General features: G+C 40.8%; 1 protein-coding gene across 4 annotated transcripts; it reads left to right on the top strand.

Moving 5' to 3' along the window:
* Positions 1 to 18,587: 18,587 nt before the first annotated feature.
* pbx1a (pre-B-cell leukemia homeobox 1a) lies at positions 18,588 to 71,724 on the top strand. Of its 4 annotated transcripts, none has more exons than XM_074687994.1 (9): positions 18,588 to 19,287; positions 20,010 to 20,083; positions 61,620 to 61,864; positions 63,127 to 63,317; positions 63,599 to 63,734; positions 63,935 to 64,094; positions 64,990 to 65,102; positions 66,276 to 66,374; positions 70,139 to 71,712. In XM_074687994.1, the coding sequence occupies exons 1-9, from the start codon at positions 19,103 to 19,105 to the stop codon at positions 70,229 to 70,231; spliced, it is 1,296 nt and encodes a 431-aa protein (XP_074544095.1). In that variant the 5' UTR covers positions 18,588 to 19,102; the 3' UTR covers positions 70,232 to 71,712. The 4 variants fall into 4 exon arrangements, 3 of the variants coding, with proteins under 3 accessions (XP_074544095.1, XP_074544097.1, XP_074544096.1); XM_074687995.1 differs by having other exon boundaries at positions 18,592 to 19,287; positions 66,276 to 66,365; positions 70,139 to 71,708; XR_012599619.1 differs by lacking the exon at positions 64,990 to 65,102 and having other exon boundaries at positions 18,591 to 19,287; positions 70,139 to 71,724.
* The last annotated feature ends 365 nt before the right edge of the window (positions 71,725 to 72,089 follow it).

Raw genomic sequence — 72,089 nt, 5'->3', positions numbered from 1 at the left:
TGATTAGGAATTCGTTAGCAGGCTTCTATTTTTATGCTGATGACACACTTTCCTCTCTCAGGCTCTCAATGATGCTGGCTCTTGACTTTCTCTCTGTCTTTTCTGAACTAGATCAGCTGTTTACCAGCATGTAGGAGCGTGACATGAAGATCACTGACTACAGCAGTCTGATATCAGCCAGAGTGAAATCTGGAATGCAGTTTCAGGCTTTGAAAGTCAGAAAACTGAGATTTTTTGGTCGCAGCTGCAGCATTTTCAGCACTTGGACCTGCAGCCGTGCCACCTGCCTCAACTATTGACTGCGAGATACAAAAAGGACACGCAAACCCAATAAAAGGTGCCATACAATTTTGTTGAAAACCATCGTTTTTGTTCGTCCCATCATGTTTGGAGCAGATTACAGAGTGGACACACATCCCCACTCCCTTGGGTGCCTCCTCTGTGGTTCAGGTATTGTAACCAGGCAGGCGGGCTGGCGGCCCTGGGCTCTGGGCGCTTTGGAGAAGAGAGGACAGCGGCTGCGTTTGTGTCCCAGTGAAAAGGATTACAGGTCCTGACGGCCATGATTAATCACCCAGAGGCAGACATGTGAATACGGCCAGGGAAAGGTTCAACTTTTTAATTCATCCCACACACAATCTATTCAAACCAGCTGTTGGCGCTGCTTTCCCTCATCTCCCCTCTCTTTCTTCTCAGTGACCATTGCCTTCCACTGTCTTTCTCTCCCCATTTATGGCTCACATAATTATCCGGGGAGTTGTTGTAATTGTGGGGGCCTGGACGGCGCTCTGCGCTCTATTTTTAAAGGAGATGGACTCCTTTTCTTCTTTGTGGGAGAATAGTTAATTGACTTTGTTAATGCATTTGGGGATCAGTGATTTCTCAACAACAAATGACCTTTATGGAGCTCGGCGTCACATATTGTTTATTGTGTTTGTGTGTGAGCATGTGTGTGTTTGTGAGTGTGTTGATCCATTGTGACCTTTTCTTGTGTCAGGTGTGTTTGTGCACGAGGCAGAGAAATATTTCCCTCGAAGCCTCTTTTCCAAAACACTTCAAATTCATAAACATTTCCGTGCCGCTGCCGCTGACAGACAGCTGAAATCGTGTGTTTTGAATAAATTTCACATCTCACCATGTTCATATCCACTCATATGAGCAGGCCTTCTCATTAAGACTCAGCAGGTTATACAACGGTATTGCTGGAATCCCTGGAGCAAAATGAACAGGGACAGCTACACTGCTTAATGCAAGGTAGCCTAGCAACAGATAGTGGGATGGCGGTGGAAACATACCCTCATATTTATGTTTACATGAGAGAATGATTTGTCTGTCAGGCTGATGGATCCTAATGTTCTCCTCTCCCCGGGGCTTTTCTTGTGCTGCACGCAGGCCTGACACTTACCCTGAAGGACAGGCACCACCTTCCCCAACACGCATGAATACTTAATACTGTTAGGCTGCATTTATGCAAAGAATGGAAATGGCACTAGACGAAGAGAGAGGAGGGGGGGCCCAAATGCATCAAAAGCATGACACAGTATGCATCACGAGCACCGAGAGGAGAATGACAGAAAGCACGAGAACAGACACAGGAGCATGCTGTTCATTTCTGCAGTTTATTCCTCATCGTAATCACATTGAAGTTTAGTGGAAACCACTCGTTTTATGGTGGCTGGTGACAATATCACCACAAGTCACTTCCAGTAAGTACAGTATATGAGCTATATGGTTTGATAGAGTCTGTCTTTACTGTATGTCCAGCTCCTCCAGGGAAAGACTACATCAACTCAATTAGCCCGGCACAGCCTGAGTATCAGCACCATAGATTAGATTTCACTCTGCCTTGTTTACCAGAGAGCGGCCCAGAGAATAATATCTATACAATTTGTGCTTTCAGAAAACTGATGATGGTATCAAAGCGTGGAGCAGCAGATAGAAGCTTCTCCTGTGGTGTTGTCTAAGGGTAACTGGCTGGCAGAGATAGAAAAAAAGCCTTTTTGTCAAGAGATAGGCATATCCCTGTTCATCTTGGGAACTTGTTTCCATAGTTACATCAATGTTGTTGAAGTGAGAAGATCAGGTATTCCAGTGAGTGATCCTTTACATGGGCTTTGCTCCTCTCCTATTGATTTTCATCCCACGTTGGGAAAAAAAAAAGAAGAAAACAGCCCACTGCAAACCGTCTCAGACATGTTGTGGAAGTAATGAGAGGGTGAAATGTGTCGGAAATGTGCCGGACGAGAAAATACAATGAAATAAAAGCCTCTCAGAAAGCATCAGGAGATTTTGAGGTGTCGTGTAGCTCCTCTGGGGGGTCAGGTGATGCTGTCAGAAACACAAAGCCTGACAGCAGCTGAGACTAAAAACTAATCACTGCCTCAGACAGTCGATGATTGCCGTGTTGTTAGCCACATGCTTATGTGCTCATATGAAATCTCCACAACAGCGTGCTGCTTGCTGTAGTGCTAATGGCTCTGAATGGAGAGTTAATCACTGCCGCGCGGTTAGCCACATGCTTGCCTCTTGCAGCATGGTCGGTGTGTTTCAGGGGTTAGCAAAACACTGGCGTAACACATCATCACTCTTTATGAGGCTGGGGCCTGCAAGAGAGAGAGGGGGCCCACAGACGATGCTAAAAAGACGGTAATGACAGCCATTCACCGCAATCCAATTATGCAAAAGGGAGTCTAAACAATTCCATCATCCCCTAAATTAGATTGTCCTAACGAGATAAAGGCACCAATTAATCCTGAATTAATTTCTACAGCTCATTTTCCCCAGAAAACACTCTAATATGCAAATGCCAATGAGAGACAGAGAGGCATCCTTCTGCAGGGCTGCATACCTCCTCTGAATGTGGGCTTTTCTCTTTCACTAAACTTATGAACCTGGACATGCATTATGAAGATTTACAAAAGGAGATATCAAGTTTTTGAAAATGTAGCTTTGGAACAGTTTCCATGTGTTGCATTTAATGCTGCCAGAAGTTAAACAGAAAGCAAAAAGAATCACAAACTGAGTCAATGTATTAAATTTGGCATCTGTTTATCAGATGAAAAGAATTTAATGTTGTAATAAATGAACACTATCATATCTTGGACATAATGCAGGCTTTTAGCTTCCTTTCTAACAGCTATAGGGTGCCTGTCAGTGATCTGAGCTGTGTCTCTGATTAGACAGTCAGATGATCCCCAAATCCTCTAAACCGCTGAGTTAGAAGAAAATTCAGCCCTGTTACAGTTTGTGCCGATAGTAAAATCATCGTTCCAGACCCAAGATGTTTTTTGAACCAGGCTGTAAATATCCTTTTTAACGGCGTTAATGTCAGTTTTCCTGGCTTGGTGTGTATGTGGTGTCCAAATTTTAGCACCTCCACCTAGGCTTCATTTTTCCAAACCGAATGTTGCCCCTTTGGCTTCCCTCCACAAGACTGTAAGCTGTATGCGTTTCTTTTGCAGTTATGTCGACTTGCAGTTGTTTTGAATCTCTGTGTTGTCATTTCATGTCTTTTTCTATTAACTTTGTGTCTCTTTGTAGTTTTGTTGTATATCTTTTAAGTTGTTTTTACCTTTTTGAGGTTGTTGTGTGTTTTCATGTGTTTATTTAATCCTTCTGTTGTTGATGTTAAACACGCCTTTGTAGTTGTTTTTACATGTTTTATTGGTTGTTCTGTATCGTTTGCTAGCATTTCATGTCTCTCAATTTGGGTTTGTGTCTTGTGGTTGTTTATATTTTTTATTTCTTTGACCTTATGTTGCATCTACTTTTGGTTATTTTGTGTCTGTGTAGTTTTTTTTAATTTTATTTCTTGATTGTCGTCATGCACATAGACTGTATATAGAGTGGGTAGCATGGAGCTGCCTTTTACCATTGTACGGTTTGGAATCAAAAATACCTGCGTCAGAGGCGCCACCATAGTGCAGCCAGAGTCTGCGCAGTAGAAGCTACAGGGGACTAAGGGTGGATTCACACCTGTGGCTTGTTTCCTTTGTTCCAATTCAGGGGCAAAAATGAAACAATTGTAACGTTTGTCACTTGGTTCGTTTGTGCTCACAAGGCAAAAGTCTGTTGCGGTCCAAAGTTGCAAACAAATGCCACGTGCGATCGATTTTTTCCTCTCATTGGTCAGAAATCATACCCAGAAGTTTCCTTGTCTTCATGGAGCATCAACAACGTGTGTGGCTAATTAGGTTTATAGCGTTTATGGCTCATGTAACAATGTGTGCTATATGATCAACATATGTAATTTTTAAGAGTCCCGACTGCATTAAGGCACTTTATTTCTTTACTGCTCCTCGTGAGCCCACGACTCATTTTCTTCAGTTCTTCAGCCTTCTCTTCTTCTGCTGCTGTAGTCGATTCTTCGACTTCTTCTTCTTCTACTGTTTTGACAACTACTGCTCGCAACACTACAGTGTGAGCCACAGTTATGTGTCAGTTGTGCTGGTTGCTGGGGCGAGTTGTGTAAAGGAACTGCTACATGGCTCAAATGGAAGTGAGCTGTGACCACCTACTTTTGGCGATTTCAACCCACTTGTTTTGTCCCGCATTCGAGAGTGATTACTGTGTTCACGTTTGCCCAAATGAACTGGGGTTTCGGGTAGGGTTGCCAACTTTGAGACAGAGAGATACGGGACACAATGCATGGCGCACAGAGAGAAAAAATATATGCATCTTGCCTTTACCTATGCGGCTGGGACGCACCTCTTTTGGCTCAAATACGGACGTCCCGGCTAACACGGGACAGTTGGCAACCCTAGTTTCGGGGGGGCTGCTCAGTGTTAAAGAACAACTGCCCCAGACGATCCAGGTGTGAATACACCCTTAAAGGAATCTGTGTGGAGCTGTGGGAGAATGATATTAATTCTTTCTTTCCAAAGTCTGATCTCTTCTTGGCTCCGAGCCGAGCAAAATAGCATCCATTTTTTGACAATCTATGGTCGTGTACTCTCATGCAGCCATTTTGTATCTCTTTGATGTTGTCTAACATGCCCTTGAGATTGGTTTTACTCATGTCTTTGTGTAAAAATCTTGAAATTTCAAGGCTTGATGCAATCCTTTCTAAGTTACTTTGGCATCTGGCAGAAACCAAACTCAAACTGAAAATCATGTAAACGGTCAATATACGTAGAATTGCACATCAGCCTGTAAGGATCTGCTGGCTTTGAAAACAAAGCAATTAAAAATTTTGTTCATCATAATTATCATTACCATTTTCACACTCATAATCGTCTCGCTGCCAGCTGTCTCAAATTGCTGTAATTGAGTGATCTGTTGCATTTTCTCAGCAGTGCCTGAGATGCAGCCTCCACCTCTGGACACGCACACATTCACAGAAATCTTTAGGTGAAACTCTTACTTCCTGTCTTCATATTGAATTTTATGTATGGAGGCCTTTAGCTCCTGAACATAAATCTACACCACCTAAAAAATTAGAAATACCTCTTTACACCATATTTTATATGAGAGGCTGTCTTTATAAACCTGGTTTGGGCCTTGACGTGCAGCATTTTTATCGATCGGCAGTGAGCTACTACCACCTGTGCACCCCCCCAGTGATGACAGAAACAACCAGGCTGTCAGTTGCCAGGCAATATTCACAACCACTGGCCCACATCAGCTAATTACCAGCAGAAATCACGTATTGACAGATGGGCCCATGCATATTGATCGGCCTGCTCTGCCACGTTCTAAATAACCAAACGCTAATGAATCATTTCCCATTTGGGAGGGAGAAGGGAAAAGAGCATAAGTCTTTTTGTTGACATCATACCTGTAGTGCACATAGCTCATGGCAGGAGAATACACAAATCACAGCAGTCTCTCCCTAGACTTCTTTGTATATACACCTCTGCCTCGCACTCCTTCTTATCAGTCTCTCTGTTGCCATCTTTCTCACCCCAGCCATCCCTCTCCCGCTCCTTGTGGCAGTTATTTTTCATCGTGGCGAGCTGGCCAAGGCAGTAAATACCCCGCTCCTCAGACTGCGGACCCAGAGTGACCCTGCAACCTCTGTGTCTCTGATGCCTCTCCCAAGGTCTCTCATTCCAAGGCCCCTGTGATGCAGCGCTCTGGTTGCAGTGCAGACCCTGTAATTCACCAGCCTGCTAGATCGCCTGCCAGCAGCTATTGATTTTTGTTTCCCCAATCTCCAGGAGAGAGGGAAAGAAAAGATTAAAAACACTTTGTCAGTTTGGTAGGGAATAAGAATTCTGCGCAAGGGGATACCTAGGAGGGCACGGGGTCAGGGCTGAGGCACTGTACGTCTTTATGGCTTTAACTATTTCCACGCCATCAACATCTCTGTCTGTGGCTCTCACTGTCTTTTAAGAAGCAGGGACTCTGCAGGTTTTTTCCCCCTCGGAGATTACCCTTCCTGCTCAAGCTGGTGTTTAATTGTGCAGTATGAGATGACTGTCAGTGACTGTGTTGCTGATTGGATTTGGTAAAAAGCATGAGGAGATGCCAGGTGTGGCTTGATCATGACCTCTCGAAGAGGGAGTTAGTGAACAAACACATTGGTTTTTAAAGGCATTGTGAGGTTTTTGTCTTATTTTGAAACAGTCTCAGTCCCATAATACTGATGCCTCTTCATGATCTACATAGAATAATTTACTGCCTGTGACAGGGTCAGATTATAAATAAAGAAGCCAAGTTTAATTCAGATACACCCAGATGTGGCTATGTCTAAAACTCTGTTTAAGTTTGGCAGTGAGGAGAATAAAAAGAGGCTTTCTGTTTAAGTATTGTTTTTACAGAAGCTCTACAATTAATTCTAAGGTACAAGAGGAACATGGCTATGAACAGGATGACAGCTATGCTCCTAAGTACCACAGCGCAGGATGGTGTAGGGATAGCTCCATTGGCTGAAGTGCCAGCCAGTGGAGCTCCAGTGCATCCGAGGACAGTCGGTTAAGTGGTGAAGATGGGAAAATCAGCTGATAGCCCTAGAAGATATCGATGGAGCTTGCCTGATAAGTGTCTTCTTAGTGTTTCTTGCAATATTTATAATGTTTGCTGGTCTTCTGTTACGTTTTGAAATGTGTATCTCTCACTGAGAGGATATGACAGTGGACAGATTAGGAAACCAAGAGAGAATGAGGAATGATACGCAGCAAAGGACTCTGGGTCAGAATCAAGCCTAAGTCTTCTTGCTTTAAAGACCATAACCTCTCTTCATGGGGTTTGTAGTCTTAACTAGCTGAAACGTGTCTTTTGAAGTTAGTTCCAATATTTTTGTGTAGATTTTTGATTGTTATATTCATGTCACACTATGACTCCCATTGGTTGTAATGAATGGTTTCCCATTACGTTATTGTAACATTAGGGAATTATCAAAACTTTGTCATTGTTTTTTTCTTTTTAAAGCATTGACTAGATCAGTAGTTATTCAAAGCTGGGGTTGCAAAACACTGATACAGGGATTACAAAATGCCTTCCAACATGAAAAAGCTATGTACAACTGCACATTTCATCCATTACTGTAAGACTGAACAAAAATAGGGGCTTACATTTTGAATAAAACTCTGGAAAAAGAAATTTTTTTTATCTGCTTTCCAAGTTTTGTTGACAAAAGACCCAGAAGGTAAGCATAACAATAGCATCAGTGGTGAATTAATTTAAGAAACACACCAAAATGTGCACATTGGTAGTTTAATTTTCTACTGATCAGCTGAAATAAGTATCTGGCTTTTTTAGGTCTGTTTTGATCAGTTTTTGTGTTGGCCTGTTATTTTCTCCCCATAAAAAATAGTGGCCAATCTGCGGCTCCGCTAGTTTAGGGGCTATGGGCTGAAAAGTCTGGTAACCCATTGAATTGATTAATAATAATTAATAATACACTATATTAACTATATAGTGTTGATTTATCTATTTATTCTTACTTTTTAACTTACTGTCCATGATGTAATCCATGAGTTAGTCAGAGTAACCTTTACATGTATGTTTTTCTTGTTTGCTTGCTTGTTTCTGTTGCTGTATGTACTACGGCTGCAAAATACATTGCCCCTCTGGGACAATAAAGATTTTACAATAATAGCCTTACATTGAATAATACCCTTTCAGTTTCAGGCATAGAGCTTTAAATAAAAAGTATTTTCTTTGAAGGTACCATGTGTAGAAATTGGAACATTTTAGCAGTATAGCTCACCCTGCTCGTTAGTGAAACCAAGGTAGCTGACAAGAAAAAAAGCTCCTGTGATGCATGATAACTACGATCCTGAGTTTGTCAAGTTTTTTACCAATCAAAAACATCTCTTGCACGCAAAACAGTGTTTCCATGCATAATTGATTAAAACAAGCATGGCATAAAGTGTTTTTCTGTGATTTTGAAGAAAGATGATTGTGTTCTCTTTGTATGGGGACCTGGTCTTGAAGATTAAAGGCTATTCAAAGATAACAAAACATTTTATATTCAAGTGAATTTCACTACTTAAACATGTTTATGTACATTGTATTCCATCATACTAAGACTATTCTGCTTGACACTGATGATTTCTGATTATCCTGCCCCTGAATGAAAAATAAACTACCTGTACTCTTGCTGCCTGAAATACCGTTTGGTTCCTAACAGATTTTACGTGAGTTAAGGGTTTTAAACATTCTCAGCTTTTGTCCCCTCTCACCAGATGTACGTTCCAACAAATTGAAAAAGCTTGTGCTCTGGGTTCCCCAGTGTTTCATTTCAAGTCATTTGGGGAAACCTACACGCACACACACATTATCACACACCCACTCACATATACACACTGCCACGCAGTCAAATACAGTCATGCTAATGTGATGCCAATGCATTACCCCATCAGATAGTTTTACGCATGGACGGCTCTTATCATATCAGCCTAACTTTCCACTAAATGTGCAGAATGTTTTCCCCCTGACATTACGGTCTGGTAATGGTGCCTTTCAGGGCCACTCTATTTTCTGAAATGAAATATTCATTCATTGGCGAGGACAGTCTTAGAGGAAGTCTGTCTGAAATATGAATTCATGGTTCCAGCAGACATTTCTTCAATATTTGATGGGTCATCAGTGCTCTGTGTCTAATATTGCCCAGTTTCTGAAAATATTCATTCTCTCTGTTTTGCTTCAGTTGTTTTTCACAATTAACCAAATCAGGCTGAAAAATGTGCACCGATGGGGAAAAAAACACCTTCGAGGATATTTCTGGTAGCAACATTTTAAACAATTGTCTTCCTGCTTTGGTGATTGTGTTTTTCTCTTTCAACAGGTTACCATATCTTAAGGTCCAACCCATTGTGTGAAAGCATCCACAACCACACACTAAATCAGCTTGATTTTGTGCCAGCAAGAAGATAAAAGGACTCGGAGGTGGGTACAGTAATCCAAAGAGAGCGGGTGGTCTGCTCCAAGGCATATCGTTTTATTCCCTCATGCATATTCACTTCTAAGCCTCTGAGTATGCAGATTAGTCTTTTCTCAGCGTTGGACTCTCCAATCACATCCTACTTTTGTTTTTTCTTTTTTCTGTCTCAGTGAATGCACCCTGCTGATGTGTGCGTGTGTGAGTGCTGGAACAATAAGGGTACCGTGCATGTATGTGTGATTTTAAGTGTGCATGCAGGGTTGTATTTGCTTGTTTGCAAGTTCGGGGGCAGACAGGTTTGAGTGTGCATGCATGAATAAATGTTTTGGTGTGTGTGTGTGTGTGTGTGTGCGTGTGTGTGTATCTGCGTGTGTGTGTGTGTCTGTTTGGGTATGTGTTTGCCAGACACATGGCTTTGTCTTGTCCTGGCACTGTGCTCGGCTCACCAGATGTTCTCCTTTTTTATCATCCTCCACTTGCACCGTGCTCTTTGAGGTTTTGGGAGTCTATGTCGCTCACATTTAGCTCTCTCTCTTGTTTTTGACTGTTCAGTGGAAAAACAAGAAGCTGTTCAAAGCCTTGTAAAGCTTTTTTCCTTTCATTTTAAGATAAAAGAATCATCAGAATAAACTACTGCTCCTCCAGTAGCAGGAGTTTATTATCCTGTAGTTCATATTTTCTTTTAGATTTAAGAGAGACTGTAGAGGTATCATCTTGGTTTTATTCATTATTTTGATCAATAACCCATACATTGATTTCTAAAAGTGTTAAAACTGATGCAAATTAGAAACATATTTAGTTTATATAGAGTCTGCTAATTATTATATGCAGTATACTATGTATTAACATTGTTATAAGGTTGGGAGTTAAGAAACATAGAGATATATTTAGGATTTGTTGAAAGAAACAAAAAAATGTATCTCAAGATTCCAATTTTCATAATCACCCATTCACTATATATCGCTCCACTTTTACGCTGCTGCCAACCAAAGACCTACAAGTTGACTCCTGTGGGACGAGCAATCACTAGGCCATACTTACACCTCTTGAGTTGATGGTTTGAAAATGATTCAATTATACAGCTGGAAACTCTGTCCCTCTGACTCCATGGTTGATAATGTTTCCATGGCAACAAGTTATCAGTCTGCCAGTGGGACAATAAATACTGAAGATCAAGTTAAGATATTAGCCTGCTTGGCTTCTTTAATTCACTATAACCTGAACATTTCCATTAAAGGTAATGCTACACAAGGTGAACAGGGGAGGTGTGGAAGTAGTGTTTACCTCCCAACTCAGCAAAAATACGATTTTTTATTTTCACAAAAAATGTCAATTGTAAGAGTTTGAATACTGGTATTGTAACAAAGGCTGACGTATTGTGATATATTGCCATATCAATACTTTTTTACAACTCTAATGGAAACTAATACTTTTCTCACAGTGTCAACAGGCAGAGGTGAAAAATTACAGAATCCTTGATTTGATGCTACACATGTGATCAGGTTGAGAATTTAGATAATTGTTGTGGAATTTTATTATTTTTATAACTGTATAGATTATTTTAGGGGACCGCAAAAAAAGTGTCCATGAGGACTTATTTTGTTCAGATTGGTCAGAATAATATTTTAAAATGAGTTAGTTAGTTTAGTTATACTTTTGTTCCAGACCCTGAGGTCCATATAAATACAACAAATAGTTGATTAAAAGAAATAAGAAAAAAATAAAGTAAATTACAGTTAATATGTTGACAGCAATTTAAAAGACAAAAAGACATTTGTACCAATGTTTCCAATAGCAGGATGTGAACCTTATGTTGCTCATTGTGAGCTGAGTAAGTGACATTATTATTTAATTGTCTGAATCAACCAGACGACCTATGAATTTGTGCATATAGTTTCTAAGAATAGTATAAAATGTGGGCACATTGTTGTAGACAAACATGTGACTTGCACTCGACCATCGAGGTAATTTAAGAAATATTCTGAAAGCGTCATCATAAGCTACCTGTAGCTTTTTCATTTTAGCTTTACTGTAGTTGCACCATAAATGAGCAGTGCACAGGGGGGTACAGTAAGCTCTAAAAAGCTCAATTTTAACATTTTCTGTACACACCTGAAATTTACGTGCTTATATATCAGCTTGTGCATGCACACAAATTACTTGTGATGTCCCTGCCTTTCTCTGCTTAAGGTCAGAGTTCAGGGTTACACTCACAACTGCTTCCTTTTACCAAAAGACCCCTTAACAGTACAGAAGCATGAAGGAAGAGGGGGTTAACTGTGTGTAATAGCATGTTTACACTCATCTGCTGTTCCAGGTGTACATCGCTGCTTGATTACAAAGCTAGAATGACAAGTCAGGATTGAAAATCACTGCACCACACAGCGCTCACTCCCATGTGGAATTAAATCAAGCTGTCACCTGGTCAGTGCCACCACCCACCACACACACACTCATATCAAGAGACACACGCCCATCAACAAACACAGAAAGCTGTCATATAAAGCAACACTTGTAATTATGGGAGGGGGGTGAAATTCAGATTTATTTATTCCAAAATGAAGCCCGCGGATCGACGGAGGGACAGCTCTCCTCCATCTGTCATCGTCGAAGCCACGCTCGTCTGACACAGGGATTCATTCGTCTTGTCGTCTTTGACAGTCGGATTTTCCCGGCGCACTCCCACCAGGAGTCGCACAGGATTTTTTGGAGGCAGACTTAAAAAAGAAAACACTCTGTGACAAGGAGCAGGCTCTTTATGAATGCAAATGAGTCTGGGAAAATTCACAGAGCAGCTAGCAGGCTCCGAGGCTCCGGCATCCGTCACATCTCCCCCCACCAGGCACAGCCCACGCTTTGCCAAGAGGTCCAAGGGCTTACAGGGGCCCTGCAGCAAGAACAGACACACTCAGAGAAAAGGGCATGGAAATCCTGTGGCTGACACACACTGAGAGTGCCACCGGTGACTATTATTTTCATGAAAATGATAAGCTTACTGTTTTTACATGCCATGCACAAAATTGCTGGTGGCTTTTAGGTTTTTATTATAAAACATTCATCTCTTCAACCCTCTCTGTGTGCATGTGTGAGTATGTGTATGTGTGTGTGTGCGCAAGGATGCGTCACTTGTATCACTTGACATTTGGCTTCCCTTTTATCCTGTTCCAAGGATAGTAAGTCAAATGCTATGTGACAGGTCAACCCCTTCATATCAGTCATCCTTCACCCTGACCCAGCCTCAGCTGCACAAAGACACATCCTGCTTCTCAGCACTAAAAACCATCATCAGCTACGACATCCCTCTGAGTCTTGAAGTGTGGAAGTAGGAATCTGTTTTCTCAAACTAACAAGGAAACAAACAGTATAAAATTTCAGTTTTTACAGGAATGTGCTGAAGTCCTAAAGTCAAATTTACTAAATGAATGCATGAACACAAGGAGGACAGTGGTCCACACTTGACATAGTATAAGCTCCACCCTCCACAGGGGGTCTCTGAGAAATGTGTACTGCAACAATTTTATACACAAAAACATTTTTTTTTTCATTATAAGGTGTGCATTTTTCTGTGGAAAATTCATGAGAGAAAATGTTCCAATAATATTTTTTTACCTTATTGTTTTCCCTAGAATTAGATGAAATAATCAAACTATTAAATTTATATTAAATTTTGAAGCATGCTGATACTGTAACAGTATCTAAGCTGGAACGTGGCTGAAATTAGGTCACAGATATCCAGACCTGGTTTCAGTTTATTTATTTATTTATTTATTTTTATAAATGTCATTCTTTTTAAAACCAAATTTTAGTTAATGAAATCCTGATTAGTGCTCACTCTGACACATTTGAGAAAAGTTGTTTTGTGGCATCTTGGAAAAAGCCTGATGTACCCACCAGGTTGGAAATGTTGAATTCAAGTTTCAACATAAAAATTAATCTTTTCAGTTCTGTTAAATGTACGACAGGGGAATGCAAAAATGTGTGAGAAAAAATAGGCACAGTGGGCACTCTTGGTATTGCAGGCCCACTTGCTCAATTTGCAACTGATCTGGGACTTAATACAGGATAAAGAGATGGCACAGAAGAAGAAGGAATGCCTTTGTTTCAGCCCCAGTTTGAAACAATTTCTCCTCATCATATTACAAAGTTACATCATCACAAAAAAGAATTGCTGTGGCTAGATGAATTCATTTTTCTGCTTGGCCTAAAAACTCAGAAATAGAGCACTATCGTAAACATAGACTGTATAAAATATAGATGTAGTCTCCACAATGTCACTACAACGTCTGTTCCTGATACAGTAAGATGAAGCCAATCAGCGGACGGAGCCACATTTGACATGGCGTGGGCTTTGAGCTTCATTTCCAACAGCTATAGGGCGCCTGACGTTCACATGAGCTGAGCTGTGCCTGTAATTGGATAATCATGATCCTAATATCCCCTAAACCACTGAGTTAGAAGAAAATTCACCCCCGGTACAGTGTGTAATGATAGCAAAATTAGCGTTTCAGACCCAAGCTGTTTTTGATACAGTTTTTAATGCCAAAAAAGTAGGGTTTTTTTGGCCAGATATGTACGTAGTTTCTGGTCTTTCTGCAGCCAGCCTCATAGGGATTCTCGATAGGCTGCATAGGCTTCATTCTTCTCAACCGGAAGTTGCCCCTTCACTGCAAAAACTGAAATCTTATCAGTGTTTTTGTCTTATTTTCAGTTGAAAATTCCTTTTTAGACTCAATATGAGCCAAATTCACATGACCTATCCAGAAAAATGTCTTGTTTAAAGTTATTTAAGGACAAAAATGAGGTCTGAATTGCTCATAACCAGTAAAAAAATCTGCCAATGGAACAAGAGAAAAGTTACTTGTATTAAGACATTGTTCTAGTCTCAAGGAAATTTTCAAGCAATTTTTTCTTGTTCCATTGGCAGATTTTTTTACTGGTTACAAGCAATTCAAACCTCATTTTTGTACTCTGATAACTTGAAACAAGACATTTTTCTGGATTGATAAGTTGAAAGTGGCTCATATCGAGTACAATAAGACAATTTTTACTTAAAAAAAGACAAAAACACTTGGTAAGGTTTCAGTTTTTTGCAGTGTTGTTTCTGAACGGGAAGCCTGAAGTGGCTCCACCAGTTAGGCAAAGAGAGGGCAAAATTTTGGGCTCATGTAAGAATTAAAAACCTTAGTTGTGGCTCACCAACAAATTTCATGTGTTTGACTTAAGGTCCATACTTGGCTGTAGGAAGCATGCATAGCAGCAGGACCCTGAAGCAGCTAAAAGACTTCATCATCTATCATCATCATTAAATACACCTAGACTTTGTCCCACTTAAACAGATATGAGCATAAAAAGTTTTGTAATGGCGTCAAGAATAATAGGACATTGACCTCCACTAAGAAATATTCATACATATAAAAAACATTAATTTAAAAGACATCTCAGTCTTTGCTGGATCACTTTATCACAAATGTGTCTTTTCAGCTCCCCTAAACTTTATGGGAGTGCAACACTAAATCCCTAATGTGCCCCTCTAATGAGCAGATTTTCATGAACTGTAATGTCACTTTAATGACCAGGCAGCTGTCCATGTTTTGCTTCCTGTCTCAGGTTCATCCCAAGTACCTCTTTTGTTTAAAAGCCGATCCAAAGTGCAAAGAAACAAGAACTTGTGGGTATTTAATTTAGCAGGAGTTCAAAAGAGGATGGTCAACAGAGGCAGAGCAAGGGCCTGGAAACGCTGACTCGGCTCCTGTCGCTTAATCTATTTGAGGTGCGATTAAAGTTTAATTCATGCCCATCTCCTAATGCTAGCCAGCAGTGGGTCAGTGAGTAGTTTCAAGCTGAGCCCAGGTCTTTTCTCTCTGTCTGGGCCTTACTTTATTCATGCCTGAGGGACACCAGGAGCTGCAAACAACTGAATTTTTCATCAAGGTTACTTCCTGGAGAGATGTGCCGTGCAGTTGCTGCTTTCTCCCTCGCTGTGCTTCTAGCTCATACATAACTTAGCCTGCTCTGACCTGCAGCTCTCTCTGGGAGGAGTTGTTTGACCCGGGTCCAGATAGGAAAGCGTGTGCTGTGGAGTCAGCATGAGTTTGTTTTGAAGCTTGAAATACTGAAGTTTGGTTTATAGGGTTTGATTGTTAGATGCCTGGTTACACTTTATTTGGAAGTTCCAAGTATTAGCATTCAAAAGACAAGTATAAACAACTGAGAAATGGTCTATGACACATTATAATGTGGCTGTAAGGGTACAGTTTTATTATTTGTGGAAAACTGAATTTTAATTTGTATAACTCATGAGCACCCTTAGGTAAATAACTATCAGTTTTTATGCATTAAGATGTTCATTTTTATTCACAGAGTTGCTCTCAAAGTTTGTTTACTGACCATTTCCACATTTAAGCACAACACATCAAACCCTGCATTGCAAGTCTATTATAGTTTGGTTGGAAAAACTCTCCAAGATCTCGAATCTTCTATTTCAGTGATCGTAATCTATGGTAGATTCCCGCTTGTTTCATATTCCTCTGAGCAGCCTCACTGGGTGATGGTATGCACAACACAACACAACACAACACAGCTTAACAAATTCAGCTAGTTCATGTGTCTTCAGGGCTTACCCACAAGTTAGGCATCAACATTTTTTAGTCCCTAGAAAAAACAACTCTGCAACTTCTGGTGAAAAACAGCATTTATAAGAATATTTTAACATCCTGATTAATTTGCAATTATAATCAAATCCCACTCATTCTTTATTTTTGGGAAAAATTAATGCAGCAACAACACTTTTGGTTTTGATGGAGGTAAAATATGCAACATCAGATTTGTATTTTTATTTTTCATTAAGAATGCAAATGCTGCTTTTTTTCCTGAAATACAGCAATCAGAGGCTCAAATGAGGTCTTTTTTTATTCTTGCCAGAGCTTGGAGATTCCCAAATGTATCAATTCGCAATAGGGTTATTTCTGCCTTTTAATTAAATCCAAAGTGAGAGTAAAATGATCTTTGAATCGAATTTCACATGAATCCATTTGTTACATAATTTTAAATCAGGTCACTTTTGTGGTAGAATGAATCCTGGTTTGATAACCCAACCTGAAGTCTGAGTGTGATTTTACTGTTTATTCTCTGTAGACCCATGTCTGGTCTTAACACTCCATCACAAAGTTTTATATGTGTGCCCTGTATTTATTCTTTACACTTGAGCATTCATGTTTACAATTGAACCCTTGTCTCCTAGCTGTAAGGCCTACAACACAGAGATAATCCTCAGTCATTACGACCCCGTTAAATAGGGAATAAAATAAAGCAGAATGGCTATTTGACTGCAGACTTCCATTTCAGAGCTGTGCTGTGCAGTCTTGCAGCGCCTGAGTGTCAGACATTATCACCACCACTACCCTCAACCTCACCCTGCCCCTTGTGACAATTACTGCCCTACCTCCCTATTCAGCACGTAATGAGAAAACTGACTGATCGATTTCTGTCCAGCCACTAAAAGAAGGGAAGAGGCATGGGGATGAAGCACAGAGGAAGACTGTGAGACCCAGAACTGCAGTGTTCTTCATGTTCTCTTCCAATTTTTTTAAGTGTTGGTATGAAACACTTAATATTACACTTATGGTACAAATGCCAGATATTTAAATACAGGCCTGGTTTATGAAAGCACTTTTTAAATGAAAGAATTTTTTTCTATTTTCTTTTTTCATTGACTCAGTGTGCTACTTTATGTAAGAAGTTAATGAAATGTTGAATCAGAATGCTTTTGGATTTGGAAAGGATGCTAATAAAACTAGCTTTAAGTTACCATTGAAATTAACAGGTCTTTTATTTTCAAAGAAATACATCCACCTTTAATCTAGTTGATCCAGAAAAATTGGGACTTTTTTGATTATAATGTGGCTTTGAATTAAAATTTTTTTTAAAACAGCAGGACTAGAAGTATCATATTTTTTTCTTTCATGTAGCCCAGAAACCACAATGTCTTGCATGTCGATGTTGTGTGTGCTCAGATACATATTATCCCAGATCTCCATTTACTTCAAATGTTTATCTCACATTTGACGCACAGGATGACTACTGCTGATCTTAAGTATTCCCCATAAAGTTAGGATCACCTAAAAAGGATGCTCATGATAAGTACAAATGGTAAGTGACAACTTCCTCATCATGTTATCTTCAAATGTGTGTCATGTCTAACAGGCAGGACTCTAAGTTGGATGTATGGTTGCTAGCAAGCCTAGCAGCTCAGCGCTTTGTCACATGCACAATTTCTCTCATTAAAGTCTCTTTCAAGGTATTTTAAAAACAACTTGAGTGAGAACAGCAGGGCTACTTGTGAAATTTCTTTGGGAATATGACTTAGAATAAAACTGTGAGTGTGAATGTTCTTAAGGATATTTACAAGTGTTTTGCTAGTAATGGCTAATGCAGCCTTGTGTTGCTAGCTAGGTGTGTTAGCTAACAACCTTTCAACTCCATCTTTGGATTGGTTTCATTTTCAGTCATGACTGATGCTGTTCAAAAGTGTTGAAGTATTTAACACATTTTGCTGAAATTCCTCAGATTCACCTCTCTCAGGGAGAAACAAAATTTTGACTTTTTTCAAAGGTATTACCATGATAAGCCCATGTCAACCAGCTTTGATTAGTAAAATTGGTTGAGCTCCCCCAGTTATTGGAATAATTTAAGAAGCATTAATTATGTGTCTTTTTACTTACTGGTCAAAGGAACAGGCTAATCGTTTTCACTCTAGCAATTACAGATACTCCATCATTGATGCCAAGAGTGTCTGTTAAATGATTAAACACAGACAAGGCTTGTTTGTCTTGACATTCTCCACGTTTGTTAGAACAACTGTTGTGGTCCTGTGTTACAACATAAGGCTTGTAAAAGTGCTCCCCACAAACTGCTGCACGTTCTAATAAATTCATCTTGATTTATTATTCCTGTGACTGATTACACGGATGTAAATATTCAGCAGTAAAATATATGGTCTGGGTGACAGGGTGTCTTTTCCAAGCACCACCACGCTGTCCTGTTGGGTCAGAGCTCCACTGCCATTCACAATTATTTATTAGGCTACATATTCACTCTCTATCCATCACTGTGTGGCCACCCGGCCCGGTCACATCTCTTTATGTTTATTACAGTGTCCCACCTTCCCGGGGAGGATGATTGACGTTTCGGAGAGGACCGAGGTGGGACTTGCGCGCGCCTTCTTCTCCAATCGTGGCTCGAGGGGGCGGAGGCTTTCCATCCATACTCTGATTATGAGTCAGTTACCAGACATAAGCGAAACAATAACAGTTGGTGTGTTACTTTCCACCCTAAAGCTTCACAGGCAAGTTGAGTCTAAGGTGCGTTTAAGCGCATCAAGCTCTCGAGCTGGTCGGAGGTTTCGTCCGAGGAGCACAACGCGCTCCACTTTTAATCAGATTAGGAGCCTTTAATGTTCAATCCTTTTTTTCCTCTCCTACAGTAGCGGTGCAGGAGTGGCCAAAGCCAAAAGCAGCGATTCAGATCAGATTTCACCTAAACCAGCTGGGAGAGAGACCGAGAGAGAGGGAGAGCTGGGTTTGTCAGTCTCCCTCCTCCCAAATCCAGAAAATCTTACCAAGGAAAAGGAGGAGTGTCGGGGTGAGAGAGGCGCAGAGGAATCCAGAGGAATTTCTGAGGATATTTTCCCTTCTCCCCCCTCCTTCTCCCATTTATTTTTCATCGCACATAAAAATTTAAAAGTTGGAGGCGAGGCAGCGGGGACCGTGGTCAAGGATGGACGAGCAGCCGCGGTTGATGCACTCCCACGGGGTAGGCATGGCCGGACACCCCGGCCTGGCGCAGCATATGCAGGATGGCACGGCGGGGACGGACGGAGAGGGAAGAAAGCAGGACATCGGAGACATATTACAACAAATAATGACCATCACAGACCAAAGCTTGGACGAAGCACAGGCGAGGTGAGGCTGCACACATACAGGCACACAAACAAACACTTGTAGTATTAATCGGAGACCGGAAATATTAGAAAATGTTATTGGAGACGGAGGGGGGAGATGATAACACTGGTTTGTATCCAGACTGCCTCTAAATGAAAGCAATTACGCCCACTGAAGTGCCGTGACTGCGCGAAAGCGACAAAAAGCCATAAAAAACTTGTCACGATTCATATTTGATTATGAAAAACAACTTAGTAGTTGGTATTTCCATCCAAACTATTAATTATTACTTGATTAATGTGGTTCAGTATGATGGGTGTTGGTTTTTTAAGTGTTGAGCAGTTTTATAAACACTTTTACCTTGTTACAGAGGAGCTGATATTGTTATCCTGTGCTGTTGTATTGCATTTGCAATAATGAGAACCAAAAACGATCAAGAAAATACATCCGAGGCTTGTAACAGCTGTGGTGTAAAAATTGTAAGATTTCTTTTTCTTATTAGTAAGATCTATCTGACTTTAGAGAGGTGTAAGGTCCCTCGTTGTGTATTAATGCGACTACAATAATTACATGTTCAATTAACTGACCCCTTAGAATAAAAAAAGCAAGAAAAACATAGGAGAAAATTGATTTTCATGCTGATACCTTTTCATTTCAGGATGCCCTGCACTTTTAAATTGCCTTGTTACTCTTACCACTTGTTTGAATATTGATGTGAAAGTGGTGTGCTGTGCTCTTTTTAGGAAACATGCACTGAACTGCCACAGAATGAAACCTGCACTCTTCAACGTCTTGTGTGAAATAAAGGAGAAAACAGGTAAGATCTGTTTTTATCATTTCTGCTTTTGCTGGACGCTGTGGGAGAATTGATGTCGAACCCTTTTTGATTCCAAATCGTTTGTTAGTTTTCAGAGGTTATTCAGGAAAACAATGAAGGGTTAGAGTGTGGTGACATTCTTCTCCAAAGACTCCAGATTTTTTGCTGATATGTGGGTTTATTTTTATTTTTTGGGTGTATGTGTGATTTATGACAAGTTTTCCCTGACAAACGTCACCCAGCCTGCATGTGAGCAGCCCTGGCCCCAGATGAGGTGCTGTCACTGCTCTGGAGTGTTTTCTTGCAGACGTTTGGGCCTCTCTATGGCTGGGCTTTCTCAACCCTCTCTGTCTGTTTTCCTTGGCAGAGCCTGATGGCGTTTCTGTAGTCAAGCTGTTTTTTTTTTTTTTTAAAGCAGAGGCAGGTCAGACAAATTTTCTGTTTATGTTCGCAATGAGGGTCAGACTCATGAGAGGGAATGTGTGAATTATTAGTCCGCTAGCAGCAGCAGATTAGAAGAAGAGCGGCTCACATGATGAAAGCCTGGATTTTCTCTGAGGGACGAGGCTGTTCAAGAGGAGGCTTTTCAAGGCAGGAAATAAAAACCCAACATCCAATATAACCTTATCTGTGAACTCTACTTTGAAGCTGTCTCTGAGGTTATTGAAGGAGCGATGTCACTTTGTCTGCTGGTGTTGTGTTCACAGCCATGACAGTTTAAAATAAACTCAGAGTGGGTTTGAAGGCTTGAGTATATTCCCTCATTTTACACGAGCTGTTAATCCACGACATTTCGTTCATGTGACTGCAAGTTTAGGACATATATCTGCGAAAAAAAGAGGAGCAGACTCTTTGGGAATTTTAGCAGATTTACACAATGTTAAAGTCTGTCTGTGAAGCTCAAGTAGGCAGGGGCCCTGGCTGTTTCTAAATTGCAACGCTCGGAAAAGTGGGGGAGAGAGTAATGCCTGGCTCTTTGTAAACTGTCTGGCGTCTCCCTGGGTTCAACCAGAGTTCGTTTCCAAAAAGAAGAACAAAGTGACTTGGACCTTTTCCTGGCTTCACTCCCCCTGCTTCTCCTCCTCTCTTCCCACCGTTCTTGGCAACCGGGGATTTTCACAGAGCTTCTGACAAGTGAGGCTCCCCTTCTGCCTGCAAATTCTCTTTCTCTTTATTCACAACCAAGTTTGGGAATAATCATAATTCATCATAGTTTGCCTTTTTTTAAAGCATGGGCTTCGTCTTTCTGTCTCAAGGTGTGGTTGAAAACAGGCTCGAACCACAAATCTGAGAAACTCTAAACTCCTGTGTTGCCTATAGAAGCAGAGAAGAGTTTTAAAGTAAGGAAAATCTCAGCACTTTCTGATACAATCGACTCTTAATGGCTGCCTGGCTGCGTCCTCCCTGTCTGTGTTTGAAGAGCTGAGCTGCGGCTCATCTTCACCCATAGGAGGCTTGTACAGACGAAACTGAAAATCCTTTCACTGCAGTGACAGAGAAAATGACTCAAACCTTCAGCATGGCATTTACAGCCAAATGTGCTGAGTGCAGTGTATGCGAGCCGAGTACAGCCTGTAATTTGTCAAGTTCTTTTTTATGTTCTTTACAAAGAGTCAGCTTCTCCTCGCTTTTTTTCCCTACATTGTTGCAGTCAGAGTGTCTCTTAAAGCTCTTCTCCTCGACCTTTTTACTGAAACATTTCTTTACATCGTACATCATTTGTTGCATGTAGTCGCTCACATGTGTGCTCGCACAGTATATCAGTGCTGTGTGAGTGTTGACAGCAGCAGGACGAGGTATTGCAGCAGCGAGGTGTCCATTGGCGAGCAGCTGACAAACAAGGCGGGAGTGCATGCCAATAGAGGGACAGAGCAGGCCTTAACTGATGACCCCACCCCACCCTAACCCCACTCCCTGTATATTTGTGCCGGGGTCAAGCTTGTGTCACGGCGCGGGAGTATTTAGCAAGCTTAAACAAGCTCAGGTTCACATGCTGGGTTATGGAAACCAATGTTGGAGGCTTGTGTTACCACTTACAGACGTTCCCTTTGGCCGCCAGTGTTGTATTTCATGAAATGTTTGCCCTCACTACCGCCCCTCCTCCTCCTCCTCTTCCCCCTCTTCTCTTGTCTTTATTTTTAAGAAACTGTCATGATTGTTTCTGCACTTCCTGAGAGCACTTAGAATTTGTTTTCCCTGTTCCTGCTTCACATCCTGCGAAGAGAGCTGGGGAGCGTCTTTGTTTGTGTGAAACCATTACGGTGAGGGGGGCTGGCACGTACAGGTTGACTAAGTAAGAGGAGCCAGACACCAAGTCAGTGTTTGTGGGTGTCAAATTTCAGGCCCATGCTCTCCCTCTCTCTTTATCCGTGGGTCTGGGACTGTTTGGTCAGGCCTGTCTCCCTCTCTGTCTCTGTGTCAGCAGCCTCACATTACCCCCCTCACAGGCCCGGGTCAGATGGAGAGCTCCTGCATGACTGATGTGATCAGACGGATAATGCATTACACCGCTTGAACTTATCAAAGCTGGAGACCTGCTGAATCAGACGGTCCCACTAGCTGCTAACACCCCCCTCGAGCTCGCGCTGCTGATGACATGCACAAACATTTTTAAATACCTACAACAGCGCAATGTCGCTCAGGTCACTTTAATGTTTTTGTTTTTGTTTTTTTGCATGCACTGGAAAAAAAATATGTCTTTTCATGAGACAACTTTGTTGGTGTAACTTCACTACTGTTAATTTCTTACTTAAATGAGGAATCTTAGAGACTAAATTACTGAAACTTGGTGGAAAAAAGGTCACATAATCTTCTGTTGACTTCTTATATTTTAGGTGTAGTCCAACCCAAGTATCAAATTCACAGTTTTACAAAACAAAGAAAAAAACACACATATTTACATCAAAAAAGCAAAAAATAAATAACCTTAAGTTTGTTTGAAAAAAAGAATTAAAATTAATATAGCTGTTAATTTATTTCCTGTTGCCTAACTTCTCCTGAAAGCAACTCATAAGTCAGCCTTGGAATGAACCTAAAGCTGCACGGGGATAAAATGTCAAGTCTCTATTTATGGCGTTTTCTGACATTACCATCAAAGGTTGATGGAGGAACCAGTTGAGCTCCCATGAAGCAGTGGATAGACTGGTCACTATGGCTCCCAGTGCTGCTGTTTTTCAGTATTTAATTGACATGGCTGTCCATGATGAGTTCAGGGGTTAGTGTTGCCTCTCTTTGTTACTCTCCTCTCATCTCCAGTGACAGATGGAGGCATTAGTCTCCAATGTGGCGCTGTCCTGAAACTAATGGCTATGTCCTTGGTTTTCCCCGCGCTAGCCGGGAGACTGTATATCTGTCCCCGGCTTTGGAAATGCCGAAGCAGCAGTTTATCCCCCCTCCATGTTTTAGTTTCCACGGAAATAAGGCCGAACAGGACTCTGCTTGTTCTCTCGTAAATGACTTCAAATAAATAACTTCCAAAGAGTGCAAAGTTTTTCCTGATTTGTGAGCTTAAAGGAAACTCTTCCTCCACTTAGCAGAAACGTTCCTCTAAGCGAATAATGACAAACATGTCGTATATTTTTATAGGGAGTCTGGTGTATCTTTGCTTTTTAAAGTGATTTATCTTAAACATAAATAGATTGAATTGTATTTTGCCTTCAGACATTTCCTCTTTTATTCGTTTTTATATTCACAAAATTCATCTGTGCTCTTCAGAGGCAACAGCTAACGTTTTAGCTGTTCCCTGTCCTCTGATATAAACTCACTCCCAATTAGGACAGCTAATATATTATGCAAATGTTGACTGGCTTAATTGAGACGTGTTAATCATGTTTTAAGAGGCTAATTACAGCCCTGTATATCTGAGGTGGGAGTTGTAATTAGCCGTGATAACAGATCTGGCTGTAGGATGGTCATATTCTGCGTGTGGACGTATGTTGAGGGAGTGTGTGTATGTAAAGATTATGTGTTTGTTTAGCTTGTTTTGTCTTTTTACTTTCTACATCACTTTGCATTTTTAGTCAGTTTATAGTCTTCAGCAAACTATTTTTCCACCAAGTACATTTTTTACACCGTACCTTCAGGGGAAACTGAAGAGAAAGAGGGAAACCAAGATCCATCAGTTCACCTATTCATCAGGAATATGGATGCTTTGCTTCTCTATCTATAGTTTGCTTCCTGCACTCCTCGCTCTGCTTATCTGATGCAGCAGCTCTGTGCATCCATGCTTTTACACAAGGAGGCTGTGTTCTTACTTTTCTGACACAGATCATATTCGGATCCATTACGCTAAGAATGCCCTCCCACTTATCGAATATAAAATTGCTTTAGAGAGGAAATTTGCTCCACGGTGGAGTGGAGTTTCTTTTTTATCAGATGTTTGTCTCTGGAGCAGCTTTTAGTGTCTACAAAAACAGCTCTGGTGACATTATTGCAGTTGCAATTGCCACTGCCATTGTTTTTCTTATTGGTGTTGTTTGGATTTGATTGGATTTTCTGCAGTCTCGTGGAATTGCCTCACGCAGCTAGAGCGGCGGATGTGTATATCCTCATATTGTTGGAGTTTGTACACCTGAAGATCTTATTACTGATATCTTCACGGGGCTCCAACAGTGCACTCTAACTACCTCTGAATCGCACAGTTAAGTTTGTCATATTTCACTGTGTTCAATCCGTACATGTCACGTCTTTTCCTCTCTGAAGAAACGTATCATTTCTTAAGCCTAACCTTAACTTAAGCAGGTTTTTAGGGGCACTTTGACAGAAGCCCTTGGCCTGGTAGTTGATAACCTTTCATTTGAGGTGTGGGATCTTGTTTCTCTGGCACCCTGCCTCGACAATGTAAGTGTGTTGGCAGCATGCTGGGGTCGTACAAAGAACCCCCCCACCTCCCTCCTGACTTCGATGAACAGTCAAACATAAAATGGCAAGCGCTCTTCCCTGGCTGACTTAGTAAAAATGACATAAATTAATACATGCTGCTTAAACAGGACCAAGATTAATGGCTGCCTTTCGCTGCGGCTTAGATCTACTGTCAGTCGCTGCTCGCTGCCCAGATGGAATCAACACCAATCAATGAGGCTACCCTACTCTCCCTGGATATCTGCTTAGGATGGAGAGTGGGGTGGAAGACACACACTCACACACATATTTGAATATCCTCTGCTCACGCAGAAACATATATCATGTAAAAAACATGAAATGCACCCTCCTTGATGCTGTATTTTTGCTCCTCTCCTCAGCATTCCTTCATATAAACTCGCAGCCATATCCTGTATTACTTCCCATATAGAGGGATGTTCAATCAGGTGCCACAAAGTCAGATGGGGAAGAGCAGTGAGGCTGAGGCTCAGTAGTGATTGGATGTTTCAATTACTGATAGTAATGCCATGGTGTAGTGAGTCATGCAGTGCAGATAGCACCATTTATTTTAATCAGGACGGGGGAGAGATGGGTGTGGATGTGTCTCCCTCCTTTCAGAGGAGTTTCACATTTAGATGCAGGGGAGTGTGTTCTCTCTCACACACTCTCTGTCTCTCTTTCTTTTTTATTCCACATACCAAACACACAAACACACACTCACACACATGCTCAGGTGGATTGAGAGTGGAGGAGAGGTTGCTGTGGGTAACGCATAGCGACAAGGTACTCTCTCAGTGAGCTATTCTAATTTATGTTAATAAACCTTGCCGTTGCTGCGAGAGACAAAAGGGGCCACAGATGAGCCTTGGTAACCTCGGCACCTTCACTGGAAGGAAAGGCTCAGACAAAGAACAATGCAGACACACACACACACACACACACACACACACACACACACACACACACACACACACACACACACACACACACACACACACACACACACACACTGGGTGAGGAAAAAGAGAGAAGAGATATTGAACTGTAGAGAAAGACACAAATACTGTGGCGGAGAGTGATGATAAATTTAGCCACACAAAGAGTTGTTTTTGTGGCTGCAAAAAAATCAAACAGCCTCATGCTGGCAATTTTCTGTGTTTTGTGTGTGTGTGTGTGTGTTTATGTGTGTGTGTGTGTGTGGTATCTGCTGCTTCTTCACTCTTCGTGTGTGTCAGAGTGTGTGTTGGAGGGGCAGAAATAGTGGAAGTAGGCAGGCAGTCTCTTGGGGTTGTTGCTGCTAATTCTGCAGGGCCTACAGAGACACGGGGTGCAGCAGCTTTGGATCACTTCCCGGGGCAGATGTGACACCACAGGTAGCATTTAGCACAGTGGGCTCAGAGCACGGGTGTTAGCACAGGCCAGCGTTTGGCCAGGCTGCCCTGGCACTGGGTGGAAAGACCATCTCAGAGGGGCAGATAAGGGCTCTTTAAACCTGCTGCTGTGACGTGATGTGGAGTCTTCTCTTTCATGAGCTCTCATGATGTTGAAATCCAGAAAAAAAGCCCTAAAATTTTATCAGCAACATATCGTTTTAGCTCTCTTTGTAATGATTAACAATCAGTATGTCAGAACTGCCATTAGAAAGACTTAGCTCTACTTTTTTAAAGCTAAAAACTTTAATGCATCCTTAAATGACTTTGCAGGTTTAAATCTTAAAATGAAATTGTCTTAAATCTTAAATCTTAAGGTTGAGGACGAGACCATTATTTCCCAGTTTGAGAATTAACAAGCATAGCCATCATGTGATGTCTCACAAGGTAAAAGATGTAAACTATTTCTCACACTAACATGAATGAGGATTGATAACACCCCGATGCCTCCTTGCTGCTTCCCTGTGCTGTAGATATGATAACCCAAAGAGTGAAAGCTGTGGGTTTCCTCTGCGCCGTCTGTCTGCCAGCTTGCCTTTGGCGGTGTTAGTTCTGGACAGTTAACTCCAACTGAAATTATGTTAATTGCTGTCATTTTCCTTTTTCTACTTGAGCATAATCAGCAAATTATATACTTCTCTTCATTTATTACCCAGCCACTTTTAACAGAGTTTTTACCCTTCAAAGATAAAAAAAAAGTTACAAGGTAATTTGCCCTTGTGATTTGTACATATGTGTGAATTTATCTCATTTAAGTGTGCTATTAACAGTTTCTATTTTGTGATAAAGTTTCTCTTTCCCAGACATTTTTGTGATACTGTGTGTGAATCCCTCCAAACTTGAAGGAGTGGGACTTGTTTTGTGATTGGTGGATCGACATCCTTATCATTTCTTCTGTTGGCTAAAGCACTGTGTTCAAGTTGTTTGAATACAAGACGTGATCACCAGAAGCGGCTTTTGGTAGATCTCCACAGAGGTAGAGTTGGGCCAGTCATCTGGCGCATTGGCGAATGCTAATTGCAGAAGTGGTGCAACAGATGCACATTTGGTTGAAAGACAGTCAGTAGATTCAGCAGCTCAAACACAACAGGGTAGACCGTGACGATAGTAACAACAGCATGTGCAAAGTAGAGCGTGATATCAGCATCTTGACTGAAAACTCCGCCTTTCTGTGTACACTGTGTTTACAACATTGGCTGCGGCGCCATTTTCAAAAGTTTCTGTGTTAGGTTGGTTAAAACGCTGTTTCTATGTAAACAAGAGGCTAAAACGCAACAACACTTTTGCGTTTCATCCTAAAACCGTCATCCTTAACACTGCACCGCTAACACCTCGACCCCTGTCATGCTAGAGATTGGCACAATTTGCTTTTTTATAATCATATATTGAATCATTTTTATCTGAGAAGTCACTCTAGTTTTCTTGAAATCCCAGAGTGAACTTTTGAGTAACTTTGTATTATACATGGACACAGTTTGTCTACTTGCAAAGTTGCTAAGCTAATTCTTAATCTGTATCTCACTGTAAGACCGACTAAAGGGTCAAATGATGTATCTGAACTGTGATGCAGTAACTCACTATTGGAAGGGGCTTTGGAGCCAAATAATGGTCCTTACAGTTAAAAAATAACTCTACCACCAGAATGTAAACAAGCACAGGTGGCACTATGAAAACAGCAGTTTGGCTCTATCTTGATCCAGAAATTGAGATAAAGTTGTATAATATATAGCAATGACTCAGAGCCCAGGCATGTGGATGTTAACCTGCAGGAAGGCTGGTGGTGCAACCTCTGCTAATGTTAGCCACACTCTGCAAACTAATTTGACATTGTTTACTCACCAAATCGGTGGTACCACATTTAGTTATGTTGTGTAAAAACTGAATTCAATTAGACTTTTTCTGAGTGATAAGCTACTTTGGAACTTCCCAAGTAAGCATTTTTGTTCTTTTTTAGAGAACAAATGAGAAATGTGACAATAAATTAGTCATTTATTGTTAAGAGTTTTATTTCTTTGTTGTAAAATCTCAGAATCTGTGGCTGATGATCGTCAACGGCAAACAAACACAAATGTATACTAGCATACACTGACCATGTGGTTTGCTTGAAAAATGAAGCAAATTCTTGCATGGAAAAAAATCTTTATACTTAGTGATTTGCTGTTAAAAGTTTCACCAGACAATCTTTATGTCTTGTCTGCTAGGTTTTAGAAGCACACACATACAGCATCCTGCTGCAGACGCTTGTTGTAAAGATGGCAAATTACCGGTATAATTTTATGTTTTTAGATAAAAGGCACCTTCACATGAGAAGAGTGTGTGTGTTTGTGTGTGTGTGTGTGTGTGTGTGTGTGTGTGTGTGTGTGTGTGTGTGTGTGTGTGTGTGTGTGTGTGTGTGTGTGTGTGTGTGTGTGTGTTCAAGTTCAATTCCACCCTTGTGTCTAATATAAGGCGTCCAGTGTCTGTAACTCATGCTTTCACCAGTCATTCACAAGATTTGAACTGACGACCCCATGACTCCACGCCTGCCTCTCACGCCTCCAGGCGAGCCACTCTTCTTCTTCTTCTATTATATTTTATTTGTCTTGCTGGCACCACCTTGTAGCTTGTTTTTATTGGACATGTCCTTCAGCACCGTGTTTAGCAGTCTCCTCCCCTAAACACATAAAATTCCTTTATGTTCCTATTACTTGAGTTTATGAAGAGCATCTTCGTCCCCCTCCCCGCTGATACGATCATATTGATAGATTGATATTGGGAGAGCTGGAGTGTGATAAAGGCGCGGGGGTTAAGAGCTTCTTGGATAGTTTAACCTTGATAAAACAGTTGTTTCAGTGAGGCTGATTTCGCCCCATCCGTCTTCATCCGTCAGGGCCCCGCTGAAGTATGCAAATGAAGGCAGTAGAGGGAAGCGCCGTGTGCGGTTAAATGGGGCGTTGCGAATGTGCGGTGTACCGCGCCGACGGGGTGATACTACTTACTGTCCAAATTTAGTGTGTCTCTTCTGAAACATCCTTCCCCCCTCTGTCTCTCTTCCTTTTTGTCTGTGTTTCAAGAATATATACAGCCTGAGAGGAACTGTGGCCTCTCGTAAAATGATTACAGCTGTGGAGGCAGCAAAGCTCTCGCTGCTGGTACATCTGTTTGTGCGGATTTTAATGTTTGTGAGCGGGAATTTAGCAACTGCAGATCCCTGTGTTATCCCTTTAAGTGTGTCTCTGCGTGTGTGGTATCTGTGTTTGCATGTTGCAGCTGGTTTTATTGCATGCTCCAGCCATATATGTTAAAAATATGGTTGTTTATTGTGCTCATTAGTGAGTCTGGAGGTATAAGGGTAATAATCTTTGATAATAACTGTTCATGCTTTAACACGGCTCTCAATTCACGGTTTACGTTGCTCAGGCAGCTTCATTTGCCTGATTAGTTTCGTACCTACTCAGCAGCATTAAGGATGTTTTTCTGCGTGTGTGTGTGTGTTTGATTCTCTCATTTATCTCATGTGTCGGCATATTGATTGATTCCCCCGCTCACTCATTATTTTGTTCTGTTCCTTACAACTCATTTTCAGAAAAGTAGGGCCAGCTCTGAGGCCAGAAACAGATACCACGTCTCTTCTCTCTGCTGTCTGACTAGCCACCGCACACATAAAGCTGTCAATCAGGAGCTTCCCTGCCTGCCCTTTGTTATGGAACGCCAGCTCTGTGGGTGGGTCCTCTGGGTGATAGATGGCCCAGAGAGCCTATCGGACTGCAGGAAGCATCCATCTCTGTCTGGAGCCTGTTAAACAAGCTTGGGAAAGCAGCCATGTAGTCCTAACCACCACTGGCCTCCACTAAAAAACCCCATTAACATTAATGAAGGATAGCTTTAAAAGTTCTTCAGTAATAGGCTTGAATTGGATTTATGAGTTGGATAGTTTGCCAGAGAGTACGTCATGAAAAGTGTCAGGGGTAGATAAATGGAAATGAGCGTTTGAAAGGTCTCAGGACTCTGTTTCAGCGAGAATTTCAGCTCAGCTTTGAAAGATTTTCTAAAAAGTCTCACCCTCAAGGTCTGAAATCAAGCATCAGTTCAGGAGTGTGTGAGGGAAAGCAAGGTGTTTGATGTTTTAAGTGACTGCAAAGATAAAGCTGCTCATCTTACACACACACGCAGTGCCTCCTCTTCTTCTTCTTCTTCCAGAGAAAAAAATAAGTTCTTAATACTTTTTTAAAAGCTCTTTCATCCCAGGTGACACTGGCTATTCCAATACCTTGCAACTACCACTTTACCTGTCTTCGAGGTCCCTATAGATGGCTGATGTGAAACGGCCATTAGCCAGCCAATTCCTCAGCTGCAGATTACTGTGCCAGTACGTGGTAATCACAATGTTGAAAAAGGTCTGATTGCACTCCATCCAACCTACAAAGTGTGGCATAAATGGGTTTTTCGAAGGTCTGCAGTTGGTTGTTGGTATGTCATCATAGTGCATTAGGACTGTCAGCGGCAAGATGGCAGCTTTTGAAGCCTCTTTCATTTTGTCTGAATGTTAAAAGGATGCAGAAATACACTCAGACCAACCCCGGGAAAACAAGGCCTCCTTGAGATTTCTTGGTGCAAATAACCTCATGTATGAGCTGTTGCACAGAAACACATTTCTTTATAAACATGACTAATTTATGCACTTCTCCCCTCGCTCTTGGCTTCGACCCTCGTCGTTCTCCTCCTCCCATCTCTCCCCTGGTCTGCTCCCTGCTAACCTCTGATGTCATTAGCGTTGGAGGGAGGTTGAAGGGAGAGAGGGGTGTCTTTTCTTAATGAATTCCGCTGTGTCTTTGCACTTCCCTACCTAGTTAACCTGCACCCCCCTCCAGTGCTCGAGGTGTCAAATTAGAGCAGCTGGAAAAGGGGAGAACAAGGAGATGGACAAGGTACATCTCACCTTACCTCATTTTCTAACTCTCCTTCAAATCACCTCATATGACATGAGATTCATGGATAGTATCCATGTAACAGCTATGCAAAAATGGTTGGATGCACTCCACTTGTGCACTTTAATGATTAAGAAGCTGTAACTGCAGTTAATGCATCATGCTCTGAATATACAGTTAATGAAGAATTCACCATCAGATACTTTCATTTTGTTACGACACTATCAGAAGGGATATCCATACTGTGGTATAAATAGTTAGATTTCATTTCTCACATACCAGAGTTTTTTTCAGTGTTGTGAAAGTACTTTTAAAAAGAAATGCATCCAACCTCACTTTATAGTCTATCATTGCTGGGCTCTGTCACTGATCAGCAGGCAGTGTTAAATACTTGATCCTGATTGGTCAAAATCCCTGTAGTTGATAACTGCAAATAGCAGAAGCAACTCCAGATCTCTCATGTCACACATATCAAATCCACACACAGAAATAATTTAAGCACTTTTGTAAAGTTGCTGTTGACAATCTGGCAAAAAAGTTCATTTCCCAGATACCCTTGGGGCTCAACATGCAGAATAATTTTATCACTAACCTCAGCTTATCTATAAAGCACTAAACTATATATTCATGGTCAATAGCTGACCAGCTACCAGTAGAAAAAGGAGCTGAGAGAAGAACATGTGACACTTTGGATTCATGGTGTAGTCTCATCTAGGGATGGGTACCGAATTACGTACTTTTATAGGTACTGACCAAATTCTGTCAAAAATACCAGGTACCAATTCATGTTAAATTAAAAGGTACCATGTTTAGGTACCTAAATGCATCTTTGTGACTATAAGGGAGCGGAAGAGTAGGTGATTTTCCATTCTGAACATGAACACAGCATTGTAACGTTACATACTGAGGAATAGATATGTTAAATTAAAAAGAATTTACATTTTCTTATTAAACAAATTGATGTTTTTTACTACATAAACACGCAAAAGTACCGGAAATTGGTACAGTTGAGTACCGATACGATTACCAGGTACAGGTAATCGGTACCAAATCATTTTGAGTTTTTTGTATCAGAAAACCTTAAAATTAAATGTACAGAAGTGTGGATTCATGTCAGTGGTGTTTAAACTTGTATTATTTATTTTTATGTGCATTGCTTTGATGTGGTTTTATTTCTATTCAAGTAAAGCATTTCTGCTTTGCGTCTGCATTAAAAAATTTTGTATCAAATTAAAATGTTTGATATCTTCCTTCATCCATTTCTTATTTATTTGCGGTAAAATTGGATTTTTTATTCAGTGGATATTCACAATGGCCAAATTACAAAATGAAAGTCCCCATTTCTTCAAAAATAGCTGAGGAGAAAAAGTATTAAATCTTTGATTTAACTGAATGAATGAAAAAATCTTCACAACAAAAATGAATTAAAAACTTAGTTAACACTTTTTTTTTTATAAAATAAGCAGAGATATGATAAATGTTGTTCAAAACAAAGAGATGTTTGTTGCTTTCTCTTCTTCCAGCTAGAAACATGGAGAAGTAATGCTGCAGATCCACAGATTATTTTTTGCCCATACGTGTTTTTCTTAATGTTGGTCTGCTCAGTAATTGTAGCTGCAGCCCTGCTGCTGTAAAATAGATGTAAACTATTGAAAAACAGATAACTAGTCAGTGCCCAGATATTATAGATTCCAAGAGCAGATGAGTAAATAATCTCAACAGTTGAGATATGGGCCATTCGTTTGTTGGGACGCATGGATTCAATAAGTCTGGTACCAATGGAAGTTTCTGATTGATTGATTTAATTCAGTTCAATAGTTATTTATGTGTCCCAGTTGCACTTCAGATGTGATTTTTTCAGTAAAGGTTGTAGGGTTTTCAGAGAAGCAAAATAAATAGATTCAAAGGAATGAGTGTAAACCGTAGACTGTAAAAAAAAAATGGACGTCCGCTTGCTCGGCTCGAAGTGAGGTCTCCACAAAAATTGCTCCCCCTGGTGGCTGGCTGCAGTATAGGTTAAAAAATCTGTCTTTCCAGCCATTCCAGATGGGCTGTGGTCAAACTGAAAAAAATTAATACTTCTCATAGAAATGTGTCTCATGTCTGATTGTTGTGGTGATTTGAAGATACTATTTGGCTGTCTTGTATTCAAGTCCTCTTTTTTTAGAAAAGTTTCGTTTTCATTAGTTATACAAGGTTAAAAACGAGGTTTTATGTAAGGTGTAACGATGATTGACAGCTGCCGTTCTAGTGTATTTTTTTTCTGGGATTGTAGAATATGTCGGGAGGTAGAGTCAAGAAGTGATTAGACTCTCAAAAGAAAAAAAAAAAATTATTTCTTTTAACCAGCTCCACTCAGATTCTCCCAGAATCCCTCACAGTCTCTACTGCACAGACTCTGGCTGCACAATTGCTGCCAATGGCTGCGCCAGTGACAGGGATATTTTGGCTTCAAAACCGTACAATGATAAATGGCGGAGCCACGCTGTCCACTCTACATACAGTCTATGTTGTAAACCGATGCAAAAGACATTTCTCGATCCGTGGCTGTACTACTTTACTGTGAACATTATGGAGCATTATTTATAAGAGACAGTAAGTTACGCTGCAAAGAGAGTAGGAGAGGAAAATCTGCCAAGAATTAAAGTAAAATAGAAGCTGAAAAGTTGATACTTCAGTTAAACTCTGACTTTCTTTGTCTACATTTGTTGCAGTTCATGACTCTTACCCTCAAAAGTCCCTCCAACAGTCTCCGGAGATGAAGACATGATCTAGTTGTGTTCACTGCAGAGTTACAGTGTAGTGATAGTGACAGTGATATTATTTTAGACTGCTCTGCTGCTCTGCCGGGAACATCTCTGTGTGATGTCACTTCCTCTTCTCTTTGGTCATCCTCAGGAGTGAGAAAAACACGCCACCTGGAGATGCGATCTTCTCGGCCTTTGGCAGTTTTTGATGACGTTTAAGTGTTTCAGGGTGGATTTTTCAGAGTTGTTGTTGTCTTATTCACCCTGGCGTTTAAGGCTGATAGTCCTGACTCAACAGAGAGCCAGCATCCCCCCGTGGCTGTGCTTACTCACTCCTGAGCCCGGCGTTTAGTTTTCCTTGGCAGACCCAGGCCACAGCTCATTAGACTAAGAGAATGTGCCTGCCTTAATTAATGATATGTAAATATCCTTGAATTGGCCACATTTGCATATTAAGAGAGATTTGTGGAATCTGTGGAGTAATATATTTTAATTAGGGATTAATTAAAAATAATGGGAATTTCATTTCGCCTGGCAGGTTGTGTTTGGTGTGAAGCGTGCGCCGGGGCCTGGATCTTTGAACGCCGAGACAGCGAACGACATGTGAAGGAAGCTCTGCTCTTCCACCTGCTATCTGTGCTGCATACAAACATGTGCGCGTGTGCCCTCAGACACACACACACACACACACACACACACACACACACACACACACACACACACACACACACACACACACACACACACACACACACACACAACACTCTGGCATCACATTCCTTGAGATGCCAGAGCCTTCCCAGGGGGTCTCCACAAAGCGCTGCAGCTTTGAAACGCGGGCGAGCGGAGGAGGGGGGGATCCAGCCTGAACACACACAATATGTTTTTGGGGACGGTCCCAGTTTGGCTCGATTTCATCTCCTCTCATCTTTCAGTTTTTTTTTTTCCCTTGTAGTTTGGGAACGGCTCTCAGACACGGAACACTAGTTATGTTGGCAATTATGTTAATGGAATGCCATTAGGCCATGATTGTGTATGAGCGAACGGGGAGAGAGGGCACGTTTTCAGAGACCTGAGTCAACGTCTGCTTTGATCCACTTCTAGGAGACTCTTTGCCAAAAATATTCTCCAACATTTTCTTTGTTTTCCACTCCAACATCTTTAGTACAGCAAACAGTTTGACCGTCATGTCAGGGGTTGCTTCATTTTGAGCTATTCGTACTGGGTAATGATGTACTCAGGGTGTTTTTTTTCTCTGACAGTTGTGAAAATAAATCTAAATACAGACAAAGAAACCATCTGTCATCAGCATCACTAATAGCACTGATAGCACAGCCACTATCACGGCATCTCCAAGGTGGAAATCATCCCCATTACCGAGCATCAAGGCTGCTTCCTGCTTCCTGATGCTCCTCGCAGCAGCAGCAGCGTCGCTCAGAAACACGCTCTTCTCCGTTTTTACTCAATCCGCAAAGATGTTTTTTTGATGCATTTTTCAGTCATTTTCATGGAGCAGCAGTGGGCTCTAAATGTCTGTTTTTCTTCGGGCTCAAAGAGGAGAGCTCCTTTGGCATTTGTGATGTGTCGTCAGCTCGCTGATGTTATTGATCCAGGACCTTCCGAATTCATTAGGAGATCCAGCACAACTGTGCTGCATCTTTATTTATGTTGCTGCCCCCTCCCTGGCCTGCCTTTCTCTCTTCCTCTGCTTCACTCCCTGTCTGCCTTCCTCTTTCATCCTCCATGCATTATTCTTTTATTATTCTTTTACAGCCGCCTTATCGCCCGCATTTTGGTGAGGATAAGACCTGTCATCTTTGGGTCTTGTCTGGGGAGATGATGGGAGACTTCAAGGGGGAGGAGGAGGAGGGTGGGTGTAAAGAATGCCTGCTGTCCCCCTTTCCCCCCGCCTGAAATGGACCTTTCTCTCTCTCCTCTTTCTCTTTTTTTCCTCCTTCCTCCTCCACCTTGCTCGCTCTCACTCTCTTGCTCTCGCTGTCTCTCTTTGTAATGAGAATCTCTCCCTAATTGAGGGAGCTGCAGCGCGCTGGCCGAGGGCGGCGGGGTTAGATTGTGATACTGGCTACGTGACCGTTATGCTGATAGAGGTGGCAGATCAATAATTTAGGCCCTGACCTTAATGGTGGTGTTAAAATGCTCATTCCTCTGGAGTCTGGAGGCCTTAAAGGTGCAGAGTTGGATAAAGCCGCTGCCGAGCTGTGGAGGTGGGAGTGGGGGATGGTGGGAGAAGCAGATAAGAGGAGAGAGGTGGAGGAAGCCGGGGAGGGAGAGAGTATATTTTGCAGTCAGTGTGTGAAAGGAGGGATCATGAGTGATGTTTTTCCTGCTTCTACATTCAGACGCTCACATTGTCACCAACATTCATCCTCTTAGTATCTATATGAATGCCATAAGCTTTTTTTTTTTCCTTGCCTGTATTTGGTTGTAATCCGTTTTCATAAGCAATCCTCCACCCATTCTCACCGCTGCACTGAATGCATCACCAGACACCAGAAGTGAACAAAGAGCGCGGTAACGAGTGGGTTTAATCGGGTTCTGGGCTCGTCTTGTGCTGCCTTGCTTCAGGCCATGCATGCTGAGAATTCGGACAGCCATCGATTTGATTCTGAGGGACATTAACGTCACGGCCTCATGCGTCTCTCTGAATCTCTAAGACCCCGGCTCATTCCCTGCTGGCAGGATGCGACCATCTCACCACCACCAACCCCCACCTCCTCTCCCTCTTCCTCCCCACCCACCCACCCACCCTGCCACCACCCTTAGGGGATGATATATTAGATATAACCAATTCAATTTTATGCAGCCAGGACAGACGCCCTGGGGACATAAACACACACATTTTTAATACACTCCTCACCAGGAAGCCCAACGCGCCGGAGCCTGCGGCTGCCCCGGGTCTCCTCTCACACTCAATTATTAATGTAACGGCCGTAGTGGCTTAATTAAATAATAAAGACAGGCTCACTGCAAAGGAATGGGCCAAGGACGAGTCAGAAAGGAGATGTGGCTTCTGTAAATGTCTGATTTTGACATAAATAAGGACGCAGGGCTGTAAATATGTGAGCTGCAATAACACTGGAGGACTCAAAATGTCATATATACAAATATGACATTAAATATAGATTAACAGCTGAAATATTTGAATATGGGGTCATTTTTTTCTGCTTTATTTGATATGTGGAGTCAGTTGTAGGGAAAAGGAGAGTGAATTCCATCTAAATTGCCTCTTGGACAGTGCTCGTCTTATAATTTTTTTTACAGAAAGCCCTCAGCTAGAAGAAAAAAATCATTTGAGGAGAGGTGTAGACTTCTGACTTGTAGTCTCGGATCAGCTCATAAATCAATTGTCTTGAGAGTCGGGTCAAACAGGGGCTCGTGATACCTCAACTACATAAAAAGAATGATTTCCTCAGATTATGGATTCCTGCCACCTCAAGGGCAATGCCAGAGGAAGCACTCTGTCTGCGATGTGATGAAATGTGGCGTTATCTTTTACTTTGTTTCATTAGATTCACTGGAGATTACACCCTCCACCCTCAAAGACTTGATTTTTTCCAGCTTTCCAAAGATGAGAGATCTTCTAGCCTCGGGGCAAAAAAATATATTTCCAGCTCCCTTTCCCTGGCTCGTTTCTTGCATGGGGTTCATGTCTGTTTTAACTCGCAATTAATTATTTAAATTCATTTTGAAATGCAGGGTTACATTTTGAGTGGCTTGTTCAAAGGCAAAAGCACTTTTTCCCCCCCACTAATGGCGAGTAAGCCCCACCATTAGATTGAAAAATAGGCCCATTGTGTGTGTTGACTTGGTGGCGTACCGCGATGAAGGATTGCGACAAACTGGAGTGTTTAAATCGGCGAATTGAAATTAATGCCCTCTCAGAGCCGAGCTTGCTGACGATACATTAAAGCTAATACTCCAGCGAGGTCGAGCAAATGTTTGTTTATTTACATGAAATACGCTGGGAGAGAATGAAATGATTGGATTTTCTTCCAAGTAAACACTTCTATTACAGGGAGACAAAAGGAACAACTGTGATGCAATGATGTGTGGGCGCTCTTTCTCTTTATTGTTTCTTTTTTTGCTTCTAAGTCGACTTATACTTCCCCGCATGTTTCCTTTATGCTCTTGTTTCTTCCATGGATTTGCCTCTCTTTGGGTCATTTTTTCACCTCGTTTTTTGCGCTTCAGCCTCTTTTTGGAGGTTTTATTTCTTTTCTGGATGCCGTACACTTTAAGTATGTCCCTTTCCTTTTCTCTGCTGACACATTGAGACACTTTCAAAGGTCATGCCTCAAGTCTTTCTTGTCACATCACTTATTCAGACTGGTTTTATTTATTCATGCCACTTTTTGATTTTAATAATTTAATGCAGTGAAATGTTTCTTTCATACAGCTATAAAGTGCTCGCGAAGGGTGTTGACGTTTCTGAAAATATGGTTTTAGTGCGTATTGTTGTTCACGGATTGGACAGTCCGGCATGTAAAGTGTGAGCTGCTGCTGTCAGTTAAAGCTGTATCAGTTGGACTGATCCCTTTGCTCCAGCTGCAGCCGGAGGACTGCTCAGGTACCAGGGCGAGTGTATAAGAGGCTCTTTTTGTACTTTTTCTTTTTTCTTTAGAATTTAACGCCAGCGGCTGAGAGTGGTATTTATTTTCCTCACACTCTGCTCTGCTATCCTGGACTTGGCAGAGTGATTCTGTAGAATAGAAACATTATAGACTGTTAGTGTCAAAGTGTTAAATGTGATGTATAGAGCTGGGGCTTTCAGAAGAGGAAGGAGCAGGAGGAGGAGGAGGAAGAGGAGGAGGAGGGGGGTGAAGGAGAAGAAGAGGCGGTAAGGAGGTGAGCACCGGCAGCCATAACTGGAGCAAGGTGCTCATGGGAGAGAGGGAGAGGAGCCATCCACCATGTGAGGGATGGAGGGGTAATGTGGCAGGAGGTAATGGTTTTTTCTCAGTCCGCTGAAACAGAGGGGAGATCATTAGGGGGCCGAGGCTGCTGCACCGAGCCGTCCGTTTACCGGGACTCTGCTGGCATCTCCTGTCAGAGCGGGGACGCAAAGACACTCATTGTGTTTGTCTGTCTGTTTTCAGCCGTGCTCCAAAGAGGCACCAGTGTTTGATTATTATTTTGGACCTTTTTTTCTTACAGGAATGATAGAGGCTGACACTTTGGCTTACAGCTGCACTCACATATTTCCTTACCGAGCGCTTCTCCAGCTGTGAAATAGAATCAGAGGCAGAGGCCTGACCTGATGACAAAAACAAAACTGACTGACTTCCCTTTTCACCATTCAGGTCTTCATATACTTTGGTTATTGGGCGTTAAGTGTTAAAAAAAACGAATCAAACACGTTTAGATGTTGGTCTAAAAAGTGATTACTCCTTTGTTTTATCTGACTTTGATTAATTAAAAAAGATCACAGATACAGACGTGGATTTAATGTAACAAGATGCTACGTAGCACATCTTTATAGTTCAAAACTCAAGTCCTAATCAAAAGAGAGATTGACTTCAGACAGAGATAGTTTGAAAAGCATGCAGACGAAAAAATCCTTCATGTTTCAAAGCAAAAACGGTCTATGGCACAATAAAGATACCTCCTTTTATTTTCTTGGAGGTGAGCATCCTCTCTGGTCTGTGCTTGTTTTGTTGACAAATCATTAAACTGTTTGACATTTATGTCTCGCTGCAGTTTGTATGAGGAGACACATTATAACTGCAAATTTTCAGAGCAGACATCTTGCTTGGAAAAGCTGCATGCAAACACCTGTCCCTGAATGTTTTAGAGGGTGAATTTGTTTTTCTTTATGCAGCACCGCCGTCTAAACTTTAATTGCGTGTAAAGATGGTCAGGGTGTGCTTTTTGCCACCTAGGTTTGAAATAAAGGTGTGCTTTGTGCGTCAGCGAGGACTCCTCAAACCCCAGTTAACAGCACTTTGAGCTGTCGGTCGATTTTTGCCCTGGTGAGCCTCCAGCCCGGCGTGACAGAGAAGATTGGACGTCATTAAGGTCTACACTCTCTCTGCTGTCTGAAGGGGTGGGGGTGAAATGGGCTCCGCTGCTGCCAAAAGCGTGGACTGTTATTGTGTCTCTTGCACGAGGAATCTCAAAGAAGACCCGCATATTCACCCTTGCAGAGTCATGTCCCTGCTCCTCCAGATGTTTCTGTGTTATATGTGCCCTTCTGTTACAGCTGGAGGTTGGTGGTGGAGTCACGTCTTGAACAAAAAAAGATTCTCCTTGTGTTGCTGTCAAGACTCATTCACGCCACATGGAAAAAAAAAGCTCCTGAGAAATATGATCGCCCCTGTAAAACGGACCAATTACTCCCCATTGACAAGCTTCAAAACCCGCTTTTATTGGCCGATCCAGCCAAATAAAACTTTATTGCACGAGAGGAAAGGGACGCCGTCATTTTTGCATAGCTTTTCCAAGCCCAGCGTTTATATGATCCTGGTTATTACACCTCAGTGACATTTAAACTTTATTGAACAAGACTTTAAAATCTGTAGGCAGTATATAAAAGATTGAAGAATTTATTTCTTTCAGATGGGACCAGAGTCTACAAATGGTCTCGACAGGATTGGAGTAAAGTGAAACGTTTTTTTCTGAATCAAATAGACCGTAAAAAAAGCCAGAATATATGAAAGAGATGCCTGGTTTTTAATAGATGTTAATTTCTTTATTTATACTGGAAACAGAGACAAAACATGAATGCAGTACCAGAAATAAACAGGAACAATTTCACACCAGTTTCTCAAATCATATCTCTAAGTATCACAAACAAACTGCCATTGTAGTGGTGGTTTTTGCTTAAATCATCACAGAAAAAGGGAACTTGTGAATTTACTATCATCACTCATGGTTGGTTTTTCAGTGAGGAAATAAATGCACACAAAAAATTCTCCAAAACTTAAAGGTGGACTCTTTAAATAGCTCATCTCTTCTCTTCAGATGGATAAATGCGTTGTTGATCCAGAGGGAGATTCAGGCATCAAGCCACCTACTCTACCCAACTTCAGCACTTTAACCCACACAGTAGACATAAATAACATTTATTTTTTAGGTTGTCTTTTGGAAAATTTTGCCTTTACTTGACAGAACAGAGGAAAAGAGACAAGAAATGCAGGTAGTAGAGAGAGCGGGGTAAGACATGCAACAAATTGTCGTGGCCAGGAGTTGAGCCAGCAACCGCTTAGACTACTAGGGTGCATGGATCACAATTTTCTGGCTGATCTTGAAAAAGCCTGATCTGCCAATACCAATTTAGGCTGATATCAGTATTTTTGTTTTTATTTTTTATAAGTGACAGCATTTACCTTCAATGTTCCAATCTTATTTTAATGTCCCGAGTTTTAGGTCTCAGATAGGGATGCACGATATTGGAATTTTGCGGATACCCGATATGCCGATATATCAAACCCCTTTTGACCGATACCGATACCGATAATCACTTGTTTGTTTGTTTTTTTCACTGTAAAGAAAGCTAAGTCCATCCTGTACTGGAATTTATATGTTACTCTTATTGTGACGGTCTTATTTGTTTAAGAAACACACATAAAACAAGATAAAAAACATTTGATTTTACCATAAATAAGAAATTTATTATTTTTTCAAACTCAAGACATTCAGTATTGAAATACAGAAAAATAATTTCTTTAGATCACATGAACTTTAAATGTACAATGCATTTTTAAACATACCCAAGTAGCATTTGATTATTTTAGAGCTACTGTAACAACCTGGTGACAGACACAGAGCTCTGCAGTGCAAATAAATGAAGTGCTACATTTTATTTAAGGAGCTTATTTTTCAGATGGAAAATAATAATAACCCTAACTGAATAGCACCTTATTGGCTGTGTCTATCGGCAGAAATTTTCACATCTGCCGATATCGATAAACATATTTTTAAGCTTTTATCAGCCGATACCGATATTGTGCCGATAATATCGTGCATCCCTAGTCTCAGAGCAAAAGGCAACAATGGCTGGCTATCAGACCTTCCCGTTGGTATATAAGATCAGCTTCACATGTAAGGATGGGCCGATCACTGATCCCCCATAATTAAGGAAATCAGCACCAATTGATCGGTGCATGTCTAGCTTGGACAGGGACTACAGCCTCTGTGTGTGGGACGCATATCTAGATGGAAGTTAAAATCTGACTTGCACTGAAAAATGATATTAAACCTGTATAAATTGAAATGAATAACAGTCAAACAGGTCAGTTCAGCAGACAGTCTAAAAACCAGAGACCATACTGACTGGATTCTAGTATGTGTTTGTACAAAGATGAACTGTCAAAGAGCCACAAATTTTGTGTGACAGAGTGTTTTGACTCGGAATGGTGAGTCTAAAAAGACCATCTCAAAATTTACACCAAGCAGATGAAAGATACACCTGCCAGCAGACCCCTCATCCACCAGGTTTTGATGCTTTTCATGGTATTACTCACTTATGCCATACATGCATCAATGTAATGATATTTTATTTAATTTCAGAGTGAAAGTTGTTTTTTAAAAGACATTTAGTCCATCTGTTTTATCATTATCTAAAATCTTTGCAATAAAAAGAGTTTGTCTTTAGAAAGTCCCGAGTCTAAGAAAGGAGGTTGATGTCGTCCTATATTAAGTCCTGTACTGTTAACTACTATTGGTGTTTTAGGTTAAGATGAAGCCTCACACATCCACAGAACATGCACTGAAATGCGATGGTTAAAGTTGGAGTCAGTATTTCTTTCTGTTTTATCTCTGATCCCTCTTTCTTGACCAAATTCTTTTAAGATTGATCACAAACTTCTGGTCGAATCAACTATATATCTTAAAGCAGCTAAGACAATATCAGTCTGTAATCTTGAAGAAAAAAAAGTATTACAAGTAAAATAATATAAGTCATCAACAGTGAGTAAGATTTTCGCGAGTAATTTTTTAACAACAAAATCCACAAACAAAAGAAAAAATACTTTTTGTCCACTTTAATTCACAATATCTCAAATATGATGCAAGTTGCTTCATTTTTGCTTTTCATGTAGGCTGTCTTTAAATTCAGGATGTATTTCCTGGATAGCCACGGCGAGAGAAAGTACATCAGAAAAAAGGAACAGCGTGGGGAGGAAGGTCCTGCCCCCCTCCTCTGTGTAATTAAAAGGGGGTGTCTGTCAGGGGCTGCTGCTGCTTTGTGTGGCCCCATATGTTTGGGCGCTGATACAGGGAGGATTATTCTGTTTGGAGGCCTGATAACAGCCTGTTTATAACCTTGGCACAGGCTGGAGCCTAATCTGGCAGCGGCATATCTCTCCACACCTCCACCCTCCCCCCTTTCAAAATGTTCACAGAAAAACCATATTGGCTATTTTTTTCTGTAACAGGGGATCACTGTCATGACCCAAAAAAAACTTGAGCGTTTCAGCTGTACAGTTTGAGAAACATTAAGATAAAGATATGAACAGATGGAGAAAATGTTGTTTGGATGTTTTTTGTCTATACAAGAAAAGATACAGTAATGTTTCCATTGTTGAGCTTATTCTTCTTTTAAGATTTCATATTCTTGAATGGTCCAGAATCACTTTGGCAATTTCCCTTTTGTTCCCCTCCTCATTTCACTTTCTAATCTACAGGCTGATTAGTCTGTTCTTTTGTTCTCGCAGTGTGTTGCTGACGTACTGCCTTTCACATGACCAAGTGTGTCATGATTTCAATCCTGCTGCTGCAAACTGCTTCATGACTTTAAGTCCTTTCTGCTTTTCAAACGGCAGCTCTGAACAGTTCCTTTTGAACACTTAAATTATGCCTTTCCTAAACTAATTGCTTCATGATTGACTTTATTAAATTAATTGAACACTTGTTGCCTGGTATGGAGGCTGGTTTCTGGAGAAAATATGAAGAACTCCATCTAGTGTATGCTGGACCTGTGCTACAGAGTCAGATACATGAAATTCACCTTATCAGGATCTTCTCCAAGCCTCAGGTGTGCAGTGGTGGAATAAAGCTCCAAACTCTGGGGTTTTGAACTTGAATTTCTAATATGTTTAGATTCAGCAACACGTTGTTGTTTTTTAACCAAATTATAACACTAAATCATAGGGATGCACAATATTATCGGCACAATATCGGTATCAGCAGATAAAAGCTTAAAAACTTGTTTATTGGTATCGGCAGATATGAAAATTTCTGCCGATAGGCACAGCCGATAAAGTGCTATTCAGTTAGGATTATTATTATTTTCCATCTGAAAAATAAGCTCCTTAAATAAAAAGTAGCACTTCATTTATTTGCACTGCAGAGCTCTGTGTCTGTCACCAGGTTGTTACAGTAGCTCTAAAATAATCAAATGCAACTTGGTCATGTTTAAAAATGCATTGTACATTTAAAGTTCATGTGATCTAAAGAAATTATTTTTCTGTATTTCAATACTGAATGTCTTGAGTTTGAAAAAATAATACATTTCTTATTTATGGTAAAATCAAATGTTTTTTGTTTTGTTTTATGTGTGTTTCTTAAACAAATAAGACCGTCACAATAAGAGCAACATATAAATTCCAGTACAGGATAGACTTAGCTTTCTTTACAGTGAAAAAAACAAACAAACTTGTGATTATCGGTATTGGTATCTTTATCGGTATCGGTATCGGTATCGGTATCGGTATTGGCCAAAAGGGGTTTCGACATATCGGCATATCGGATATCGCCAAAAAATTCCATATCCTGCATCCCTACTAAATCAGCTGTTGTTAGTTCTTCTATTGAAAATGAGCTCAGTGTTAGAGCTGTGGCAGAAAAGTATACTTAAGAAGTCATTAGCTCAATCATAATGACCTTTGTGCATAATGATTTGGTGCTTTTTCCTTTCACTGAGTGTTTTGACACTTCTTTATTGCAGCTAAAATCTGATGGACTTGGTTTGAAATAGTCCTCCTCTCCCAGAGATGGCTAGGTATGAAAATAAAAACATTTTCTTCTGCTATTTCAGAACTTTCAGTGAGAAAAAAAAATCTAAATTGCAGCTCCTTGCCCACAGCCTGACTCACATTATCGTCTCTGAGTCTGGCGTTAAATGTTCACGTTAATAAGAGGGTTCCAGCCCTGCTGATGAGTTTCCAGCGCGCTGAATAAAAGTCACTCTCGGTAATGCACTGTTCCACAGCAAGGACCCTTAACCAGCACGCTGTGGGGAGAGGGAGCATTCGGAGTGGCAGGCAAAGAGAACTGTCAACCTGTCACATTTCTCCCTCCTCTTCCCCCTGATAAATTAAAGTTACACAGTGTGCGTGTTGTAGCAGCGGAAGGCTGTGCAGAAAGCCTGGCTCCTCAGGTCTCAGGAGATAGCTGGCAACTAGGTCAGACTGATAATGTAATCCGCTGACTGGATCCTCAGCCCACTACGCCCAGGGAGAAAAGCATGACAGGAAAAAAAACAGGGATGCAGGATTGAAATCTAAACTTTTGTGTGCTGTTGCGCTAACTCTGCACTACCCTTTGCTAGCTCTTGCTAATTAACTTTATGAAGGAGTGAGGTCCATGCCGCCTTTGGGATGAAAATGAGAACAAATCCAGCCGGTGGACATCTTTGTGTGTCTTCAACTGCACACGTGATTATTCAAAGAGTGCAATCCATGTCAATATACCTCTCAAGCCTCACAGGGGAATTTGTTTGCACAGATTCCTTTTTACTCGTTATCTTTGCACCACATACTGCACCACACATCTACAACAAAACAGTATCATGCAAGTCTGCGGGGAGAGAGTGACAAGAATAAGTTCCTGCATCAGCAAGGTGCATTTTCATTCCCATGCAGAATTCCAGAGAGGCTTCGTGGGCCCACTGTGACAACTCTGCCTCCCTGCAGGTGTGGAAATGAAACAGGGCCTATAAATAGCCTGGGCAGCTGGAAGAAGAGCACTGTAGAGCAGTGGGGGAAGGGAGGTAAAGGAGGGGGGAGTGGAGGTCCAGCTGGGGATGCAGGTGTGTAGGGGCTGACCGACAGAATATGACTGCTGTCTCACCCAGGGGGCCGCGAGAGGGAAGAAGCTGTGGAGCTGCAGCTCGATTGAGTTTGGAAAGTGGAGAACTTTTACATTAAAATTCATATTTGTGTGAGATTTGACAGGAATACAGAGAAGAGTCGCAAAGAGAGGGTCTCATGTTTCCAAAGTTCTCTGGGAAATAATCGTGTGAATATAAACAGTGTTAGAAATCAGGTTTTAATTATATCCCTAGCATATCATAACATTTTGGGTACTTTAATGAACATTTTTGAAAGTGAAAAACATTCACTGTTTAAAACCCTTTAAACTAGATTTGTATCAAACGGCCAAATTAAAAAAATTGCACTGGCAGAAAAACAAAAGAAAATCTGCAAGTTTTACAGATAAAACAGAAGTCACTATTGAGAGTGAGTGAAATCTATAAAAACATATTTTTCTATCTACATTTAAAAATGTGAAAAAAATGCAGTAATAGATGTAAGGAAAAATAATGTTACCCTAACATACTACAGTGTGGCAACACTATAAACAAATATATCGCCAATACGTGGTGAAATATGTCGTAAAATGTAGCTTAATTATTGTAACAATCAATGTCAATGTAGTATTGTTTAAATCAAATGCAAAAGAATCCCCAAAAACAACCTTTTCACCATAGACTGTATAATTAATGGACATTGTCTCCCTGGCATCACCTGAAAGGGATTTTTGAAGCAGATCGGCTGTCGCGGCTGTAATGGAAGTGACACTGGCTTTGGGTCTCCACGCTAACAGCTACAGGGCACCTCTCACGTGACTCGAGCTGTGCCTCCGATTGGGCAATCCTAATATCTTCTTAACTGCTGAGTTAGAAAAAAAATCAGCCTCTGTACTGCATGTGCTAATAGTGAAGTTAGCGACTCAGACAGGATACCTTTTTTAGTACCTGGCTGTTAAAAGGTTTATTTCTGCTGTGAAGTTGTTGTTTTTGGCTTGGTGTGGATGTGACTCCTGGTACTTCTGGAGCCAGCCTTAAGCAGATTTCCGCATTGTGTCATATTTTTAGACTGGAGGTTTCCACTTGCTTCAAACAGATATTGTACGTCATTTTTAGCGAACAGGTAATCAACTGAAGTCTGCTGAAAATGAGGGAAAGAAGACTCAAAGTGGTCAGATTAGGCGCCATAAGGTGATGCTTGCACTATGTGTTACTGTAAGTGCGTGGCTGTCCAGTGTTTTCCACAGACCTTCTGACCTTCCCACCCAAAGACTACCCACATTTCTTCATGCTTCCCTTACAGTTTACACTGTTTTGAGTTTTAACCTACATTTTTATGATCCGAGTTGTGCTTTTGTGGAACAAAATCTACATCACAGCTCAAACCATAAAGACTGTGAAATGGAAATGACAGTGTAATAATCTGTGACAAAAGCATGGATTAAACGGGTCAAACACTGTCTGTGTGTGTGTCCCCTTGTCATCCTCACATCCCTTGTTTAAATGGGATATTAGTGTATCTGTCTCCTGTGCTGTCTGCACAGTATGGCAGTGTGCTGCGTTACACAGAGTAGTGTTGTCTTTTAGTAGTTTTTAGAGCTTCAGCTTTCAGGGCCAAAAATGTTGCTTTCATTCCCGACGGATGACTCGATATGCTTTCATGTAAATGACGTCTAGCACTTGCACGCTGGTGCATGCATTAATGCATTAATTCAGCACTATATGCTTTTTTTAGCTGGAGGCAGAATGACACGCTGTCATCAAAAACACACTCCCACAGCCTGCTAACAGTCCCACTCAGACACACAGACACATATTTCAGTGGTGATTGACATCAGGAGCTCACACTGACCCAGTATTCTGCTGCATGGGGACGATCCCACGGGCCTGTGATTAATGACTCGGCGTTATCCACGAGTGGGGTGGTAGGCCTGCCAGCCAGTCCACTTATCCTGCCTGGACCACTACCCCTAGTGTAAACTGACACACTCTCTTTCCCTCTCTGCCTACTGGCTCTACATTGTCATATTCATTACTACAGCTCTACATCTTTGTCCCAAGCTGACCCTTCCCTGTCTCACTCAGTACACTCTTACTTTACCAAAACATCACCATGAAGTTATATTATTATGCTTTTGCCCCCATGAGTAAAGATCCCAGCAGCTCCTGGTATAAAACACTGCTCAAATATTATTTTCTTTATTTCTGCATTGGGACACCTTCAGTGGTTTTGAGTACAGTATCCCATATATAAAAGACTTGAATTGTTTTTAAGTAAATCAAAACTGAATTCTTGTTTTTTTTTCCTCTTTTTTAACCTGCTGTTTGAAACCTAAACTAAAAGTTTGAGCCATATGATGATTGGAACCTACCCATATTAGAAACATCTTCACATGAAAAAAGAAAAAACAGTCTGTTTTATAAAAAATTAAGCACTTCTTTCTTTTTTCTTTTTTGTGTATTTACCCATAACAAGCCGTCGCGTGTTTGAGACACCAAGCAGAAGCAGACCTGAACAAAGAAATTTCTGTTGGTGTGTGCGTGAGCTGGAGCTGGTTTCTCTTATGGACAGTGATTCCTCACTGTGTTTTTTTCCTCTCCTGACAGCGAGGGGCAGACTAAGCAGCATCACTACTCTTTTGGAGCACCAGGCCTCAGCAAAACAGTAAAACCTCACTGGGATTTCTGCAGTTGTGACAGCGTCCAAACAAACTGCACACGCTGCAAAACAAAGCCGATTTGATTCACTCCGCCTTGATGGGAAGCTCCCTGATAAATGCCAGGAGAGACTGTATTTCCTGTCGGAGCAAATCTCTCAAGTGTTACAATATTAATGGGTCCTCTCAGCCTATCAAACATGAGGACGGCAGCGGTCCACCTGCCAGATCCTGCAATGCAACAGTGAGGGGCACTTTTAGTCCTGTGTTTCAATGTCCAGTACAAGACGAGTGAATGACTTAGATTCCTACATTCATTAATTTAGAGTTTGTCTGAACATACAATGTGAAAATTGGCTGACCATTCCTATCTTCTACTCTATGTCCATCAAAACTAAACCAGAAGTGAAAATTTAGGTTGTGTGAAGCTTAATACCCACAATTAGTACAAGCATTTTTTGAAAACAGTTTTAATTTGCCAATAAATGCCAAATATTTGCTGATTTACCCCCCAAAAAACTGATGAATAAAAAACCTTTATGTACCATGTTCAATAATTATCTTGTGGTCTCAAAGTTGTCTGGCTTTTGGCTGCTTAACAAAAGTATTTTGGTTCATTTTCATTGTAGGATTATATTATATCTATCAATCCGATAAATGAATTAGGTCCTAATAGTGGAAAGTTTTATGATTACTTTTAATCTTATTTATTTATTTATTTATTTATTTATTTATTTATTTATTTATTTATTTTTAATGTTTTATATATATCTATATATCTATATATATATATATATCTATATATATATATATCTATATATATATATATCTATATATATATATACCTATATATATCTATATCTATATATATATATATATATATATATATATATATATATATATATATATATATATATATATATATATATATATATATATATATATAGATATATATATATAATTTATTCATTTATTTTTAATGTTTTATATATTTGTTTATTTATTTATATAGATAGATAGATAGATAGATAGATAGATAGATAGATAGATAGATAGATAGATAGATAGATAAAAAGACATATATATATATATATATATATTTTTTTTTTATATATATATATATATATATATATATATATATATATATATATTTTGAAAGAATCAAAGAGGACTCAGGGGAAATGACTTGAGAACTGTGGCTTAGTAGAAGAGTGGGTTGCTACTCAGAAAGTCAGTGGTTAAATCTTAGGTCCTTCTATACATATGTAGACATGTGCTGCATCATTTTTGTATGTGAATGGGATTAGCTACTACTGATGCTTCCTTACATAGCATTCCATCATCATCATCATCAACCTTTATTTAAATAACTCAGAGAAATCATTGAGGGTGACCCTCATTTACAATGCTGTTGAAAGTATACACAAATTTCTATGGCTACCAATGGAGTGAGTAAAAAAAAAACAAATGCAAATTGTGAACTTAAATTACTACAAAACCAGAATAACTGCCATGGTTAGCCAACAATTAAAATAAAATGAAACACTTACACTCTGGTAACAGGCAGTTTAAAACAATATTTCTATGATGTCAGTAAGGGAAAGAAGTGCCCAAATTTAGGTCATGTATAAATGGGTAACTGTGATATTTATTTTACAAGTGCTTTGAGTGACCTGTAGACTAGAGAAAGTTCTTCAAAAACACAGCCTGTTTACTGTTTTCAAAATATTTCACAAATGAAATACAAAAATCACCTGAGAGAATAATCTGATCAGTAACGGGAAAAAAATGGTAACAGCCCTTGACTGATTCACAAGAGAAACATGTGAGATCAATTAATAACCAAAGCGGTCACTATTTCCTGCTATATTTCATATGCCTAAATAATCTAGACTCCATGTCAACAGTAAAGTAATATTTTTAGCTGTTCCATGATTTGTCATGGGACAACAAAAACATCCTTTGATTTCTGCGGGGGTCTGAACTCTTAGAAAGCTACAGGGCTTCTGCTGTGTGAGGGAAACTACAGTTTGTTGGAGATGCAACCCGTTAAGTCTGTGAGTCTGTCCCAGAGTTTGGGGAGGAGCCCAAAGAAAAAGCAGGTACACAAACATCACTATACAGTAAACATTATTTTTCTATTCAGATTGTTTCTGTGTCCCCTGTAGCATTTAGTTCACCTGAGAGGCTCAGGCAGTGCACCCACGGAGAAGCTCAGTTTGGATCTTTGTGTCTAAATATAGCTAAGACAATAGGATCATATCTATTTACAGATGAGGCATTGGCATATGGCTAACACTATTATCATGCCATTTAAAGCACTCAGTGACCACTTGTGCTTTATGGAGAGGAGCATTGTCATCATGGAAGATAATGTTCCCAGTGGGGGATGAAATGCATCATGGGATAATCTTAGTAACCACTCAGAAGCTTTTTTAATAGTAGAGTACTGTTCAGACTGAAGCATGTGACCTAAATGAACAAGCAGTGTGTTTTGCTTTTCTGTGGGAAGGATTCTTTGCTGAAAATCTACAAGCCAGGTTTACTATCACGTGTAAGATACGTGTTCACATGTTGTCGAGTGAAGCCGAGCACAGCCAAGCAGAACCAGCAGCACTATTGTGTCTATGAGCGGCCATATGGTGGGTGTCCTTGCGTGGTAGCTTAAGGGAGCCTCTCTCCCTGAGATGAACCAATTTCATTCAGAAATGAACCTCCCCTCTCAGCCCTTGTTGTTCATCAGACCCTGCCCCATCACCCACCTCAGGGATCACACAGTGCATCAGACAGCCCAGGGCAGCGACAGCAACCAGGACATCCCAGGTAGACCTAAACAATCTCTGTCACGTGGCCCCCTCTGTCTCCCCTTCATCAAAAAGCCCACCCTTGCTTGTCTCGCCTTGCTTCGTGCCTCCAGATGTGGCTTAATTTACTGCGACTCTGCTAATTGCTGTAATTAAGGATTAATTACTGTTAATTACCTTCGCATAAACTCATCACCAGTCAAAGAGCAGAGCCTTATGAAATGTGCCATGCACAAGAACACACACTGCGGGGGGACTGGAGGAGGATTGTGTTGCTGGACCTCTTGTTTCATGACTTGTCCTGGTGTGTAGGGAGGGCTTGTAGGGCAACAGTTCAGGCGGGATGCTAACTGTCATGGACCATCTCCTCTTGGCTCTAAACACCTCACACGTCAGCTCTTTAACTGCTGCTTCCCGGGACAGCATCATGATGCTGCCTGTCATTTTATTAGTGGAGGGCATTCATTACCTGAAAAGAGAGAACAAATTCAACACATGAAGAAAGTTTTGGATTTGGATTTGGATTGTCTGCAGAAACTCAAGAAGAGGTCAAGAGTTTTTACGTCTTTTGTACATCAGATACTACTTACTCTAAATTTGTTCAGTAGGATTATTTCGACAAGCTGCATCTTAGCTAAACTCCCAAATAATACTGACTGTTAACACACTTTTCATGATGAAATGTTTTAAATAACATGTACTGGTGATGCGTTCACCTCATGTATCATAACAAGCTCCACTTTGTGAGTCTTGGACTGGTATCAGATGATGACCCTGGCCCTTTTTTTCTTGACAAGGTGCCTATTTATTTTTTTATTGTTGGTGCCGCTATTTCCATCCTCAAGCTTTGGCTCTGAATTAAACCTCAAAACTTGTTGAAAAATGACATAGTTTGTCCAGAAACTCTATCAATTTAGTAAACATTGCATCAAATGTTAAGTGGGGATACTGTGCTTTTTGGGGGTTTAGATTGTCCCTATGGTATCACCATACTGTTTTACATGATCTTGAGCTAAAAAAAAATCGTATTTTTCTCACACTGGTGTTTTGGAAAACTTTTATTTCATCATGAAAAGCTTCGTTTCGGCTACTGTCTCTTTAAGGCTCCACACTCAACAACCTCCTTCCCTTTGATTGGCCAGCCATCTGTCAGTTTGTTGGGAGCAGAGCTATGTGCAGACCTTGATGTTTGAGGCCCGCTCCTCCAACGTGTCACAAATCAGATGGGGGATCCTTGTGTGATGAGCTTAGATTATTATCTTTGATTATTTCAGCAGCACTTATGAAGATGTCTCCCTGTTTTCAGAACGGACCGTTTTAGCAGTTTACAGATACAGTTATCTCTACAACACGTCTCTATGTAGCCATTCAAAATATATTAGCAGTAGCATTGTGACTTTCTACTCATTTTAAAATGTGGGAAAGCATAATACCCCCTCTTTAAGGATGTGTTATTTAAAGGAATAAACTTGGTCACCCTTGCCTCAAGACATCAAAGTTCATATTTAGATAAATTAATCATTATTTTTTTTTATTATTGTAGACTAGAAAAAGTTTGGCATTTGTTGAGTTTGACTGCACTTCCGTCACTAGACAGGGGTTGTGTCCGAAATCACTCACTCGTTCCCTACTCACCACTCACTATATAGTGAATTAGATGTAGTTGACGATATAGTCCACTCAATCAGCTAAATTAAAACAACATTTCGGGCACTACTCACTCATTCGCAAGCCGCTGACAGTGACGTATTAACTCTCACGTCGCTCACGGACGGCTGGGGATTTACAGTTATATCTTTTCTTAAAAACTGCAAAACAGTATTTATTTTAGTGATACCTAATATGATATTTAGCTTATTTTCTGCAACAGCCAAATATAATAGCAACATTTATTACACGTTATTTTCAAATAAATAAACCATATATTTGCACGTAACTTATGCTGTGATTTAAGAATTACAAGGTCCAGTGAATGCATCACCCACGTGGAACGGTTTAACGGCTAACGTCCGTGTTTGTTTCTCAGCTCAAAGTTGTGAGACGAATCGTCCAAAAGTTAAACAGGGAGCTAAGTGTTTTCTCTGACAGTTTTTAATGTTGTTTCATGCTATTAGTAATCATTAAACATGTAATCAGCCATTTCTCCTGTTTGAACTCAAATGCATGATGGTATATATTGCTCATATAGTGAGCATCACTAATACGCTACTTTTTAAAATGCATTGTGGGATACATTGAGCGGACTATATAGTGAATGACCATGCTCACTCAGATTTCGGTGTATTCACTATATAGTGCACTATATAGTGAATAGGGAGTGATTTCGGACACAGCCAGGGTTGTAGCTCCTGTTAATGGTTGCTATCATCACAGGTCTACTCCCTACTTGTAACGCACTGAGATGACAGATGGCATCTAGTAGTGTGACGTGTTTTAGTGTAATAAACTAGGAAGTGAAAATAAAGTCAAATAAAGGCTGTGTCTGGTTTAAATGGCGTGGTCAGAAAAAAGTGTACCAACACATACTGTTATCTTTCAAGAAAGACTAAAAGCTGGTGAGCTAGCTCTGCTAATGGTAGCTACAGTCAGCAAGTTTGACAGGATTTATTTTTGATTAATTGTGCTCAGTTTGGACTCCTTTCTGGGTGTTTATTTTACCCTAAGTCTAGTGAATTGGTTAGAATTATAAGAACGGTTTGGTTTTAGTAAAGAAAGACAATCATCAAGTGAAGAAGAGCTTAGCTGTTATTAGAATACACACCTTAGAGTTGGGGCACTACTGTGGTGATGATTCTCTTTGTTGAAGTTCTGTAAATTCAATTCTTCACCCTGACCTCATCCTGATATGAACACTTGATCATTCTGTTACATCACCACCTGATGCCTTCCTGGGCTGCCGCTGTGATTACCATGAGCTTCTAGAGCTCCCAGAGAGCTTTATCACTTGGACTCAGAATGTTTAAGATAATGCTCAAACAAGAAGAAGATGTTGTTGAAAGGACAGTATCCAGATAAAAAAAACCTCGGTTTGAGTTCTGGGGACCTTGTTGTGTCTCAGCTGTTTCTCTCTAGCTGTAAAAGCTTTGAAAAAACGCTAATAAAATAATGAGACATGTAATTCAACGCCAAGCCCTGGCAGAGTTTTATTACAGTTTGTGTGACCCCCATCATTTGTGTACGTTGTGTCTCCCTGTTTCTCCTCTCAAAGCAGACAGAGATGTCTTTGTCTCTCTGCTCCACAAGCTTGTGACTTCTCAGATATTCAGCCACGCTGGTCTCCAGTGCAGCCTGGAGCGGTTAAAACTGCATGAGCTGAGCATGAGTTTGATCCAGTCAAAGAAGATATGTATTTTAAGACTCCTTAAGAAAGACTGACAGCCAGGGGGCTAATGTATTGCCTATTTTGAATAATGAATTATTTTAATGAAGGCTTTTAAATGGGAGTGCTGTATGTTGGTGGCAGGGCGGTGCTCTGAATGGTCTTCTCCTCTGGCGCTGGCTGCCTCATTATCAGGCCAGCCCCTCAGGCCTCAAACTGGCCTGCTTAAGCCTCTGATGATGACGATAATTACCGTTATTAGGAGTAGCTGCAGGGGGAACTTGTTCTGAAAAACACCAAGCTGAGTTCTTGCCTCGCTTTGCCGCCACCACGACTGCTGCATGAGAAACTACCGATCGCCAGTGGAGAGAGAAAGAGAGGGAGACAGAGGGAGAGGAGCAGGAGGAAAAAAAGGAGGGGATGAGGGGAGCGGCCACCAAATCCGCCTAATGTGACGCCTGTCAGCTCGTCTCCCACCAGCTGTCACCTCCCAAATGCACTGGGGTTCATTTTTTTAATTGACACCTCGCTTTCCTATTCCATTTCTATTTTTCGCCTTTCATTTTCTCTCCATCACTCTCCTCCCTCCTCGCCCGCACTGTCCACATCTCCTCGTCTCTGCCTGTCCCTCCAGTATTTCTTTGGTGTTTTTCCTTGTCCTTGGTGCCCCCTCCCTCCAACAGTGTCATATACAGCACCACTGCTCTGCCCCCTTTCTGCACATGATACAGGAGATAGCTGATAAAACATAAAGCTGTTTTAGTGGTACTTTATGGCTATGCCCTTGTGTACTGAGGCTGTACAGCTTCCCATTATGTTGTGATGGAGAGAACAGTTTGGGCCTGAGAAAGTTTTCCATGAGTTCATAGATACGTCACAAATCTGTCTTAAGGCTCTTTTTTAGACAACTTAAACAACTTTATATTTAGACTGTAGCTAATCTTCGATTAGTTATCCTATAATGACTGTCCTTTCTTCATTACAGCACAAATTCAATTAATAGAAATGACCTCATATACAGTAAATTGTATATAATGCAACAAAATACTCATTTAGTGTTCTGTGTAATGATGATCGTATTGCTTAGCTCTGTAGTTTTCCTCTGCTATGTGAGGCAGTAAATGAAATGGCACAATGAAAACAGCACCGTTTTCCATATTAGTAGAGCTGAGCTTTAAAATTCAACCTTATTTTCCTCCAGCTGAGGTATAACACTTAAATATACTGAGAGCTGGTTATGAAACAGACTGAGAGACTAACAATGATGTCTCTGTATGACCTGCAAAAGCAAAAAAAGGTCATTATTGACAAGGCTGATCATTTCTGTCTTGTATTTTTATACATTTGAAGATTCCGTCACATGAAAAGCTGTGGGAAGAGTGATTTATAGTACAGCCTTTGTTATTGTTTTTATTGGCAAAGGTTGTTGATGAGTTATGCATTTAACCAAGAAAGTAAAACAGTTCTTACACATGTACAATACAAAATCAGCAGTGAGAGAAGATATACTGATTTGTCCGTAGGGGGCACCAAAATCAACACAAGACCAATGTTCCTTACCGGAGCTTTAAAATCTTTCACTTAATGCTTTTTCGTAAGCATTATAAATATAAAACAACTGAAACTGTTTTAGATTATTCAATTTATTTATTTAATAAGGAGTCATATTTCTGTTTAATTGTCATCAATTTACATTATTGCAAGTTTTTATGTCTTAAGAAAAAGCACTGTAACCCTTCCATTTGGGACTATGACGTCACCTTTTTTCTCATGCTTTATTGACAGATTTCTTCATTAAACAGTCTTATTGTCAATTTGGTTTTTAACTTAAACATTTTTCTAATTATTTTCATTATTGTTTTAATTCCATGGCAGAACTTGCACTGGTTTGTGATTTTGGTAACTTTAAATCCAAATATCTTCTTCTGGTCTTCATTTCAATATTGTTGCAAATTGGGATTGCCCACCAGTAGGGATGGGTACCATTCACATCTGAAACTATATGGTACCGATGCCTGGTACCTGACAATTGGGCACTCAACAATACCAATTTTTGGTACTTTTGTGTTGGTTAATGTGGTTATAAATACTTATTTGTTAAATAAAAAAATCTCAAAGTTTTTCAATATAACATATTTATTTTTCAGTGTAAAGCCTTGCAACGCTGTGTTCATGTCCAGCATGGAAAAACGCTCTCTCACAGTCACAAGGATTCATCCAGGTACCTAAACAAGGTACCGTTTGATTATGCATAATGCAGTACTCGGTACTACAGATGGAATTCAGTCAATACCTATAAAAGTACCTAACTCGGTACCCATTCCTACCCATCAGTATTCTGTGGCTTATATTTAAAGATTGATATGATTGATATGATTCTGAGCCTTCTACATCTCGACTTACTCTGGAAGAGACAGTAATTGATTCAAAATTAAATTTGATGCATCAAGGCTTAACATGTTAGCCTTCAAGATAACTAAAAACAGTTGTTGTACAGTGCATGTATGGTGAAGACTGTTAGTCAACATATTATATTTTGGTCTAATTTACATTTATCTGAACTGTATCCTATTTTATACATACAAATAATTTGGGAAAACTGTGTACAATAACAGTGTAGACATAAGCACAAAGCGGTTTAAAACCCTCATGGCCTCAGACAGAGCATATTCGAAGTATGTTGAAAAACCTCAAGTGGTTTTAGTTTTGGCTTGTGCCAACAACCAAAAGTTTGAAATTACTCTGAGGGTATAGAGTTTGAATAAAGACCTTTGTAGCCTGTTTATTACAGCTACGTTATCGAGCTACAAGCATTATATGCTGAAACCTCCAACAGAGAGATAAGCAGACTTGTTGGTAATTTTGGTGCCTAAGCTCGTCTGTGGATTTGATGAGTGCTTATAACCAATAAAAAGATAACTGAGCTAACCACAGTAAAAAACTGTGATGAATCTTGACAATTTTTTAAATGATTGCATTTACTTTGTTATTTTTAGATACTTCCTGTGCCTCATGAAAAGACTGTTCATCACCGTATAATCGTTGAGAAGACGTCTCCTCTGGCATTGTACTATTTGCATTTCACTTGCTCAGGACTGGAACAGCAGGGTCCTCGTGGTTGCAGAAATCACAGGAGAAATTAATTTGCTATAAATGTGAATAATTTGTTAAATGTGAACATATTAATCAGGTATGCTGATGTTGATAGTTTTGATGTGTTTATTTTTGGTACAATTCTAAGTTGGTTTTTCAGCAGCTTTCACTGTGTATTGTCAAATTCTTGGGAGGCAGGATTAGTTATTTCATCATCGTTTTTAAAGTTCAAAACTGGATTTGATGTATTAGAAATGACTATATAAACTTAGAGGGCTGTAGTATGACAGTAGCGTGATACTCATGAGGTGTTTAAAGCTGTGACAATGAGAGGTGTTGTTTCCCTCCAGTGTGCGGGTCAGCATGAAGTGTACAACAGTGCTGTGTCTTATGAAGACTTTTCTCATTGGGCTTGTGACACATGCAGATGAGAGCAGGATGCTGAACTCCCTCTCAGAGCGGGTGAGGGAGGAAGGGAGGGAGGGAGGGGAGGGTTTGTATTAGTGATACTTGTCATGTCTGCTGTAGATCACGATGCTTTTTTTCAGGTTCCTAGGTTGTTGTTGTTTTGTCTCAGAATGCTGTGTGGCAGGGATGAATGGTGGTGATGTTACATTATCATGTGGCTGTCGCTTTCACTCCTGCTGACTGGTCTGTGACAGGCCCACACACACTCATACACACACACGCACACACACACGCATGCACTCACACACGGTTGTGTCAGGAGCAGGCCTGATTTATTAACTGCTGAAACCCTAGATGACGTGTGCCCACACAATCAATAGAGAGCACAGCAGCCACTCTCTGCCCTCTCTGGGGTCATGTGATGCAGACAAGAGCTAGGAAAGGAAGGACAAACACACACTCACACTCACACACACATATATATACACTACAGTGCTGCCAAGTGTATTGCATTACTGTATTGATGGGAAATGGATCCAGTCCAGTGCTGGCTGCAAGCTGCCAGTCAGAGGCAAGAAGGGTAAACTTTCATCATGGCTGTCAGGGACATCACTGCTGCCTTGTTTGACCGTAAATCTTCCTAATTGTGACAGAATACTTCAACATCATTAATTAAACATGTTTTCATTTAAAAGCACTCGCAGGGCGCCAGGCTGGGTGCTCAGGGTCGTCTGCCAATGTGCATAGCTGTGTAGTTTTCAAGCTTGTGTGTGATTGTGTGTGTGTGTGTGTGTGCACCTTGATTCTCCCCCTGTATGAGTGGGTGGCTTAATCGTCATGTTTATTTACACTCTCGTTGTCTGCAAACAGCAGGCAGTGCGGCGATGGGTGTGAGCCAGCTCTTAACGGAAGTAAAACAGCGGAAATTAATTTTGTCAATAAGCAAAACAAAGGCTTATTCTTAGAATTCCATTCATTATTCAAGGGGAAGCGGCTGGAGAATTGTTTATGATACGTATTCATTTTTTATGCATTGCCTTTTTTGGGTTTAGTGCCCCACATCTCAGGGAAGGAATTATACAAGAGCATGCACAAAGGAGAGGAGAGAAGGAGAGGAGGGAGGGAGGGAGGAAGCGACAGAGTGGGGAATTGTATCCTCTCATTGTTCAATTAAGTCTGTCGGTAATGATCAAGATTAGATGATGGCCATCTTCCTTTTATAGATACTCATCTGTGACTGTCTATGGAAAAAGAGAATTGCAGAGCAGCCATGCCTTTGTGGCTGCTCCTGAACAAGAACGTGTGCGTCAAAGAGGTTTTCTGGTTATTTAAAGTGCTGTGTGTGTGTGATGTGTTGGATTAGGGGTCCCTCTTCTCCGTCAGGTGATTATGTTAATGTATAGTCCACGCTTCTAGAGTTCACATCCAGCTCTGTGATAGGCATTGAGGCCCAATCGATTTCATTGCTATTAACAAACAGAAATAAATAAAGCTGATGGCTGTGGTTAGGGGTAATTATGCCACAGCACAGTGAATTGTTTGATTTTCCTTATTAATTGTATTTATTTAATCCATTTCATGCTTTTAGTTGTGCACTCAGGGACTTGGAGGGAATGAATAAATCACTCTTAGGCTCATTAGATTCCCCCTCTGGTCGGGATGTGCCATGATTTTGTCAGAATGAAACTGGCGACTGTTATAATTTCCCGCTGGTGTGCTTCACATAAAAAAATACCCACATATTTATCTGCCGGCACTTGTGAACATGCCCCTGCACCCCACTCTCAAACACGCATGTGTCTGCTCCCCCATCTGAACTCCTGACCTTTTCCAGCCGTCTGATAGCCATTGACATTTGCCTCTTGAGCTGAGCTTGCTCACGTGTTGGAGCTGATGGGAATGGATGATGTTTTTGCTGGAGGAGAAAAAAAGAGGGAAAGGAAGAGGAGGAGAAAGAGGAGAACGTGGGGGTTGGATGGAAAAGAAAAGAAGAGAAGGAGGACAGAGGTAGACAAACTCCCCAACTGGCTGCAGGAATTCATCTGGAGCAGAAAGGTCACAGGGCGACTCAACCCTACATCCTTATTACAAAAAAGAGCGCCGCTGTGACCGCAGACTGTGGGCTTCAATATGGCTTCACTGCTCTGTCACACAACCTGTCATTTACCCTCACTGTCTGCAGTTATCTTGGAGGAGATGCAGGATGTGCCACTGTATTGTTCTGCTGAAACATTTTGATCCATTCCCTGAGTTAAGTGTGTGTGAAAAATGGCGTGAAAGCAGCGTGAGCTTTGTCTTTGTCCTTGAAGACAGTGGATGGAATGGAGGGCTGCACCTGGTCGTCTGTTTTCAGCACCTCTGAGAGAAGAAGCAGGACGCTCAGCTGCTTTACCAAGGGAGCCTTCTGGTGGCAGAAAGAGGCAGGGCAGCCTAACCCGCCCACTAAAGCAGCTGTGTGTTTAAAACCCTGAAATACAGTCACAATCATCAGCAGGATACTCTTTGTGCTGCTCTGAAAATATCTATCCGTCTGTGTGCATGGCTGCATTCCTTTGTGTGTGGCTGTTGTTTGTTCATGTCCACCTCAGCAGGCCTGTCTTTGTTGTGTTTACACTTCACTCTCCACACCGTGGGAGCTGAGTGTCAGTTGAGAGCTGAGCGCCTGTAGGTGTGTGAAAACATGCAGGTTCAAACCCCCAAACAAGTGTAAACAGAACCTCCGTGTCAGCTGTAAAAGCGTACTTTGTTTCTCTAAATTAAGATGACAGCACCATGAATCCTTCATCGGTGCCCAAGATGTGATCTAAGACACTTTCACGAGTATATTATGAATGTTTAGATTTGTTGTCTCGACTTTTAATGATGGAATGATATTTTTCTTATCTCTTTTGCTAATTTATTTTAGCCAGGTGTCTTTGCCTTTCTATTCCGTGTCTAACTGTGTTATTAGTTTGTTTTTCTGCTTTGATAGCATCTGACAAGATAATGAAGCCATCAGCCAGAAACTAAACACAGTCTGAGCATAAGGAGAGCAATGAAAGATGAACTCTGGTGGAAGGCTGTGTTAATTCTTTTTTACATGAAATGATGGCCAGAATCGATAAAATTATAGTTTTATGGTCCCGCCTAGCTGCCAGCCTCTGTGAGGCTGCAGATTTTTATTGCACAGACTTGGAAGTATTAAAACGATGGCAATATTTCAGGGAGTTCACACAATAAAGATTTGTTCTTAGTCATACTTGAAACGATTATGTTTTGCTTCTCTGTTGTTGTAAACATCCATGTATCATTGTTTTAACATGTCCCCTCTTCTTCTCGACAGTGCTCAGTATCCGTGGTGCCCAGGAGGAGGAGCCTCCAGATCCTCAGCTGATGCGACTGGACAACATGCTGCTGGCGGAAGGCGTGGCCGGGCCGGAGAAAGGTGGCGGGTCGGCAGCCGCAGCAGCTGCAGCAGCAGCCACAGGCGGCATCGGGGCGGACAACTCTGCAGAACACTCGGACTACCGGGCCAAGCTGACTCAGATCCGACAGATTTACCACACAGAGCTGGAGAAATACGAACAGGTGAAGGAAAGACACGTTTCATGTTATCAAATTTCAACTTTGGCTCTGTTTGTTTTCATGCATCATTTACAGACATGTTGAGGTGTAGCTCATAAAACGGTGGTACCTCCCCTTTATTTGTGAAGACTATGCTCCCCACACAGTGCGTCCTCCAAAAGGAAACCCCCGTTGCATCACAAAATTTTTTGAGGAAGAGTCTCTTTAATGATTTTGTCCTAAGATTTTTACACAAATTATTTCTTGCAAAAAAACAGCTTTTCAGGGTTTCAGCCGACCTTTGACCCCTCTTCAGATGAGGTGTGTATAACTGAGGATATGTGCAAGTGAAAGTGATGATCTTTTAAATAGATTTTGTGTAATCATAGAAAAAGCCCTGTGAAAGCCTAAATTGAGAGGATTTTATACAAATGGTAGCTGAAGTGTTTTTTCTGAGGATCTATAATTTCCTATAATGTTTTTGAATTCACTCCTCACAAGCTAACTTAAGACAAGCTAAGCTTTAAGAGACGAGCAGCCATTACATCAGTCACACACCAGCTCTTTTCTTTGTCATTCCCTCGAAAGTCGAAGCATTCCTGGTTTGTCATCTTCTCAGAGGAAGGCTAGTCATCGCTAACTGTCACGCTCAATACACACCTGAGCCTTTTTTTGTGTGTGTGTCACCACGCTACGTATACCTCGCGTGCTCGTATGAGTGAGTAGTGTCTGGCGTGTGTGTGCAAGCAGAACGGCTGCTCGGTGCATCACTTTGACTGACGTAACCCCGGTGTTGACAAGCAACAGACACCTTGACTCTGAACGCAGTCATATCCAGTGACTGATTCAGACAGAGAGAGAACGAGGTAGACTGAGAGATGGAGTGAAAAGAGAGGGAGACAGTTTAAACCTCTTGAACGTTAACGGGACTGAAAGCCTGCTGTCATTTTAGATTTCTCTTCACTTGTCACATTTTCTCTGCCATTGAAGAGAAGTCTTTTTAATATTCAGAGCACCACGAGTGTCGCTGCCTCCACCGTGTGACTCCACCGCTACGTTTGTTTGGCGTGAAACATGGCACTGTGTCTGCTGCTTTAATTTAGACTATTCTTATTACCTCTAACACTGCTGCTGCTACACTGTCAGTGCTGCCTCTGCGAGGCTGAGGCCTAGCAGCAAAGGTGCAGTCTCTCTAGAATCCAATTTCTTCTTTTTCTTCTGTCTGAAGCTGTCGAGCCTCCCTGGTAGTTATTCTTTCTCTGAATCCTGTCTGTCTGTGCATCCAGGCGTGCAATGAGTTCACCACCCATGTGATGAACCTGCTGAGGGAGCAGTCTCGAACACGACCCATCTCGCCCAAAGAGATCGAGCGCATGGTCAGCATCATCCACCGCAAGTTCAGCTCCATCCAGATGCAGCTGAAGCAGAGCACCTGCGAGGCCGTCATGATCCTGCGTTCACGCTTCCTCGACGCCAGGTATGTGTGTGTCCATGTGGGCAACTAAATCTAACACATTTATCATCTGGTCTTCTTGCACTGTGCCTCATCTTTTAGTCATTTCTCTATTTTGGATTCTTCTGTGTGCCTGAGTATTTCTATTCGTTGCATTTTGATAACAGCCCTTGTTAAAATTTGGGGATAAATCAGCATTAAGCAGACAAGCTAAATTACTCTATAGAGGTGTAAGAGGGGGATTGAAGTTATTTATATATTGTCATCAAAAACATGCATTCTCTTTTCTTTTCCCCCCTTTTTAGACGAAAGAGGAGGAACTTCAACAAACAGGCGACAGAAATCTTAAATGAGTACTTTTACTCCCACCTCAGTAACCCTTACCCCAGCGAAGAGGCCAAAGAAGAGCTGGCCAAGAAGTGCAGCATCACAGTGTCACAGGTACCCAGGACACTCAAAGACATCTACAGAGAAAGTGAAAAACAATAATAAAACCAGGGTTACCCATCCGAAAAGGAGGAACCAATTATGGCATAGAAGCTAGTGCCAAAAGATGAACGGGAAGCACAATCTGCTAACATTCACAAAGATATCTGTTAAATATGTTACAAGTCACCTACCTTCTTTTGTTATTGGCTCAGGTATCAAACTGGTTTGGAAACAAGAGAATCCGATACAAGAAAAATATCGGCAAGTTCCAAGAAGAGGCCAACATGTATGCAGCGAGGACCGCAGTCACCGCCACCAGTGTTTCTGCTCACGGCAGCCAGGCCAACTCACCGTCGACTCCCAATTCAGCAGGTGAGCCAAACCACAAAATCCTCCCAGGGAGTTTCCTAAAAGAAGCCTTAGACTTAAAAGAAAAAATAAGGAGAATTTTCTAAAAACAGCAGATTCAGGTTAACAAGCATCGTTACACTCTTACCTAAGCCCAAACTCAAGAATTCAGTCTCTGGTACTGTTTGATTCAGACTAACAGAAAGCTGTTGTCGCCTTAACTAACCCAGAAATATGATGCAGCTTCTTGCTCATTTTCCCTCCTTCTTCTCTTCCTTGTCCATCTCTCTCACTCATTTTCTCCCTCTGTCTCTGTTATTGACCTCTCGGTCTCGTGGACGTTAATTTTTTCCTGCCTCTTGTCCGGTTGACCTTGTGCATGCCATTAAGCTGCTGAGAGGGCACGCCGAGTCTTCTGTCATATAGAGACGCCGCCACTGTATTGGATTAGGACCGGGTGTTGAAATCAAGTTACGCCATGCTTCTCTTTACATCTGGGGAGCTGGGGTCCATTAAAGGACAAAGACATTCTTTGGGTCTTCCTGCAGATCAATTATTACTTCCTTAATGAAACACTAGCAGCACGGACATTTAACAGCAACACAATCCATAAAGCTTGTTTAAACTGGACTTAAACAGTTTTATGATGATTATCTGTCTCATGGTTCTTGTTGGAGGATTTTTCCTTTTAAATTATGCCCCAGTGACATTTTAATATGCTTCTGTAGAATGCAGGTTTATAGAAAAAGCTTCCTTTTGCCCTCCAAAACTAACCCTTTTAATACACTTTTTGCTTATGCATGATCATTCTAACTCCTTTTTCTCTTCCTCTCCTCCTCCCTTCCTTTGCTCTCTCTCCTCCTCTACCTATCCTGCTCTCTTGCTCTCTGTCTTCTTATCTGCCTCTGTGTATTCTCAGGTTCTGCTGCCTCTTTTAACATGTCAAACTCCGGAGACTTGTTCATGAGTGTGCAGTCCCTCAATGGGGACTCGTACCAAGGGGGGCAGGTTGGGGCCAACATACAATCCCAGGTGCGTGTCCTACAAAAGCTAAAGGTTGCAAAATCTTTAAGATGGCATATAAAATTGTTCAACCACTGTCTAGTCTGGGTGTACCGCACTAAATTGACCTACACAGTGAAGCAAAGGTTACTCTTAGCCTGGAGCTCTTCTTTAATGTGGAAGCTATTGTTAAGCAGCAGTTGAATAGACGACTGCAGACAGTTTTGGAAACGGTGCAACGCTCATCAGCGCTCCTGACAAGAGTCCACATAGCCACCGGTGCACTGTGGCTCCCTGACCTTGCCCCAGTGGACAGTGATGACCAGCACAGTGTGTTGCTGAGTGTTACAACTCTCACCGCAGATTAAGGAATCACCACCCGCGGTGATGCTCTCCTCACTCTGGCAACATTTCTCCATTCATCCCCTCAATGCCAACCCCCTTTTCTGTTCACATCAGCTCTCCAAACGCTTTAGGTCTTCATGAATATGCAAAACAACAAAAAAAAACCTTATAGGAGGTAAAGAGGTCTACAAGGTCGGCCTTTAATTAGTGAAACTGGTGTTTCTTTGAAAGGGTTCTTTTTTTTTGAACATGTCAGACACGTCCTCGCTCTCAGGGCTGCGCAATTAAAAGAAAGCAAAAGAGAAAAGTTGGAGTAAATTGGCCTCTTGAGTAGACAGGTCTTATTTGTTGTGGAATCCATATGGCAGGTGTGTTTTCATGCATATCCAGGCGATCTGCTCTGCTAAAAGCTGCACTGTATCCCCCTTCACTAAATCTGTGGATAATACTCTGCTAGAGGTAACTTTCAGGACAAAATGTAGGATGGGATCTCAGTTTTGACAAATTCTAATTGTCTAAAATAATTCTCTTTGACCATAAATACAGTAGAAATAAGCTTAATTTATAGAAACATTTTAAAAAGAAGATATGAAGTATTCTTTTTTATGATAAGACTTGTTTGATTCTATAAACATCCACCATTAGATCCTTTTTGTTTTGTACTCCTGTCATTTTGCAACCTCTGTTATCAAGCCTGTAATAGCAGCCAAATCATCCAGATCCGCTGTTTTTAACCTTTTCCAGTTTGTGCTACCCTTTCACTATCAGAGTGACCTTTCCTTGTGCCTGCCTGTCTTTGTTATCCCAAGCTTTTGTCTGACCAGGCCTCCTTTTGTCTGTATGTCCCTGCTGTTCCAGGTGGATACTCTTCGCCATGTTATCAGCCAGACCGGAGGATACAGTGACAGCCTCGCAGCCAGCCAGATGTACAGTCCACAGGGCATCAACGTAAGACCTGTAAACAATCTTCCTCTGTCCTTCTTTGTGTTGTCTCTGCTGTCTTATTTTTGTGTGATACCCCCAGTTGCAGGATGTGTGTTATCTTGTGTAATTCTGTGTGCTCACGCTGGGTTTGCCACTTAGCAGAGTTTGCCAGGGATGGGCTGTTGTCCAGCCAGTTACCCCCCTCTTTCCTGCTCCAGTCGTGCCCTAGGTGGCAGGCAATGAGGCAGCTACCAGGCTGAGGAGCTGGACACGCTCCGAGTCTGTCGGAGGATATTACCGTTAGCGAGACACCTGCAGTCGACAGCAACAAGGACACAGGTGTCATCTTTCCCCCAAACGCTGCTCCCACATTGGCACCATAGGACAAATCATACCTCCTGCCCCCTTAAAGAAAATAACAAAAAGTTCCCAGTGGCTTATTCTTGAAATAACTCTTTAACTAGGCTGTCAAAGGCGGGGCCAGTTATCCCGGCCTCCTCGCCAGGGCGGGACAGGCAAACACTGGAGGCAGTGCGTTAGCATGTAGATCTATAGCGACAGGCAGTGCGAGGCTGAGCAGAATCAATACGACAGTCACAGGGACAGAGAGAGCGCGGCTCTGGGCTAACAGTCCAAGCACATTGGTCAGATCATTCATCCACAGGGACAGCAGCAATGACAGCACGGCCTGCAACACCTCTTGTGCTAAAATAAGTACAGAGATGCATCAAGTCAGTTACAACAGACAACAGGCTCAGCTGGAGATAAAGCATATTTCCAATAAATTTAGCTTTTAACGTTAAGGCAAAAATTAAACTAATCGTAACACTTAATATATTTAGCAGTTTGCTTTGAAATAAACCAAATTAATTAATTCACAGAATTTTTAAATCTTATGTCCTTGTTTGTGATATTCATGTGTAAAATGGGTACACATGTAAGAATATGGATTAGCACCAAAGACCCTAAGACCAAGTCCTCACATAGCCGCGTATTTGGTAAACCCCATATATTTTTATACGTTTAGGCCTGTCATCCACATGAAACCGCAGCTTTATGTCACTGAAAACTATGTTTCTGAAAAATCCGGCCAAAGGGAAGATTTTGGAAAACTCTGGATTCGTGTAGATCCCGGTGAACACAGTTTTTGTTTCTTAAACATCACAGCTGAATGACGCACTGCAAAAACTGAAATCTTATCAAGTGTTTTTGTCTTATTTTCAGTAAAAAATTCCTTTCAAGACTCAATATGAGCCAAATTCACATGACCAATCCAGAAAAATGTCTTGTTTAAAGTTATTTAAGGAAAAAAATGAGGTCTGAATTGCTCCTAACCAGTAAAAAAAAATCTGCCAATGGAACAAGAGAAAAGTTACTTGTATTAAGACATTGTTCTAGTCTCAAGGAAATTTTCAAGCAATTTTTTGAAAATTTCTCATTTTTTAAATCAGAAAAATGAAGAGGGGAACTTTTTAAGTATTGTCTTATTGATAAGCACATGCCAATGATTCAGTCAAAGATTTATTCAATGCACAGAGTGAAGACAGTGAGATGATGAAAATGTCATCACAGTCAACCAGGGGCACAAACATAGCAGCAATGAGTCTTTCAACTTCTTTACACATTGATACATATTATGCCTTAAAGATAGCAGATCCCCGCTTATTTGAAAAAAGATTAAGACTTACTCTTATCACACAAGCATGTAGATAGTTGTTTGAAAACACACGTTTGGTTTTTAAATCAAGGTTTAAGGTTTATTTTATGAATTTTAAACTGAAGTGGTCCCAAGATTGAGCCCTGAGGGACGCCATTTATCATCTTAAGTGATAAAAAGGCAGTACCTTCAGCCTGCATACACTGTGATCTGTTCAATAAATTATTTTCAAACTGTCAGATTTCTCTGACAATGAGATGAAAGAACTACTCACCGATCTGTAGTTATGATAGACTTACTATTTTTCTGTCTACACGGGTTTGATTAATATATTTAAACAACTGTCAGCAGCCAGAGATTAATAAGAACAAGCAGTGTCTTAAAACTGAAAGTGAAACTGCATTTATTTAAGGTGAATTAAGTTTAGGATACAAACATTTCTCAGCACAGGAATAAGCAAAATAATACTCTCTAGTGATAGATTGAAAAAATTATACCTCTGTGTCTGTGTTGAACACACACTAAAAGCAAAACAAAACAAAACAAAAAAAATAAATAAGTGCGATAGTGCAACGTGAACATCGAAGGCTGATGAATGAATTTATTACTCTTGTTTAGCTCAGATGATTTTTTTTCAGTCCAAAATCTACTGACCAAACTCTCATGGTTCACCTCTTTATCCTTGAACAGCAATTATGATCCTCAAATTGCTGGTGGGTGTTGCCTCCCTCAAGGACTGGAAATGGTTCTCTTTCTTTCCCTCTCCTCTGAATAAGATGACAGAAAGTCTTTACACTAAATAACAGGGTTTGGAAATAAGAGGCTGCCAAAGCATGTTCCCAGCTCTCACTACAGCGTGGAAAAGGCAATTAATGTCTTTAATGGTCTTTAGTGGAGCTTTTATCATGATTTTAGGAGAGCCTCTGTATTAAACGGCGTTCTTTATTGTGCTAATTTATTCTTTCATTTACGATTTCAGAGAATATATGACAGGTCTGTGTGTTCCTTGTCTCAACCTCTTTTTTAACATCACATGAAATCAGCTGTTCAGGGTTCAGGTGTTAACTGTAAAAAAGCAGACATCACTTTTTAAAAAAGCTTTGTGTATTTTATGCCAATTTTTGCATGTAGATATTTTGATTTATTTTTCATTATTTTTCTTTCTCTATTCTTTTTATCTTCTGTTTGTTTTTGCCCTTTTAATGGGATTTTTCTGATGGAAGTGAAACTAAAACTTCATGCAAACCTCCTGTGAGGGGTTTTTGGTTGGTTATAAAACAGACTGCCACAAAACAGATGAATGTATATTAGACATGGACCAATATATATATATTTTTTTTCAGGGCCGATAATATAGTAATCAGGGAGTCCAATAACTGATATTTGCAGTAAAAGTGAAAATATTGGTGTCAACATATTAAATAATATAAACTCAAATACTTAACTTCATTTAAATGCCTTGAAGCATATGTTTATTAGACAGCTCCCAGGCTCAGCAGCATGTCTTATAAAGTTAAATGAAAACTTACAAAAACTGGGACTGGGATGCTCAGTACAGTTTTAGGAATGTATGCTGCTTAAACCTGCTTTTGTTTCATATAAATGCTCTCTGAAGCTTATCCACTCGGCAAACCTTTTCTCTTCTCTGCAGTGTGTGTGAGCACTGTGCATGCACAGCTTTGACTGCTGATTGGCTGTTACCTGAGCCATGGTTCTGCATGTAACCAATCAGATAGTGCTGTGGGTTTTCATTTACCTCTTGAGGCAGAGTAGTGACTGCAAAAAGAAAGGCACGGCTGCATCAGAGCCAAAATAATCAAGTTTTAATTTTTTTTTTTTTTTAATCAGCCATCGTTTTTTTTTTTTTTAATGGCTAATGCCGATATGGTAGGTGTCATATGTGTATTAAGTGTCAAAGGGATTAAAAGATGAACTGTGTTATGCAGCTGCAGCATTTTTTTACAATCATCACAGCAAAGCCTCATAAGTGATGTATTTAACTGTTGTAATTTTTTGTTCAGAAACATTTCTCACATATGTAAAGGAGAAAAGATGATGCATAAGGCTTACTGCAGTATCTTTGTGTCATCAAATTCAAGGTGTTACCGTGATGCTGATTCTTCCTGTCTTCCTTCTACAGACAAACGGTGGCTGGCAAGATGCTCCAACTCCTTCGTCAGTGACATCGCCCACAGAAGGACCCGGGAGTGTTCATTCAGATACTTCCAACTGAATATATCCATTTCCACCCCTCATCTCCACATTAAAACATGGACTGACCTTCTTATTCACAGTATTAAACAAAGGAATTTACTGTCCCACAGTCTGGAGAGGTGCTGTGAAATCCTAACCAGAAAAAAAATAGATCATATTTCCTCTGCAGATAACTTTGGACATTTGGGATACAGACAAAAAGTTTCACGATTACACTCAAACAGCAGCAATCAATGAAGACGTTTGTACAGATTTCACACTATATTCAGAGGGGTGGGGTTACTTCTTTGCTCATAATGTTTTCACTCATAATGTCGAAATGTTATGATAAAGTGAATAAATCCAATCATTGGTTTTAACTGAAAATACTTCATTCTACCTCTCAGCCACTAAAAAAGTAGAAAAATATGTCAGTGACCATTATTTGTTTTGTAAAAATGAAACTTTTGTCTTTGCAAGCTGGAGGCACATCTTCTTACTTACATTTTGTTGTCTCTCACCTATTCTATGGTACGCCATTTAGACTTAAATATTGCTCAGTTGTTTACAATGTGTGCTTGATAAAAGTATGTCCATCTTCCCCGCTGTCTCCGATGAGTCAAAACAGAGGAGATTTTACCTCTAAGGTAACCCTGTGAAGTATGTTATCTGTAAAACAATAAAGAAATACTTGTCATGAAATCGGGAAGCTGCACATTTTTATTTAGGTTGGGGCTCTTTCTACTCGAAGAATAGTCTTGGTTCCTCTGTTGGTGTTGGTTCTGCTGCATTTTGGTTGAGTTTAGTTCAAACAACTGCAGGCTGTCCTGTCCTGTTATTCTTTTTTGCCTTACAGAGGTGCTATTTTTATTTTCCACCAACACTGCAACAATAATTTTTCGCCAAAATGCTGATGTAACCAAAACAAAACTGTCGAGAAATCTGTCATTGTAAAGTCAGTTTTAATATATTCTTTCAACAAAGATTCAACGGCAATATCTCATTTGTACATGCTACCATCTGCTGTTCAGGCGAAATGTGACCTTCTACAGAGAAGAGAGTTTGTCAAAATATGTGTGTGACTGAGATTTTTTCACAATATACAACCAACAGTCCACTAACACATGGAAGTCATGATGGGAAAGGAGATTTCTGAGCTTATACAGGGCATCAGTGTTGCTCTCTGATCTTCAGCAGAGGTCCAGGAATGCATCAGAAGGATGGAGCCATCCATGGCCTCCGAGAGAGAATATCAGGATGTATGTGATCCACTACTCATGACAGTTCACCTTTTTGTCCCACATTGCTTCACGTATGAATCAAATTTTCATGCTGGTAGTGCAGATTTGACAGCCAAACAGTCATTTACTATTTTAACACATGTAGATTCCTTCTTACAACAGCTGATTTTCATTGTCAAACATTTTTAAAATTAGCCATTGAGCGTCAAAGAGGCTTGACATTGTATCCAAACGTTGGTTTTCTGAGCTTAACATTGTTTGTAATCTTTTCATGTTGTGTTGCCTGTTTGTTTTATGTACTCTGTTATATTTTACTGGTACACTTAATTATGTTGAAATGCTGACTCAGCATTTCAACATATTGTTATCCTGTGACTTTATTCCACTTCTTCTTCTTCTTCTTCTTATTCTTCCGTACGTTTTTTGGCTCTTTTCACAGCCTTCAAATTTTGTCCGATTTTCACCGTTCAACTTTTAAACTATTCAGCTTATTTAGGAATAGTGTGCTATATCTTTTCACTTTTCTAACTATTAAACTTTTTGATTTATTCAGCTTTTTCCAAAAAAATTTCTCTATGTTAAACAGATGGGAAATTTCAGCTCCTCTGACTAAAATCTGCTTCAACTTCAACAAGCTCTAACTTCAGCTTACTCCCA

This window comes from Halichoeres trimaculatus, unplaced genomic scaffold (assembly GCF_033239565.1).
Source record: "Halichoeres trimaculatus isolate MK-OKI-2021-1 unplaced genomic scaffold, fHalTri1.1 fHalTri1_scaffold_15, whole genome shotgun sequence".
In the NCBI taxonomy this organism is placed as follows: Eukaryota; Metazoa; Chordata; class Actinopteri; order Labriformes; family Labridae; genus Halichoeres; species Halichoeres trimaculatus.
This window is presented reverse-complemented; position numbering and strand designations above follow the sequence as displayed.

Bases quoted from the DNA above. Each gene is read 5' to 3' on its own strand.
- pbx1a (XM_074687994.1), top strand. From the start codon at position 19,103: ATGGACGAGCAGCCGCGGTTGATGCACTCCCACGGGGTAGGCATGGCC. The intron at 20,084-61,619 runs GTAAGATCTGTT...TCTTCTCGACAG, and splicing joins TGAAATAAAGGAGAAAACAG to TGCTCAGTATCCGTGGTGCC. The intron at 61,865-63,126 runs GTGAAGGAAAGA...CTGTGCATCCAG, and splicing joins AGCTGGAGAAATACGAACAG to GCGTGCAATGAGTTCACCAC.